This window comes from Callithrix jacchus, chromosome 9, assembly GCF_049354715.1.
Source record: "Callithrix jacchus isolate 240 chromosome 9, calJac240_pri, whole genome shotgun sequence".
Lineage (NCBI taxonomy): Eukaryota > Metazoa > Chordata > Mammalia > Primates > Cebidae > Callithrix > Callithrix jacchus.
Genome location: NC_133510.1, coordinates 28,851,175 through 28,923,263, shown reverse-complemented (window position 1 = coordinate 28,923,263; position 72,089 = coordinate 28,851,175). Strand labels below are relative to the sequence as shown.

At 38.8% G+C, this 72,089-nt stretch overlaps 1 protein-coding gene, 1 long non-coding RNA gene and 1 other non-coding gene across 4 annotated transcripts; 1 reads left to right on the top strand and 2 right to left on the bottom strand.

Moving 5' to 3' along the window:
• Positions 1–12,112: 12,112 nt before the first annotated feature.
• On the bottom strand, positions 12,113–12,220 carry LOC118144565 (U6 spliceosomal RNA). Its single transcript, XR_004729333.1, has one exon. It is a non-coding gene; the product is annotated as a U6 spliceosomal RNA (small nuclear RNA).
• Positions 12,221–23,426: 11,206 nt separating this feature from the next.
• LOC144577874 (uncharacterized) lies at positions 23,427–31,870 on the top strand. The gene is made up of 2 exons (XR_013522682.1): positions 23,427–27,966; positions 31,565–31,870. It is a non-coding gene; the product is annotated as an uncharacterized LOC144577874 (long non-coding RNA).
• An 8,221-nt stretch (positions 31,871–40,091) lies between these two features.
• On the bottom strand, positions 40,092–54,421 carry SLC38A2 (solute carrier family 38 member 2). 2 transcript variants are annotated; one of them, XM_002752342.6, is made up of 16 exons: positions 54,144–54,421; positions 52,825–53,026; positions 52,409–52,490; positions 52,145–52,260; positions 48,957–49,030; positions 48,757–48,849; positions 48,545–48,626; positions 46,948–47,030; positions 46,496–46,554; positions 46,243–46,410; positions 45,763–45,842; positions 45,570–45,670; positions 44,910–45,034; positions 44,394–44,538; positions 44,184–44,281; positions 40,092–43,086 (listed from the first exon to the last, which is right to left on the bottom strand). In XM_002752342.6, exons 2-16 carry the CDS (start codon positions 52,938–52,940, stop codon positions 42,988–42,990), a joined length of 1,521 nt encoding a protein of 506 aa, XP_002752388.2. In that variant the 5' UTR covers positions 52,941–53,026; positions 54,144–54,421; the 3' UTR covers positions 40,092–42,987. The 2 variants fall into 2 exon arrangements, with proteins under 2 accessions (XP_002752388.2, XP_078194981.1); XM_078338855.1 differs by lacking the exon at positions 52,145–52,260.
• Positions 54,422–72,089: the final 17,668 nt, after the last annotated feature.

The following is a 72,089-nucleotide window of genomic DNA, read 5'->3' as shown; positions in this document are numbered from 1 at the left end:
GCAAAAAGAACACAGCGGGGGGCATCACACTACCGGATTTCAAACTATACTACAAGGCTACAGTAATCAAAACAGCATGGTATTGGTACCAAAACAGAGATATAGACCAATGGAACAAAACAGAGGCACCGGAGGCAACACAACATATCTACAACTATACAATCTTTGATAAACCTGACAAAAACAAGCAAGGGGGAAAGGATTCCCTGTTTAACAAATGGTGTTGGGAAAACTGGCTAGCCATGTGCAGAAAGCAGAAACTGGACCCTTTCCTGACACCTTACACTAAAATTAACTCCAGATGGATTAAAGACTTAAACATAAGACCTGGCACGATAAAAACCCTAGAAGGAAATCTAGGCAAAACTATCCAGGACATAGGAGTAGGCAAGGACTTCATGACCAAAACACCAAAAGCATTGGCAACAAAAGCCAAAATAGAGAAATGGGACCTAATGAAACTCCACAGCTTCTGCACAGCAAAAGAAACAGTCACTAGAGTGAATTGGCAACCAACAGAATGGAAAAAAATTTTTGCAGTTTACCCATCTGATAAAGGGCTGATATCCAGAATTTACAAAGAACTAAAACAGATTTACAGGAAAAAAACAAACAAGCCCATTCAAAAGTGGGCAAAGGATATGAACAGACACTTTACAAAAGAAGACATACATGAGGCCAACCATCATATGAAAAAATGCTTATCATCACTGGTCATCAGAGAGATGCAAATCAAAACCACACTGAGATACCATCTCATGCCAGTTAGAATGGCGATCATTAAAAAATCTGGAGACAACAGATGCTGGAGAGGATGTGGAGAAAAAGGAACACTTTTACACTGTTGGTGGGAGTGTAAATTAGTTCAACCATTGTGGAAGACAGTGTGGCGATTCCTCAAGGCCTTAGAAATAGAAATTCCATTTGACCCAGCAATCCCATTACTGGGTATATATCCAAAAGACTATAAATCGTTCTACCATAAGGACACATGCACACGAATGTTCATTGCAGCACTGTTTACAATAGCAAAGACCTGGAATCAACCCAAATGCCCATTGATAATAGACTGGATTGGAAAAATGTGGCACATATACACCATGGAATATTATGCAGCAATCAGAAATGATGAGTTTGTGTCGTTTGTAGGGACATGGATGAATCTGGAGAACATCATCCTCAGCAAACTGACACAAGAACAGAAAATGAAACACCGCATATTCTCACTCATAGGCGAGTGATGAAAAATGAGAACACATGGACACAGAAAGGGGAGTACTAAACACTGGGGTCTGTTGGGGGGAAAAGGGGAGGGCCAGTGGGAGGGGGAGGTGGGGAGGGATGGCCTGGGGAGAAATGCCAAATGTGGGTGAAGGGGAGAAGCAAAGCAAAGCACACTGGCATGTGCGTACCTACGCAACTGTCTTGCATGCTCTGCTCATGTACCCCAAAACCTAAAATCCAATAAAAAATTAAAAAAAATAACTAGAACATTCGAAAGCAACTACATATACAGAGAAATTATAAAATTATAGTGCCTGCCCAGGGAAAGACAGAGGCTCAGGAAAGGCCTAAGAGGACTTTAGGTTTATACCTCAGGCTGCTGTTCAGCAAAGAGATACCCTACAACAATCGATAGACAAAAAAAAAAAAAAAAAAAAACCCTAGAGATGGAGGATAATTTGATTTCCAGAGTTACCACATTATGAGATTCAAATGTCCAGTTTTCAACAAAACATTGTGAGACATACAAAGAAACAAGAAAGAAAGACTTGTTCAAAAGAAAAAAAATAAACTAAGAGAAACTGTTCCTGAAAAACACCTACTTCTGAATGGACCAAAAACTTTAAGCAACTATCTTAAAGATACTCAAAGATTTAAAGGAAGACATGAGCAAAGTCAAGAAAACAATGTATGTAAAAATGGAAAAATTAGTAAAGAGATAAAAAACCTAAAGAGAAACCGCAAAAAAGTTCTGGAGCTGAAAAGCATAATAATTGCAATAAAATTTCACTAGAGGGATTCAAAGGCAGATCTGAGCAGACAGAAGAAAGAATTAGTAATGTTGAAGATAGGACAAAAGATATTATCTTCTCTGAGGAACAGAAAGAAAGCAAATAGAAGAAAAGGGAACAAAATGTAAGGGACCTGTGGAACACCATCAAATGGACTGATCCATGTACTGCAGGAGTCCAAGAAGAAAAAAAGGTAAGAAACAGAAAGAATATTTGAAGAAATAATGGCCAAAGCATCATAAATTTGATGAGAGACATGAATATAAACATCCAATAAACTCAATGAACTTTGAATAAAATAAACTCAAAGACACTGATATGGTTTGGATCTGTGTCCCCACCCAAATCTAATGTTCAATTGTAATCCCCAATGTTGGAAGTGTGGCCTGGTGAGAGGTGATTGGATCATGGGATCAGATTTCTCATGAATTGTTCAGCATCACCCCCTTGGTGCTGTTCTGATAGTGAGTGATTTCTCATTAGAACTGGTTGTTTAAAAGCATGTCACACCCCCCCACTCTCTTTCTTACTGCTCCATGCCTGCTTCACCTTCACCTTCTACCATGATTGCAAGTTTCCTGAGGCCTCCCCAGAAGCCAGGCGGATGCCAGCATAATGATTCCTGTACAGCCTGCTGAAGTCTCAACTTCCTTTCTTTATAAATTACTCAGTCTCAGGCATTTCTTTATAGCAATACAAAAATGATACAGACACCCACACCAAGACATACTATAATTAAACAGTTGAAATACAAATCGAAAAAGAGAACCTTGAAAGCAGTAAGAGAGAGGCAACTAATCACATATAAGAGATCAATCAACAGATTTCTTATCAGTAACTTTGGAAGCCAGAAGTGGCTGATAAATCCAAAGTGCTAAACAGAAAAAAAAAAAAAAAACCTGTCAGTGAAAAATTCTATACCTGTCAAAATTATCCTTCGAAAGTGAGGGAGAAATTAAGACATTCACAGATAAAAAAGCTGAAGGACTTTGATCCAGTAGACCTGCTCCACAAGAAATACTAAAGGAAATCTTGTAGGTTGAAATGAAAGGATACATAATTTAAAAGACTAGTGCATTTAAAAAAATATATTAGTTTATGTTTTTGGACACACAATGTATAAAATAGGTGTGACATCAAAAACCAAAAGGGATGAAGGGAGATGGAAAGGAGAATTTTGTATGTCATTGAAGTTACAAATTCCAATTAGAGTGTTATAACTTTAGAATGTTAAATTCAATCCCCATGGTAACCTCATAGAAAATAGCTATAGAATATACAAAAAAGAAATGAAAAAGAAATTTACATATTTTACTACAAAAAATAGATTAAACACAAAAGAACATGCAATGCAGAAAATGAGGGACAAAAAAAGCTGTAAGGCATATAGGAAACAAACAGCAAAGTTACAGAAGTAAGTACCTCTTTATCAATAATTACTTTAGATATAAATGGATGAAATTCTCCAATCAAAGGATAGATATTGGCAAAATGGGTTGAAAAAAGAAACATGATCCAACTATATGCTGTCTAAAGAAACTGACTGTATATCCAGACAAACATATTGAAAGTGAAAGGTTTGAAAAAATTCTTTCACGCAATAGTAACCAGAAGAGAGCTAGGATGATTATTACTAATATCAGAGAAAATAGATATATCAAAAAGGTTACAAGAGACAAGAGCAAAAGTGAGATTATATATATTCATTAAAAAGCCAGTACAGCACAAAGATAAAATAATTATAAATGTCTGTGCACATAATAACAGACTATCAAAATTTATGAAGCAAAAATATACAGAATTGAAAAGAGAAATAAATGGTTTGAGATTTCAATATCCTACTCTGAGTAACTAATCAACTAGACAAAAGATAAGTAAGGAAATAGAAGACTTAAAGCACACAATAAACCAACTATATCTAATAGATGTATATAAAGCAGTCTACCCAACAACAAAATATTCTCCTCAAGTGGAGATGGGACTTTTCTGGGATGGGCCATATGTTAGTCCACAAATTAAGTCTTAATAGATTTTAAAAGCTAAATATTATACAAAGCATATACTACAAACACAACATAATGAAGTTAGAAATCAATAAGAGAAGGAAAATTATTCACAAATCTGTGGAAATTAAACAATACATTCTTTAACAACCAATGCATCAAAGAAGAAATGATGAGGGAAATTAGAAAAAACTTAGAGATGAATGAAAATAAAAGGTCAACATGCCAAAACTCATGAGATTCAATGAAAGCAGTGTTAAAGTGGGAAATTATGGCTATCACTTTTCTTCATTAAAAAAACAAGAAAGACCTCAAGTCAGCACCTAACTTTACAACTTAAAGAACTAGAAAAAGAACAAACTAAACCCAAAGCTAACAGAAGAAAGGAAATAGTAAAAATTAAAGCAGAGATAAACAAAATAAGGAGAAAAACAAGATAATCAACAAAACCAAAGTTAGTTTTTTGAAAAGATCAATAACATTAACATACCTTTAGGTAGGTAAATTAAGAAAAAGGGAGAGAAGATTTAAATTACTAGACTCAGAAATGAAAGTGAGGACATTATCAATTCTACATAAATATAAAGCATTACAAGAGAGTTATGAATTATTGTATGGCAACTAACTGGTTACTCTGGATGAAATAGACAAATTCCTAAAAATACAAAACCTTTTAAAACTAAATCACTAAAAAATAGAAAATTTGAATAAACCTATACTATAGCTTGAATATCCTTTATCTGAAATGCTTGGGACCTGAAATATTTCAGATTTTGCATTTTGGAATATTTGCATATACATAATGAGATATCTTAGAGATGGGACTCAAGTCTGTAAACATGACATTTATTTACATTTTATATACATCTTATAAAGTGAAGATGATTTATACAATTTGTTAAATAATTTTTTGCATAAAATGAAGTTTTGACTGCAACCCTCATATGACAGTCAGGTATGATATTTTCTACTTGTGGTGTCATGTGAGCACTCAAAAAGAGATTTTGGAAGATTTTGAATTTTGGATTTTTAGATTAGGGATGTTTAACCTAAGGTAGGAAAATTGAATCACTAATAAAAAATTTTCCACCAAAGAAAATCCCAGGCCTCATGGCTTTACTGTTGACTTTTACTGAGCCTTTTAAAAAGAACAAACACCAATACTTGCCAAACTTTTCAAAAATTTGAAGAGAAAGAAGTACCTTCTAACTCATATTTTTTAAGACAGTTCCTCATTCTCTCACCCAGGCTGGTATGCAGTAGTATGACTATAGCTCACTGAAGTCTCAAACTCCTGAGCTCAAGCAATTCTCCCGCCTTAGCCTCATGCGTAGTTAGGACTACAGGTACAAACCCCCTCACCCAGCTACTTTTTAAGTTTTTTGTAGAGACAGGGTCTCACTTTGTTTCCCAGGCTAATGTCAAATTCCTGGTTTCAAGAGATCCTCCTGCTTTGGCCTCTCAAAGTGCTGGAAATTACAGGTGTGAGCCATTGTGCTCAGCCCTAATTCATTTATTTAGGCTAGCATTACCCTGATGCTAAAACCAAAGACATTACAAGAAATGAAAACTACAGTTTGGTATTTCTTATGAACATGCAAACATTTTCAACAAATTATCATCAAATTGAATTCAGTAGCATATTTAAAGGATTATACACCATAACCAGGTGAGATTTATTCCTGGAATGCAAGGATAGTTCAGCATATAAAAATCATTCAACATAATAGAGATTTCGTGTAATAAACCATTAACAGAATGAAAAAAGGAAACCACATAATCATCTCAATTGATATAGAAAAAATCATTCAATAAAAATAAAATTAAACATCTCTTCATGATAAAAACCCTCAAGAAACTAACACTAGAAGGAAACTACCTCAATATAATACAATCCATGTATAAAAAATCCACAGCAACCATTGTACTCAATGGTGAAAGATTAAAAGTTTTCCTCTAAAATCAGGAACATGGCAAGGATGCTTGCTCTTGGCACTTTTATTCAACATAGTCCTGGAAATTCTAGCTAGAGTAATTAGGCAAGAAAAAGAAATAAAAGACATCCAAATTGGAAAGAAAGAAGTAAACTGTCTGTAGATTATAAAATCTTAAAGGTAGAAAACTCAAAAAAATATACCAAAAAATGTTAGAACTAATAAGTAAATAACAAGCTATCAAGTCAATACATACACACAAACCAGTTGTATGTCAATACACTAAAAATAAACAATCCAAAAACATTAAAAAGAAAAACAATTCTGTTTATAATAGCATCAGAAGAATAAAATACTTAGGGATTAACTTAACCAAGGGGGTGAAAGACTTGTACAATGAGAACTACAAAACATTGCTGAAAGAAATTAATGAAGACAAAATAAATGGAAAGACATACCGTGTTCGGGGATTGGAAGACTTACTATTGTCAGGATGTCAATACTACCCAAAATGATGCATAGAGTCAATGTAATTTCTATCAAAATCCAAATTATATTCTTTGCAGAAATGAAAAAACCCATTCTAAAATTTATGTGGAACCTCAAGAGATCTTCAATAGCCAACGCAAAAAGAACAAAGAACAAAAACAAAGCCGGAAGACTCATACTTTCTGATTTCAAAACTTGCTAACAGCTAGAGTAATGAAAATATTATGGTATTAGAATAAAGGCAGACATATAAATCAGTGGAATAGACTAGAGAGTCCTGAAACAAACCGTTGCAAATATGGTCAAATGATTTTCAGCTACGGTGCCAAGTTAACCCAGTGGAGAAAAAGAGTCTTTTCAACAAATGGTGCTGGGAAACTAATATCCACATGAAAAATAATGCAGTTAGACCCTTACTTAACACGATATGCAAAAATTAACTCATGGTGGCCATGAGCACATTGAAACGCACAGTCTTGCTCAGGGGCTGGCACTCGCCCACTGTGACGATGTCACCGATCTGGACATTCCTGAAGCAGGGAGACAGGTGTACCGAACATGTTCTTGTGGCACTTCTCGAAGCGGTTTTACTTGTGGATGTAGTGGAGGTAGTCTCCGTGGATGACAATGGTCCTCTGCATTTTCATCTTGGTCACCACGCCAGAAAGGATCTGCCCTCAAATGGAGACATTACCAGTGAAGGGGAATTTCTTGTCAATGTAGGTGCGCGTAATAGCCTCTTTGGGTGTCTTAAAGCCCAGATCGTTGTTCTTGTAGTACCGCGGGAGCTTTTCCTTGCCTGTTTCTTCCAGCAGGACCCTCTTCTTGTTTTGAAAGATGGTCAGCTGCTTTTGCTAGGCACATTCTATCTGAATGTCAGCCATCTTCCATGCTACCTGAAAAAAGGAGACATAGTCCTTCTAAAACTAACAACTTGATTCAGATATAAGCAAAGAACTCGAATAGACAGACATTTCACAAAAGATAATATTACAAATGACCAGTAACCACATAAAAAGATGCTCAACATTATTAATCACTAGAAAAAGGTAAATCAAAGCTAAAATGAGTACCACCTCACACCCATTAGATGGCTACTATTAAAATAAACAAATAAAAGCTTGGTGAGGATGTGGGAAAATTGAAACCCTTGTGCACTGTTGGTGGTAATGTAAAACTGTGGAAAACAGTATGGCTGCTTTTCAAAAAATTAAGAATAGAATTACCACATAATTCAACAATTGCGCTTCTGGTTTTATACCTAAAATAATTGCAAGAAGGGTGTTGAAGAGATAGCAGTATTATTCATCATGGCTGAAATGTGGATGCAGCCCCTCGTGTTCAAGGGCGGATGAATGGATAAGCAAAATATGCTATATACATGCAGTATTATAGTATTCAGCCTTAGGAGGACATTGACATAGGACATTGCCATATGCTGCGACATGGGTGAACCTTGAGGATATTATGCTAAGTGTAATAAGCAACTCACAAAATGACAAAACTGTACAATTTCACTTATATAAGGTACTTAGAGTAATCAAAGTCATAGAGACAGAATATAGAATGATATTTGCCAGAGGCTAAGGGAGAATATATTGGGGAGTTATTGTTTATTGGTATAGAGTTTCAGTTTTGCAAGGTGAAAAGAGTTCCCAAGATGGATGGCAGTGATGGTTGCACAACAGTATAAATATACCACTGAACTGTACACTTAAAATAGTTAAAATGATATATTTTATGTCATGTGTCTTTTACTGCAATTTTTAAAAAGTATCTGAGAGGGAATCTGAGAAATTTTTCTATAAGCAATGTGTGTGAATTTTAGAGCATGAAGTTTATAAAATGCACTTTGACTACTTATACATCCTTTTTGTTTCATTCCTGATTCCCAGCTCTATTTTATTCTAAGAAGCTTGCCAGATAGTCCTAAACAGGGGAAATTCCTTGAAAGTTTGTTTTCCAGGTTTCTTTGCCCTTATCTAGATTCATAACACAGAAAGGTACTATAATGGAATTGGTAAAAACTTGAGCGCTGGGGTTAGACCTGAAAAAGTCAGAAAGACCTGGGTTTGAATTTGAGCTCCACAAGTGACTTTGGGAAGTTAGGCAACCTCTCTCAGCCTCAGTTTGTTCATTTCTGAAATGAAGATAATGTTTCCTTTGGGGGTCTCTTGTGGAGATTAAAGACAAAATGCGTATGTAATGATAAAGTATATAGTGTCTGACACCAGTAAAAGATAATGCATGTTGTTAAACTGAGAAGCCCCGGCAGGAGGTGAGAGGATTGACTGTTTCATTCTGTCTGCTGATGAGTTGACTTTGTCAGTGTATTATAGCCAGCTCACTTTGCAATGTGAAGTGGAAATTATGCCCAGAGCATTGTTCTGTTGATTATTACACAAAAGCAACAGAATAAGAATTTTATAATAGATTTTATAAAAGCAAAAACAGGCCGGGTGCGGTGGCTTATGCCTGTAATCCTAGCACTTTGGGAGGCTGAGGTGGGCAGATCATCAGGTCGGGAGATCGAGACCATCCTGGCCAATATGGTGAAACTCCGCCTCTACTAAATATACAAAAATTAGCCAGGTGTGGTGGCATATGCCTGTAATCTCAGCTACTCAGGAGGCTGAAGCAGGAGAATTGCTTGAACTCAGGAGGTGGAGGTTGCAGTGAGCCAAGATCAGGCCATTGCACTCCAGCTCAGGATCATTGCGAGATTCCATCTCAAAAAAAAAAAAAAAGAAAGAAAAAAAAAGGATAAAAGGCAAAAACAATTTAGCAACTAAATTTAGAAAATGGTCAAGTGGAAAGTATTTTTATTTCACTTGAGTTTATGCTGTAAAACTGGACCTGAGTGGGCATATGGTTTCTTAAAATAAGGGTAAAATAAAACCTTTCAAGACCTAGTTGTACAAAGTTGGTTTTCTCAAAAAAGACCTGGAAATTAGATATTCAAAAGAGATACTTTAAAAACAACATTAATAAATATATTTGAAAGTCTTCTTTACCAATTACTTTTTTATTTGCTTTTTGGATAAAGCCTATATATACACATACACATATACATATACACACTCATGTATAATATATATATTCATAGGAATGTATGTGTGTATTTTTAGTTTGCTTACTTATATTTTTTTCACAGAAAAAAAAAATATGCCATTGTAAGCAATTGTGGTGAACTCACCCTTGATTCTGCATCGGAAAAAGTGTGTTTGGAGTTTCAGACCCCTTTTCCTTTCACCTGTCCCCCCAACCCAAGTATCTTCTCTCTTTTTTATCCAGGCTCAAAGACAGCATATGAGAGTGTAAATGATTATAAAAGTATCCTTCCCACTTATGAAGGCACACAGAAGAAAAAAAGCACATCAACAACCTATGCACATGTGCATTTAAAACATGACTGGTATTGAAAGCATATGTCCAAAGACTCGTACAAGAATTTTTACAGCACCATTATTCATAAATACAAAAAGTGGAAACAACCCAAATGTCTATCACTTGTACCTTAAATATATATAAAATGTGATATATCCATATATTTATATATAAATATGTGCACCTTTATATTGAGCATATTCAACTCTGTGAAATGTACTAAACCCCACAAATTGTACACTTTATAAATATGAATTTTTATGGTATATGAATCATATCTAAACGAAGCTGTTAAAAAGAAAAGAAAAAAGACAACTGGGTTCTGATAGAACAATTATAAATTTTAAATCATATAGATATTTAATTTCACCATAGAAGAGTCATAACATTTTAATAAATGATCTTGAAGTTATTTATTAGGATTTATTTCTTAAAATAACCCTGGAGTTTTTTATTTTTCTATTATTTATTTATTTATTTTTATTGCATTTTAGCTTTTGGGGTACATGTGCAGAACATGCAAGATAGTTGCATAGGTACACACATGGCAGTGTGTTTTGCTGCCTTCCTCCCCTTCACCCACATTTGGCAATTCTCCCCAGGCTATCCCTCCCAAGCTCCCCGCTACTACTGTCCCTCCCCTATTCCCCACAAGACACCCCAGTGTTTAGTACTCCCTTCCCTGTGTCCATGTGTTCTCATTTTTCCTCACCTGCCTATGAGTGAGAATATGTGGTATTTTATTTTCTGGTCTTGTGTTAGTTTGCTGAGAATGATGTTCTCCAGATTCATCCATGTCCCTACAAACGACACGAACTCATCATTTTTGATTGCTTCATGGTGTATATGTGCCACATTTTCCCAGTCCAGTCTATCATTGATGGGCATTTGGGTTGGTTCCAGGTCTTTGCTGTTGTAAACAGTGCTGCAATGAACATTCGTGTGCTTGTGTCCTTATAGCAGATCAATTTATAATCCTTTGGGTATATACCCAGTAATGGGATTGCTGGGTCAAATGGAATTTCTATTTCTAAGGCCTTGAGAAATCGCCACACTGTCTTCCACAATGGTTGAACTAATTTACACTCCCACCAACAGTGTAAAAGTGTTCCTATTTCTCCACATCCTCTCCAGCATCTGTTGTCTCCAGATTTTTTAATGATTGCCATTCTAACTGGCGTGAGATGGTATCTCAATATGGTTTTGATTTGCATCTCTCTAATGACCAGTGATGATGAGAATTTTTTCATATGTTTGTTGGCCTCATGTATGTCTTCTTTTGTAAAGTGTCTGTTCATATCCTTTGCCCACTTTTGAATGGGCTTCTTTGTTTTTTTCTGTAATTCTGTTTGAGTTCTTTGTAAATTCTGGATATCAGCCCTTTGTCAGATGGGTAAAGTGCAAAAAATTTTCCCATTTTGTTGGTTGCTGATTCACTCTAGTGACTGTTTCTTTTGCCGTGCAGAAGCTGTGGAGTTTGATTAGGTCCCATTTGACTATTTTAGCTTTTGTTGCCAATGCTTTTGGTGTTTTGTTCATGAAGTCCTTGCCTACTCCTATGTCCTGAATGGTTTTGCGTAGATTTTCTTCTAGGGTTTTTCTGGTGCCAGGTCTTATGTTTAAGTCTTTAATCCATCTGGAGTTAATTTTAGTGTAAGGTGTCAGGAAGGGGTCCAGTTTCTGCTTTCTGCACATGGCTAGCCAGTTTTCCCAACACCATTTATTAAACAGGGAATCCTTTCCCCATTGCTTGTTTTTGTCTGGTTTATCAAAGATTGTATTGTTGTAGATGTGTTGTGTTGCCTCTGAGGCCTCTGTTTTGTTCCATTGGTCTATATCTCTGTTTTGGTATCAGTACCATGCTGTTTTGATTACTGTAGCCTTGTAGTATAGCTTGAAGTCCGGTAGTGTGATGCCTCCCACTGTGTTCTTTTTGCTTAGAATTGACTTGGCTATGCGGGCTCTCTTTTGGTTCCATATGAAGTTCATTGTGGTTTCCAGTTCTGTGAAGAAAGTCAATGGTAGCTTGATGGGGATAGCATTGATTCTGTAAATTACTTTGGGCAGTATAGCCATTTTCACGATATTGATTCTTCCTAACCATGAACATGGAATGTTTCTCCATCTGTTTGTGTCCTCTCTTATTTTGTTGAGCAGTGGTTTGTAGTTTTCCTTGAAGAGGTCCCTTACATTCCTTGTAAGTTGTATTCCAAGGTATTTTATTCTTTTTGTAGCAATTGTGAATGGCAGTTCATTCTTGATTTGGCTCTCCTTAAGTCTGTTAAAAAATATGGAACGCTTCACAAATTTGCGTGTCATCCTTGCGCAGGGGCCATGCCAATCTTCTCTGTATCGTTCCAATTTTTAGTATATGTGCTGCCAAAGTGAGCACGTTATTTATTAAAATAACATAAAGCCAACAAATTTTTTTCTGAAAACACCTTTACCTTAGAAATCAGAGTTTTCTAGGAAAAGCAGGGAACATTAACAACAAATTTGCTTAAACCTTCTTGGTGGAGGATTATGGTTTTCATTCTCTATTTACATTCACCAGTTGAAGCTTCTGAGGTAGTGTTTGTTTTCTGAACATTTAAAGTTTCCTAGAGAGGTTGAAGAATTCTTATTGTTATTCAGAGTGATGCCAAAACTGCATTACACAATTGACATGAAGAATTAAAGAGAATGACTAATGAAGTTCTAGCAAAGCTATTTCCAAATTCTACCTCTACTCTCTACCAGGATGAATAAGTTTTGTTTCCTCGTGCCCAATTTATTTAAGCAACACATTATTCCAGAAATTGAGAAACTGGCAGACCGTGATAAAAGTCTAATCTAAAAACAAGTTTGGGTTTTTGATTGTTTTTCCATTTGATCTTCTTCAAGAATTAAAGCGAACAATGTCATTAATATGCTTAAATAAGGGAACAGGCTGAAATAATATTACAGGCTTCAAGTTATGGAATGTTCTAATTTCACAGGTATGGAAACTGATATTTCGGGGCTAGGGATCATTTCTTAATCATCTATAGTAAAATTCCTATACACAGAAAAATACATAATGTGATCAGATTTAAAGCTTATTTGGATCACACTTTGAAGTATGCTTATTGAGAAAAACAAATACTAATCTATAATACGGATTAGCAATTACAGCACAAATCTCTTTAGCCTGCTAGCCATCATTATTATTAATTATCAGAACTTATCTCTAATACTCACTGTGCTAATCCATTGCTAGTTCTTCTTAAAAAAATCTTCCAGCATAAAACAAAAATTAATTAAAAGAGAGAATAGAGACAGAGTCAATCCTTGACAACTTCTTTAAAATCAACAGAGAGGATTCCTTTCTGGATCCAAATAGCCCTCTTTTCTGTTGATATGGCCCAAGAATTTCATGCGTAGCAATGCCTGAGGGCTGTAGCGGAAAGAAGGACAAAGAAGCCCACTTGCCAGGGACAATTGCATGTCTTTCTTACCTAGAGACATCTGAACCCAGGACTGCCCACAACAAGTCTTCATATGACACACTTTAAAACTTTTTCCTCAGTCTAAAGTCACTCCTGGTGGCCCCACTTTTGATCTAACCCATCCAATGACTAAGCACCTACAACATCTGGTCAGTAACTAAGGAATATCTGTACCCTGGGACTCACTCCAGTAAACTTCATTTTCACTGGGTCTGCTCCCACATCATTCTAACATTGGTAGTTCACAATGATGTACTATTCTACACAGCATGTGCTTCTATTCTCACTACCTCTATTTTGCTTGTCAAGGCCTATTTTTTCCATTCATGGACTTCATCTCTCCATTAGCCCCTTTGCATGCCAGTTTTGAAGAATATTGTCAAAGCTCTCTCATACCCACTCACCACTCTCAAACTGATGCAACATGTTAACATGGGCCTAGCATGGTAGATCTATTTGTTGAAACACATTCCACAGTCAGTTAAGCTAGCCTGAATACTGAGCCACTGTGGGATTTTCCAACAAGATACCATTTCTCCCACAGTACCCAATTTATTATACCAATGATCTCTTCTTCCTCTATGACTTCCCTGAACTTCCCAGTACCGTGATTTCTCCAGGACTTAAGCTGTATCTGAAGAACCATGGGCAACTCATGGAAACTTCCAGAAGACTCTCCAGTTGTCTAAAGAACACAAAGCAAAAAACAAATCGCCAAAGGTATTGAAATGGGAGAGATTATTAGGCTCTCCTCCCAAGGCATATATGACCTGCATATATCCCAAACTGGAAGACAGAAGTATAGAAGTCACCAACTTATTCACCTTCCCAAGCCAACTAGCACAGTTTATGTATAACTACTCTGACTTTAACCCCTGTCTGATATATTTACCCCACAAGACCTCTATTCCTATCACAGACCAGAGCCTGACCTCAATAATCTGATAGTATAAATTCAAGTACATTCTCACTAGGAATAAAAAATATGGACAATAAAAATTGTTGGTGAAGTTATAGTGAAATTGGAACTGTCATACATTGCTGGTAGAAATGTAAAACGACATAGCCACTTTGGAAAACAACTTGGCAATTCCACAAAAAGTTAAAAATAGAGTGCCATATGACCCAGCAATTTCACTTTTAGGTATATGTTCCATATAACACATGAAAAACTGTACATGAATATTCACAAGAGCATTATTCACAATAGGCAAAAAATGGAAACAATCCAAATATTTACCTGCTGATGAATCGATGAACAAAATGTAGTATATCCATACAAGGGATATTATTCAGCCTTAAAAAGGAGTGAAGTATTGAGACATGCTACAACATAGATGGACCATAAAATGTTATGCTAAGTGAAAGAAGCCAGTAATAAAGGGCCACATATTGTATAACTTCGCTGATACAAAATGTTCAGAATAGGCAAATTTATAGAGACAGAAACTAGATTAGTGGTTGCCTAGGGCTGGGGAAAAAAAGGAATGGGAAGTGACTACCAACGGTATGAGTTTTCTTTTTACGGTGATAAAAATGCTCTAAAATTTGATAGTGGTAATGGTTGTACAACCTTATAAATATGCTGAAAATTACATAATTACATAATTCAAAAGAATGAATCTATGTGATGTGAGTTACATATCAATTTTTTTAAAACATATTAGATTCCTGGTGACATGTTCAGCTCTAGCACCTGATTAACTGAGAAGAATTTGGGCCAGAAGAAGAAATGGGGCTCACCTCCGACTGCAGGAAAGTTTTAGCATGCATTAGTCTTAGAAAACATTAAGACTGTCCATCCATGATCTGATGAACCAGCAAAGTACCAGCCTAAACAGACGGAAGTTGCATCCGTGTAAAAGTTATCTGTTGGCAACAGCTCCTGTCTCGGGTATTTGCTCATCTACCTTCCTCTTTTTCTCCTCAACCCACCTGTGCTGATTAATCTCCATTTGTCCTACTCCCAGCCTTAGTCCATTATGTTGTCTTTTCCACCCTGAACTATAATTCCAGAGATTAACTTTCAGCAATGTATCGCCTGGGCCCTCTTACCTTTTGGAGTCCAGTTGGGTTTGGCCAGTGGAAAGCATCAAAAGTTTGATTGGAGTGTGAAAGCAAAGAGGTTGAGATATTTATTCTTCTGGTCTTCTCCCCACTCCCTTACTCCCAATGCTTGCCTCCTTACCATCCTGGCAGTAGCTTCATTCCTCTGCAGCTGTGGCCTCTGTCAGGCGATCCCTGTTCCATATCTCCAGTGTTCACCAGGCTCTACTTTTCCCTTCCTTTGCCTTTTTTCTTTTCTTTTTGAGACGGAGTTTCACTCTTGTTACCCAGGCTGGAGTGCAATGGCGCGATCTCGGCTCACCGCAACCTCTGCCTCCTTGGTTCAGGCAATTCTCCTGCCTCAGCCTCCTGAGTAGCTGGGATTACAGGCACGCGCCACCATGCCCAGCTAATTTTTGTATTTTTAGTAGAGACGGGGTTTCACCATGTTGACCAGGATGGTCTCGATCTGTTGACCTCATGATCCACCCGCCTCGGCCTCCCAAAGTGCTGGGATTACAGGCGTGAGCCACCGCGCCCGGCCCCCTTTGCCTTTTTAGACCAAGGAGTGATAAGGTTTCCTCATTGTCAGTTCCTTTCCTGCCCACGTAAGTTTCTTGTTGGGACAAAGGCTGATATCCTACCACTTTCTCTTTGTATCTCCGTGAGTCTAATTCTAAGGCTTCTTGAGAAAATTGCTGATACTCACTTCTGAGCACCTTGTTTTTTCTTTAGGGATAACCACATCGATGTATGGGGGAGTGGGGAAGATTGCATATTTGTAATTCCTTTCCCTCTATTTTATTCTCCAAATATTATTGAGAGATGGCAGCTACCTGGGACACAGTGCAGGATTTGCTCTATCCAGGGTCTTAGTGTCTTAAAGATATGAAGACAGAAAAAGGCTCACTGGGTAGCTTGGCCACGCACCAATGGGATTTTTAGAGATGGCCTGGTACCCAAGTTGCCCTGAAGCATTTAAGACTTCATCTTTCAGCCATTGTTATTTCTAAACTCCATAGCTTTTGTGAGTGAGAACTCATGTAATATAGACCAGCTTGTTTCAAGCTAGAATAGTTTAGGGTCAAGGCAGGGCCTGAAATGAACCTATAATTGTTTTATTATATAGAAGAATAACTTCTGACATCAAAAGCTTATAATGAGTTGAGTCTTTCTGAGTCTGTTTAGGCTAAAACCACTAAAATGAAACTCTTTGTCAGGCAAAATCAGATATTTTGATCCATTGAATAGGGAGACACACACACTAGAGAGAGTTAGGATAGACAGAATTGGGGAGAAGGGTAGAATTTAGGTGAATTTCAATGCAGGAGTGGTTTTGTAGGCTCAAAGCAAAGCAGGGCTGTGTAAAGTGGTCAACATCACATCCAACCTGCAAACTAGACCCAGGGTTTTGTTTCCTTGGAAGAAAAGAAAGTTAAGATAGATGTGGAATTTTGTGTACAGAAACCCCTTATCTGAAGCTCTGCACCTGGTTTGTAAATGGAGACTATTTCTCTGTGTCAGAGTAACTTTGATTTCCAAGGCAGCGTGGGTTGTTTCATTTTTACTGATATACTTTCGAACAACAATTTTAGTCAAATTATTTAAATTTCTGAAAGTCTCAGATTTTGGAGAACAAAGTTTCTCTGTGCTTAAGAGAACAGTAGCCACTTAAAGAGGGGGTTGTTATGACAGCTTCAGTGTGTCCTTGGATAAAAATATTGTTTCCTGTTAACTTTGTAGCTGGTTTTATCTGTGTTTTTATTCCAATCTGAAGAACACTAGGGAAGATTTTTATAGTCTGAGCTAATTTTTACTTTATTATTACCTTGATGAATTGCACTAGACATGTAGCATAAGAAAGAAATAAGCTTTTGTAAAATTAAGATGCTGAGTTTCTGAGTTTTTTTTAAATTTGTTTTATGTTATTAAAGCATAACCAAGCCTATACTGGATGTCACAGAAATTTCGGTATTAGTTAAATTCCCATAAAATGAAATATTGACTTAGGGGCTGGCAGCAAGTGGCAGAAAACTATTACTGGAGGATGAAAAGATGTATATCCATGATTACACAGGGGCCAAACATTTGGTAAAACTTGGGGTACACATCATGTTCCTCATAAATTTGTAACCTCTAAAGAAGGCATATTCATTAATTCCTACTTCTGATGAGGCCAAACAGGATATCAGAAAAAGAAGAATCTTACAAAAGGTACATGCAAGGGCTAGGGAGATAGGTGGATTGAGGAATCCCTTCTGCTGGAGGGGGCAGAATTTGAGCCTATTAAGGAACTTCTCCCTCTTCAGTGTAGGAAGTCCTTCTAAGGTTGGCCCAAGAGGGTTTTAGAATTGCTACAGACCCTGACTTCCAAATGGCAGTATTTAGGGCACATATCTTGCCCTGATCCACCATTGTATGGTGTATTGAGGGCTGATAACTGGTCTTTATATTTTGTAGGACCTGAAGCAAAAGGCTTCACATCCAGACTTTATGTAGGCATAATGGGGTGTCACCCCATGATGCAGAGACTACCACACATTTCCTAGGGGAGCCAGACTTAACACTGAAGAGGAGACATTTGGGTTGTCTTCCTCAGGAGGAATGTATTTTAAGTGCAGGTGGGAGAGGACTAAAAAGGTGGACTGTGATGTCATCGGTGATTTTTAACAAATAGTCTGGTTCTCCCTGCTTCTAGCCATGTGATAGGATCACAGTTCTCAGGTACATTATGTAAGATCATGTGACTTATCTCATTGCCAACGAAATGCAAGCAGAAGAGATGCATGTGTTTCCCAAGAGAAATTTTGAGAACCAGTGCACAATTCACCTCATTCTCTTCCTTTTTCTAAGTTAACATGCCAAGTAGGAACTGAGATGAAGCTTCAGTAAGCCTGAATCCACCCTATTGGCACACATTGGATATATCACATGAAGGGGAAAGAAATCTTAATTGTGTTAAGCCACTGAGGTTTGGAGTGCTTTGTTACACAGCATAACCTATTCTGTCTGATATACATAGTAAGATCAAATGCCTCAGGTAAGCAAAGTGCATGTTACCAGTTGTACCTTATATTATTAACTAGATATCAATAATTAAACTGTCCCCAAGAGAAGTTATTTATTTTCTTTCATTTTTTTCCATCACAAAGTCATCTAAGCTTTCATCTAAGCAGAACCGGTAGAAAGAAGGATATCCACACCCATAAAATTACTCACATACTTAGGTAAAAAAGATTCATTAACATTTGATTCATTAATCTTTGATAACATTGTTCTGCCATGTGACTATGGCCTCGAATAGTCCAGGAATGCTCTTCTCCACTTGCACCAATGCCTACAGAATTCATTTGCACATTAAAATTTTGAAAGTGGAGACAGGGCATGAAATACTGATTTAGCGATCATTTAGTTCTGGAGATTAATTCACTCTTTCATTCAATAAATGTTTATTGAGCATATAATATGGGCTGCTCCAGAGATATTTCTAAATATGAATCTCTTATTGTCAGCCTTCTTTTAAAAACCCTTTTGAAAAAAAAAAAAAAAAACTTTTGATGATTTTCCGAGTACTGCAGCACGTATTTTATTAGTAGCACAGGATTTTGCAGCTTGGAATCCAATTATAAAATTATATGCAAAATTTAGTGTATTTGGATTGTTCTGGGAAGAAGATATATAGCACATCAGATTGTCAGCTCAGATGCCTCTGTGGGCTGCCTCTCCAGACACTCTTGCTGAGTTAGCTAACCTTCCTTCACATCCCCTGGGAACCGTATGCTTCCCTCTACTGCAGCTTCTATCACACTGTATGGGAATTGATGGCCCACTTATCTGTTAGCCTCACCAGAGTGTGAGTTAATTTTAAAATTTTGTGGGTATATAGTAGGTAGATATATTCATGAGGTATATCAGACATTTTGATACAGGTATACAATGTGTAATAATCACGTCAGGGTAAATAGGGTATCTGTTACCGCAAACATTTATCATTTGTGTTATAAACAATCCGGTTATATTCTTTTACTTACTTTAAAATGTACAATTAAATTATTATTGACTACAGTCACCCTGTTGTGCTATCAAATACTAGATCTTATTCATTCTTTCTATTTTTGTACCCATTAACCGTCCCCAATTCCCCCCACCCCCACTACCCTTCTCAGCCTCTGGTAATCATCATTCTACTCAGTATCTCCATGAATTATATTGTTTTAGTTTTTCAGCTCCCACAAATAAGTGAGAACATGTGATATTTGTCGATCTGTGCCTTGCTTATTTCACTTAACATAATGATATCCTGTTCTATCCCTGTTGTTGCAAATGACAGGATCTCCTTCTTCATGGCTGAATTGTATTCCATTGTGTATATACATCATGTTTTCTTTATCCATTCATCTGTTGATGGACATTTAGTTTGCTTCCAAATCTTGGCTACTGTGAATAGTGCTGCAATAAACTTGGAAGAGCAGTTAACTCTTTGATATACTGATTTCCTTTCTTTTGGGTATATACCTAGCAGTGGGATTCCTGGATTATATGGTAGCTCTATCTTCAGTTTTTGAAGAACCTCCAAACTGTTCTCCATAGTGGTTGTTCTAATTTACATTCCCACCAACAGCATACAAGGGTTCCCTTTTATCCACATCCTCACCAGCATTCAGTTTCTTGTCTTTTAGGTAAAAGCAATTTTAACTGGGGTGAGATATTAATCTCATTGTAGTTTTGACTTGTCTTTATTTGATAATCAGTGCTGTTGAGCGCCTTACATACGTGTTTACCATTTATGTGTCTTCTTTTGAAAAATATCTATTCAGAGCCAAGTGCAGTAACTCATGCCTGTAATCCTAGCACTTTGGGAGGCTGAGATGGGTGGATGACGCTCTGAGGTCAGGAGTTTGAAACCAGTCTGGCTAACATGGTGGAACCCAGTCTCTACTAAAGATACAAAAAATTAGCTGAGTGCAGTGGTGTATGCCTGTAATCCCAGCTAGTTGTGAGGCTGAGGCTGGAGAATCACTTGAACCTAGAAGGTAGAGGTTACAGTGAGCTGAGATCATGCCATTAAAAAAAAAGTCTATTCAGGTATTTTGCCCATTTTAAAATAAGATTGTTAAATATTTTCCTATAGAATTGTTTGAACTCCTTATATATTCTGGTTGTTAATCCCTTATCAGATTAATAGTTTACTTTGTTCATTGCTTCCTTTGCTGTGCAGAAGCTTTTTAGCTTGGTGTAATCCCATTTGTCCATTTTTGCTTTGCTGTGGGTTGTCACTCAAGAAATCTTTGACCACTGTAATGTCCTGGAGAGTTTCTCCAACATTTTCTTTTAGTAGTTTAATAGTTCGAGGTCTTGGATTTAAGTCTTTAGTCCATTTTTATTTGATTTTTGTATATGGCAGGAGATAAGGGGTCATTTCATTCTTCTGCATATCGATATCCAGTTTTCCTAACATCATTTATTGGAAATACTGTCTTTTCCCCAGTGTATGTTCTTGGCACCTTTCTTAAAATGAGTTCACTGTAGATGTATGGATTTCTTTCTGGATTCTCTATTCTGTTCCATTGGTCTATGTATCTGTTTTTATGCCGGTAACATACTGTTTGGGTAACTATAGCTCTGTAGTACAATTTGAAGTCAAGTAGTGTGATTCCTTCAGTTTTGTTCTTTTTTCTCACAATAGCTTTGGCTTTTCTGGTCTTTTGTGATTCCAAATAAATACTAGGATCTTTTTCTTCTATTTCAGTGAATAATATCATTGGTATTTTGATAGGGATTGCATTGAATCTGTAAATTGCTTTGGGTAGTATGGACATTTTAGCAATATTGATTCTTCCAATCCATAAACATGAAATATTTCTGAATTTTTTTGGTATCCTTTTCAATGTCTTTCATCATTGTTTTATAGTTTCCCTTGTAGAGATCTTTCACTTCTTTCTTTAATTTCTAGGTATTTAGTTTTATTTGTAGCTGTTAAAAATGAGAATACCTTCTTAATTTCTTTTTCAGATTGCTTGCTATTGGCATATAGAAATGCTACAGATTTTCATGTTAATTCTGTATCCTGCAATTTTAATGGATTTCCTTGCCAGTTCTAATCGTTTTTTGGTGGAGTTTTTAGGTTTTTCCAAATATAAAATCATATCTGCAAACAAGGATAATTTCATTTCTTCCTTTTCAATTTAGATGCCCGTTATTTCCTTCTCTTGTCTAATTGCTCCAGCTAGGAGCAATTAGCTCCCAGTACTGTGTTGAATAACAATGTTAAAAATGGACATTCTTGTCATGATTTAGATTCTAAAGGAAAGCCTTTCAGTTTTTCCCAATTCAGTATGATACTACTTGTTTGTGTGTGGTATATGGCTTTTAGTATGTCGAAGTAAGTTCCTTCTATACCCAGTTTTTAAAAAAGGTTTTTACATGAAGGATGTTCAATTTTATCAAATGCTTTATTGGCATCAATTAAAATAATCATATTTTTTTTTATTCATTCTGTTGATATGATGGATCACATTGATTGATTTGCATATGTCAAACCATTCTTATATCTATGGAATTAATCCCACTTTGTCATGATGAATAATCTTTTTAATGTACTGTTGAATTCTGTTTGCTAGTATTTTGTTGAGGATTTAGGCATCAATTTTCACCAGAAATATTGGCTTGTAGTTTCTTTTTCTGATATGTCTGTGTCTGGTTTTTGTATCAGGGTAATACTGGCCTCATAGAGTAATTTTGAATATATTTTCTCGACCACCATTTTTTAAGAATAGTTTTAGTAGGATTAGTATTAGTTTTTCTTTAAATGTTTCATAAAATTCAGCAGTGAGGCCATTGGGTCCCAGGCTTTCCTTTGCTGGGACACTTTTTACTATAACTTTGATCTTGTTACTTGTTATTAATCTATTCAGGTTTTGGATTTCTTTGTGGTTCAGTCTTGTCTAAAATTTATTCATTTCTGGCCAGGCTCACATCTGTAATCCCAGCAGGTGGATCACCTGAGGTCAGGAGTTCAAGACCAGCCTATCCAATATAGTGAAACCCCCTTTCTACTAAAATTACAAAACAATTAGCTGGGTGTGGTGGCTGTAATCGTAACTACTTGGGAGGCTGAGGTAGGAGAATCGCTTGAACTTAGGAGGTAGAGGTTGCAGTGAGCTGCGATCACGCCACTGCACTCCAGCCTGGTTGACAAGAGCAAGACTCCATCAAAAAAAAAAATCTGGTACTGAAAGACAAGAAAATTAAAGAATAAACATAAAAAAAATCATTTCTTCTAGGTTTTCCATTTTATTGGCATGTAATTGCTCATAGTAGCCTCTAATGATCCTTTGAATTTCTGTAATATGTTGTAATGTTTCCTTTTCCATCTCTGATTTTATTTATTTGGGTCGTCTCTCTCTTTCTTACTCTATCCAAAGTTTGTCAGTTTTATGTTTTTAAAAAAAACAACTTTTTGTTTCACTGATCTTTTGTATCATTTTCATTTCAAATTCTGCTCTGATTTTTATTATGTTTTGCTTCTAATGGATTTGATTTGCTCTCACTCTTCTAGTTTTTTTTTTTTTTCTTGAGACTGAGTCTCACATGCAGTGGCACAATTTCAGCTCACTGCAACCTCTGCCTCCCAGCTAATTTTTTTGTATTTTCAGTAGAGACTGGGTTTTACCATGTTAGCCATGCTGGTCTCAAACTCCTGACCTCAAGTGAACCACCCACCGCAGCCTCCCAAAGTGCTGGGATTACAGGCATGAGCCACTACACCTGGCCCACTCTTCTAGTTGTTTGAGATGCATCATTAGTTTATTTATTTCCATTTTTGATGTAGGCACTCATAACTATACACTTTCCTCTTGTGCTACTTTTGCTGTATTCCACAGGTTTTGGTATATTGTGTTTCCAGTGTCATTTGTTTCAAGAAATTTAAATTTTTTAAATTAATTTGTTCATTGACCCACCGTTCATTCAGGAGCATATTGTTTAATTTCCATGTGTTTGTATAGTTTCTAAAATTCCTCTTATTGATTCTTAGTTTTATTCTATTATGGTCAGAGAAGATTCTCGATATTATTTCAATTTTTTGAACATTTTAAGACTTGTTTTGTTACCTAACATATGGTCCATCCTTGAGAATGATCTATGTGCTGAGAAGAAGAATGTGTATTCTGAAGCTATTGGATGAAATGTCTGAATATGGACTAATTCCATTTGGTCTATAGTTCAGATTAAGTCTGATGTTTCTTTATTGATTTTCTGTCTGTAAGATCTGTCCAGTGGTGAAAGTGGAGCACTGTTGTCTCCAGCTATTCTGTATTGGGATCTATCTCTCTCTAATAATATTTGCTTAGTATATCTGGGTGCTCCAGTATTGGGTTCATATGAATTTACAATTGTATATCCTCTTGCTGAATAGTATAATGACCATCTTTGTCTGTTTTTATAGTTTTTGTCTAAAAATCTATTTTGTATAAGTATAGCTACTCTTGTGCTTTTTTTGGTTTCCATTTGCATGGAATCTTTTTCTCCATCCCTTTATTTTTATGTGTGTCTTTTTTTAGTATTTTTAAAAATGTTATTTCACAGGTTTTTTGGGGGAATGGGTATTTGGTTACATAAGTAAGTTCTTTAATGGTGATTTGTGAGATTTTGATCCTCGCATTACTCAAGCAGTATACAAAGAACCCAATTACAGTCTTTGGTCTCCTACCCCCTTCCCACCTCTCTCCCCAGCCCCCAAAGTCCATTGCATAATTCTTAGGCCTCATAGATTAGCTCTTACATGTGAAGTGAGAACATACGATGTTCGTTTTTCCATTCCTGAGTTACTTCACTTAGAATAATAGTCTCCAATCCCATTCAGGTTGCTGCTAATGCCATTGATTCCTTTTTTTCTGGCTGAGTAGTATTCCATTGTGTATATATGCCACAGTTTCTTTATTCACTCATTGATTGATGGGCATTTGTGCTGGTTCCATATTTTTGCAGTTGAGAATTGTGCTGCTATAAACTTGTGTGTGCAAGTGTCTTTTTCATATAATGACTTCTTTTCCTCTCGATAGAATATTCAGTAGTGGGATTACTGGATCAAATGGTGGTTCAACTTTTAGTTCTTTAGGGAATCTCCATACTCTTTTCCATAGTGGTTATACTAGTTTACATTCCCACCAGCAGTGCAGAAGTATTCCCTTTTCACTGCATCCATTCCAACACCTATTATTTTTTGATTATTACCATTCTTGTGGGGGTAAGGTGGTATCACATTGTGATTTTGATTTTCATTTCCTTGATCATTAGTGATGTTGAGCATTTTTTCACGTTTATTGGCCATTTATATATCTTCATTTGAGAATTGTCTATTCATGTCCTTAGCCCACTTTTTGATGGGATTGTTTGTTTTTCTTGCTGATTTGTTTGAATTTTTTGTAGACTCTTGATATTAGTCTTTTGTTGGACATATAGATTGTGAAGATTTTCTCCCACTCTGTGGGTTGCCTGATTACTCTGCTGACTTCTTTTTACCATGTAAAAGCTCTTCAGTTTAATTAAGTCCCACCTGTTTGTTTATTTATTTATTTTTGCATTTGGATTCTTGGTCATGAAATCTTAGCCTAAGCCAATATCTAGAAGGGTTTTTTCCAATATTATCTTCAAGAATTTTTATAGTCTCAGGTCTTAGATTTAAATTCTTGATCCATCTTGAGTTGATTTTTGTTTAAGGTGAGAGATGAGGGTCCAGTTTTATTCTGTTACATGTGGCTTGCCAATTCTCCCAGCACTGTGTGTTGAATAAGTTTTCCTTTCCCCACTTTATGTTTTTGTTTACTTTGTTCAGGATCAGTTGGCTATAAGTATGTGGCTTTATTTCTGGGTTCTCTGTTCTGTTCTATTGGTCTATGTGCCTATTTTTATACCAATACCATACTGTTTTGGTGACTATGGCCTTATAATATAGTTTGAAATCTGGTAATGTGATGCCTCCAGATTTCTTCTTTTTGCTTAGTCTCTCTTTGGCTTTCTGGGCTCTTTTTTGATTCCATGTGAATTTTAGAATTGTTTTTTCTAGTTTTGTGAAGAATGATGGTTGCATTTTAGTGAGAATTGCACTAAATTTGTAGATTGTTTTTTATTTTTGTGCATCTCTTGTATGTTTTTATATTTGAGGTTACCAGGAGGCTTACAAATAATATCTATAACCCATTATTTTAAACTGATGAAAACTTAGTATTGATTGCATAAACAAAGAAACTAACAAGCAAGCAAAAGGAAAACTAATAAAAACTCTCTCCTTCAACTTTGTCTCCCCACCTTTTATAATTCTTTGTCATTTCTACTAGTATCTTACCAAACTATGTCTTGACAGTTACCGTTTTTTTATCAGTTCATCTTTTTGTCTTTCTACTTAAGATATGAGTAATTTGTACACTACAATTACAGTGTTTCAGTAGTCTGTGTTTTTCTCTGTACTTATTCTTACCAGTGAGTTTTGTACCTTCAGATGATTTCTGATTGGTCATTAATGTATTAATGTTATTTTCTTTAATATTGAAAAACTCACTTTAACATTTCTTGTAGGACAGGTCTGATATTTATAAAATCTCTCAGCTTTTGCTTGTCTGGAAAAGGCTTTATTTCTCTTTCTTGTTTGAAGGATATTTTTGCTGGATATACTTTTGTAGGATAAAAGTTTTTTTCTCCTTCAGTACTTTCAATTTGTTCTGCCACTCTCTCCTGTCCTGTAAGTTTTCTACTGAAAAGTCTTCTGCCAGATGTATTGGAGCTCCATTGTATGCTATTTATTTCCTTTCTCCTGGTGCTTTTAGGATCCTTTCTTTGTCCTTGACTTTTGGGAGTTGAATTATTAAATGCCTTGATGTAGTTTTCCTTGGGTTAAATCTCCTTGGTGTTATATAACCTTCTTGTATTTGAATATTGATGTCTTTCACTAGGTTGGGGAAGACCTCTGTTATTTTCTTTTTGAATAAACTTTTTGCCTTTATCTATCAAATTCCTTGTTAAGGCCAATAACTCTTAGATTTGCCCTTTTGAGGCTAGTTTATAGATCTCGTAAGTGCGCTTTATTCTTTTTCCTCTTCTGACTTTGTATTTTCAAATAGGTAGTCTTCAAGCCAACTAATTCTTTCTTCTTCTTGATCAATTCTGCTATTAAGAGACTCTGGTGTATTCTTGAGTATGTCCGTTGCAATTTTCAACTCCAGAATTTCTTCTTGATTTTTAAAACTTATTCTATTTCTTTATTAAATTTATTTGATAGGATTACAAATTCCTTCTCTGCATTAGCTTGAATTTCTTTAAGTTTCCTCAAAGTAGATATGTTGAATTCTTTGTTTGAAAGGTCATATATCTCTGTGTCTCTGGTATTGGCCCTGGGTGCCTTATTTAGTTTGTTTGGTGAGGTCATGTTTTTCTGGATGGTCTTGGTGTTTGTGGATGTTTGTCGGTGTTTGGGCATTGAAGAGTTGGGTATTTATTGTAGTCTTTTCATTCTGAACTTGTTTATACCTGTCCTTCTTGGGAAGGCTTTCCAGGTATTTGAAGGGAGTTATTAAATACCTTGATGTAGTTTTCCTTAGGTTAAATCTCCTTGGTGTACTATAACCTTCTTGTATGTGGATATTGATGTCTGTCACTAGGTTTGGAAAGACAAACCTGGGCATTGTGATTTAAGTTTTTGGTCACTGCAGCTATATCTACATTAGGAGGCACTCCAAGCCCAGCAATGCTGTAGTTCTTATAGACTAGTAAAGGTACTGCCTTAGTGGTCTTGGATAAGATCTACAAGAATTATCTGGATTGCCAGGCAGAGACTCTTGTTCTCTTCCCTTGCTTTCTCCCAGAGTCTCTCTCTGTCTATGATGAGCTGCTTGAAGCTAAGGGTGGTTGTAGTGACACAACCAATCCTGTGCCCTCTACCACTGGGACTGTGCTGAGTCAGACCTGAAGCCAGCACAGCACTGGATCTTGCCCAAGGCCCACTGTAATCACAACCTAGCTACCACCTATATTTGCTCAAGGTCCCACGGCTCTACAATCAGCAGATGGTGAAGCCAGGAAGTTTTGTGTTCTTCTCTGCAGAGCAGCAAGTTCCCCTAGAGATGATGTCAAAATCCTTAGAGATCTCCCTGGTGCTCTATTCTGTGACTAAACTGGCATTGAAACTACAAGACAAAGTCCTTTCCACTCTTTTCTCCCCTTTCCCAGACAGAGGAGCCTCTCCCTGTGTCCATCAATACCAACACCAGTCCCAGGGAGTACTGCCAGGGTGCCACCAATATTTACTTAAGGCCCATGGGCTCTTCAGTCAGCTCTTATGATAAATGCTGCCAGGCCTGTTACTCACTCTTCAGGGAAGTAGACTCCCCTCTGGCCCAGGTAGGTCCAAAAATGCCATCCAAGAACGAACACCTGAAATTGGGGACCCCACTTGGTACCCTTCTCCACTCTGGCCTATCTGGTACCTAAAATGCAATACAAAGTTCCCTTTATCTTTTTCTCCTTTTCTCAAGCAGAAAGTGCCTCATCTTGTAGCCACCACAGCTGTGAGTGTGCTGCATCACACATGAAGCCAGTACATCTCAGAATCTCACCCATGGCCCAGCCCACAGTGAGTACTACCTGGTTACCACTGCTGATTATTCAGGGCCCAAGGGCTCATGGTCAGCAGGTCATGAATTCTTCCAGGACTCAGTTTTTCCCTTCAAGGCAGCAAGTTCTCTTCTGGCTCAGTATGTGTCTAGAAATGACATCCAGGAGCCAGGGCCTATAATGGGGCCTCACAACTCTGCCTGGTGCCCTATCCCACTATGGCTGAGTTGGTATTGAAGTTGCAATCATGGAACACAGGGCTTTTCTTTAACTTTACCAAACATCACCAGCATAAAGCAATTAAAATTACCAAATTTCCACACAAATCTGAAGGGAAACAAGCAGCAGGTTGCATTGCACAACAACAAACAACATAAAATTCAGCATTAACCAGAATATTTTTTGAAAGAATATATTAAAAACTGCTCATACTGCAGGGAGTGGGGAGGGTGGGGAAGGATATCGTGGGGAGAAATGCCAGATACAGGTGATGGGGGGATGGAAGCAGCAAACCACCTTGCCATGTATGTACCTACCTAACAATCCTGCATGACCTGTATATGTACCCTAGAACCTAAAGTATAATTAAAAAAAAAAAAGAAGAAGAAGGAACTTAACGTTAAATACATGGTTATTTTACAAAAAAAAAAAAAAAAGAAAGAAAGAAAAAAACTGCTCATACTATTTGCCTCTGGAGAAGGGAACTAGAGGTTGGGGTATTACAAGTGAAAGGTGGGCTTTTAATTCATACCATGAGCTTACATTGTTTTTCTCAAGAGAACAAGACCAGGCGCAGTGGCTCATGCCTGTAATCTCAGAACTTTGGGAGGCTGAGGTGGACAGATCACGAGGTCACGTGATTGAGACCATCCTGGCCAACAAGGTGAAACCCCATCTCTACTAAAAAAAATACAAAAAAGTTAACTGGGTGTAGTGGCGTGCACCTGTAGTCTCAGCTACTAGGGAGGCTGAGGCAGGATAATTGCTTGAACCTGGGAGGTAGAGGTTGCAGTGAGCCGAGATCATGGCACTGCACTCCAGACTGGCACCTGGTGACAGAACAAGACTCTGTCTCAAAAAAAAAATAAAAACAAAATACAATTTTAAAAATTGTTTTTAAATTATCACTAAACTTTATTCTTCTTAAAAGTCCCTTGACCATTCTTATACACTGAAACATTTCCTCTGGCTGCCTCTTGTAGTATCTCAGCTTCCTGCTGTGTAGCTGGGCCCTCTCCTTCCCTCCTACTCCCTCTGTCCTCAACTCCCTATTTTTTTTTTTTTTGAGACAGAGTCTCATTCTGTTGCTCAGACTGGAGGGTAGTGGCATGATCTCAGCTCACTGCAACCTCCACCTCCCGGGTTTCAGTGACTCTCCAGCCTTAGCCTCCCGAGTAGCTGAGATTACAGGCACACACCACCACACCGCTAATTTTTGTATTTTCAGTAGAGACGGGGTTTCACCATTTTGGCCAGGCTAGTCTTGAACTCCTGACCTCAGGTGATCAGCTTGTTTCAGCCTCCCAAAGTGCTGGGATTATAGGCATAAGCCACCATGCCTGGCCTCCTCAACTCTTTATTCTCCACATCCCCCCACCTCTTTTTTGATTCTTCCTTAATTTATCCTCTTCTCCAGCTTTCCAAACCATGCCCAGTAGGGGGTAAAAAAGAGAGCATTATCTTTCATGTTCAAAGAGGTCATTCATCTTCTCTGTGAATTATGCCATCAGGTCTAGGAAGGGTCAGTTAGTTTTTATTTTAAATCACACTTCCTAGGATGTCTATAATTTAAAAATGAAAAGCAGGTGCTGGCAAGGAGGTGGAAAATTGAAATATTTGTGCCTTGCTGGTAGCAATGCAAAATGATGCAGCTGCTAAGGAAAATAGTTCAGCAGTTTCTCAAAAGGGTAAACATAGAATTACTGGATGACCGAGCAATTCCACTCCTAGATATATATTCCAAAAATTAATAGCAGGGACTCAAACAGATATTTGTATACCAATGTTCATAGAAGCATTATTTATAATAAAGTGGAAATAGTTCAGTGTCCATCAACAGATGAATGGGTAAAGAAATTGTAACTTATACATACAATGAAATATTACTCAGCCACATAAAGGAATGGAATTTTGAAATATATTACCACATGATGGACCTGGAAAAACACTGCTTAGTGAAATAAGTCAGACACAGAAGGACAAATATTACATTATCCCAATTATACGAGGTTCCCAGAAGAGGCAAATTTATGGAGACAGAAAATAGATTAGAGGTTATCAGAGTCTGAGGAGAAGGAGGTAAGAGGAGTTACTGTTTAGTAAGTACAGAGTTTCGTTGAGGATGATGAAAAGCATTTGAATATGGACAGTGGTGATAGTTACATGAAATTATGAATGTATTTAATGCCACTGAACTATTTATTTAGGAATGATTATAAAATGATAATATTATGTGAGATATATTTTACTACAATACTCCCTTCCCCTAAAATACCATGTTTTTTCTAATTGCTATGCACTATTTCCCCTATGCAGAGTTTTAAACTCAGGTCTAGGAAAGTAATATTCTCAAGGCTACACAGTTAGAGCAGCATTGCAATTCAAATCCAGGTATGGATTCAAGCCTTCTTTCTTAATCCTATGCTACACCAAAGTATTATTGTATCATTTACTGTGCTGCTTTATGATAGCACTTCTAATTTTAAGTTATAGTTAACTATTTTTCCCCTGCCTTGATTACAAATTTCTTAAAGGACAAAATAGCCTTCTCCATTTTTGGGTGCTTGTCAGGATCTGACATGTAGAGTGATCTGAAAGCATTGCTAAGGGTTAGGCCAAGCCTCAGCTGAAGGCTGAGTCTGAAATGAGGCTGTAATGGATTCCACCTAGTAACTCAGCAAACATTCATGTGGCAGCTATTCCTGGCACTGTTAGATACTGGGGTATAGGAACAAAGAGTACACAGTCTCTGACTTAGCTTCAGTCTAGTGGGTTAGGTGGACAGGGATAGTCTCCCACTAGCTTTAGTTTAGTGGATCAGGTTGACAGGAAGACAAAGTCAGACACGTGCCTGGATGGAGCACAGGAAACACTGGGATCCCACTAGGGAAAACACAGTTGGGAAGTTAGGGGAGGCTTTTTGCAGGAGGTGGTACTTGATTTGTGCCTTGATTAAAACTGGGTATTACCCAGCAGAAGAGCAGGAAACAGCATTCCAGGCAGAAGACAAAGCATGTACAAAGGTATATACAAAGGCATGGAGGTGTAAGAGGATGGGTAGGTCCTGACATCTGCAAATAATTCTTGGTGATTGGGACATGAAGTAAGAGGTGAGAATGTGCTATGATACAGAGCTGGGGAGGTGGAAAGAGTCCTGGTCATTAAGTACTGTGAAGATTTGAGAGTTTATACTGAGAGATATAGAAAGCCACTTTAAGATTTTAATGGAACTGACATGATTACATTTGCTCCATGGGAAAAATCAGCCTGACTGCCTTAAGTGAAATGAATTGGAAGGGGGCAAGGCTGGAAGTCAAGAGTAGATTGTAGAAATGCCAGTGTGAAACTAACTGAACAGGGTTGCAAGCCAAAGTCTACAGAAAGGGCCCTGTTTACAGATGCCAGAAATGGAGACTGAAAGCTTCAGAGGTCAAAGACAAGGTCTAGGAGCAAAGCTAACTAGGAAGGGAGAAGTGGATGCCAGCATGGAGTATGGATTTCAAGATTTGGTCCTTGGAAAACCTGCAGAGGCTTCAGCATCTTAGAGGAAACATCAAAGCAGCAAGGCATATCTCCTTATCAAAAAGGACAGGACTAGAAGGAGCCAACTATTTGTGCCTGTGATCTTTTCTAATATATTTATCTGTGCCTAGACTTCTGTACCTGTTCTAAATCCAATGTAATCTTTTTCTACTCTCATTGAACTACTTTGAGATATTGTGATCATTGATTCAATAATTATTCAGCATCCTAGATGAACCTGTCACTTTGATAGACCCCTTGGGACTCAGGCCAATAATTGGTATTGGAATTGAAAATCACCTATCTGACTCATAGCCCACAGTAGGGAAGCTGATGTGTTCTGGGCCCTGTGGCATTATGTAGACACCTCATTATATCAAGCAAGCTAGAGAAAGGGTCAATAGAGGAAACCAATATTTATTAATATATATCAGTCAAACCATATGAAATTTCCAGTTTCATAGATCAAAAAATGACAGAAAATTGGCAATTTCTTATGATTTAGCCTGAATAAAAGTCACTTTTTTGCACACTTCAAAAGTACATAATTGGAGTAATCAATCTGCTTCACAGCACACTCACGATTGGTCCATATGGGTCCTGTTTAGTCTGTCTATTTTTTTTCCATCTTTCCCCTAGGAACACCAGAAAACTACAACATTGACAGTAATTGGCATATGCCTATGTGCTCTCCCACCATACCATTTCTCTCCCTCCCCAAACATCATTCCTTTGCTTTTTCTTTAATTGTTGTATCAAATATATGTTTGCTAACAAAGATATCATTCCATTTTAGTTGTTTTGAACTTTACAAAAGGATATAATACTAGATATTTGTGTTTTGTGGGAATTGATTTTTAAAAAATTTTTGCTTAGTACAAAAACTGTAGTTTACTCAATTTCAGTGCTAGATAATATTTCATCATGTGGTACACACAGTGAAAGCCACTTTCTGGTTTATTTCATTTAATATCCAAAATAATCCTGAAAATGGCTAATAGTCATACTTACTTTTATTTTTTATTTTTTGATAATTTCTTTTTATTTTTTCAGTTTGTAGTCTTTTATTCCTCACTCCCCTCCCACTCTTTCCCCCAAGTCTCCAAAGTCCACTGTATCATTCCTATGCCTTTGCATCCTCATAGCTTAGGTCCCACTTATAAGTGAAAACATACAATGTTTGGCTTTCCATTCCTGATTACTTCACTTAGAATAATAGTCTCCAATTCCATCCAGGTTGTTATTAAAGCCATTATTTTGTTCCTTTTTATGACTAAGTAGTATACCATGGTGTATATATATATATATATTTATACACACACACATATGTCACACTTTTTTTTCTTTTTTGGGGACAGAGTCTTGCTCTGTCTCCCAAGCTGAAGTGCAGTGGTATGATTTCAGCTCACTGTTACCTCCACCTCCCAGGTCAAATAATTCTCCTGCCTCAGCCTCTCAAGTAGCTGGAATTACAGGTGCCTACCACCATGCCCAGCTAATTTTTGTATTTTTAGTAGAGACGAGATTTCACCATCTTGGCCAGGCTGGTCTTGAACTCCTGACCTCATGACCCACTCACCTCGTCCTCCCAAAGTGCTGGGATTACAGGCATGAGCCACCATGCTGGGCCATATACCACAACTTCTATATCCATTCATCGATTGATAGGCATTTGGGCAATTGCAAATTTTTGCAATTGCAAATTTTAAAGTGAGTGGATTAACAGCATAGGTTAGAACTGGGGCTTGAGTTTCAGCTGTACCACTTTCTAGGCAAGTTACTTATTCTCTTAAGTTTAAGGCTTAACCTGAAAGCTTTACTTTCTCCTTGAGTAAAATGCAGATTAAAATAGTACTTGCCTTAGGGGATTATAGTGATTACCTACTGTGCAGTACTTGAAGCACTAAATCACGTGAGTTATGTTAAATTTTTTTACAAAGTGAACCAACTGAAGCATGGGTAGGTTAAGGAACTTGCTGAAGATCACACAGCTGGTAAAAAAAAAACAGAACTTGAATTCATCTCTGCACAACTACAAGGTCATTCTCTTTCCCCACGACCGGGAGAGCTTTCCAGAAATAATGTGGCACTGTGAAAACTAGTATAGAGCAATTACTGGCATTGTGAGTAATTAACTCCTTTGCTGTAAATATTACAGTAAAATCTGTGATAATTTATTGGGAATTATAGCCTTTTGAGTGTGTTATTGTTTACATGTGTGTGTGTTTTTTAAAGAAGAAAGAATGCTAGTTTAATATATAATTCACTGTCTACCCCATAAGAAAGAAGGAATGTTCTCTTGTTTCATTGCCTTCAATATAGGCCATCAATACTAAACATTTCTTTTTGGAGCAGTTTATGAGAGAAGAATGTTTCCAAATTTATGAGGCTCTCATGAATTTTGAGAAGAGATTTTCATATTCCACATATTTCCTTCTTTGGATCTTTCTATTTAGGGATCAGTTTAAAAATACAATTCCTCTATCTGAGGCAGAAGGGTTGTGAACCATGAATTCCACGTCTCTTGAGACTTTCAGTCACTTTAAAGGGAAATACAGAGAAAATGAAAGGAAATAAAAAGAAATACAGCTTATTTTTAGTTTAGAACATACCATGATTCCATGATAAGATATACACTGATGACACTGGAAAAAAATTTATCATTTACCAAAACTTAAGGAGCATATTTCCCTTTTAGAAAAATAAATAGGCCATGCATGGTGTCTCATGCCTGCAATACTAGCCCTTTGGGAGGCCAAGGAGGGCAGATCACTTGAGCCTGGGACTTCAAGACCAGCCTGGGAAATACAGCAACATGGCAAAAACCTGTCTTTACCAAAAAATACAACAATTAGCTGGGTATGATGGCATGAGCCTGTGGTTCCAGATACTTGGGAGGCTGAGGTGGGAGGATTGCTTGAGCCTAGGACGTCCAGGCTGCAGTGAGTTGTGACTGTGCCACCACATTCCAGCTTGGGTGACAGAGTGAGACTCTGCTTTTAAAAAAAGAAGAATATAAAAATAAATAGTTGCTTGTTGGAATTATGTCCTTAAAGTAGGCATTCTTGATCTATTATTTGGCTTCTTTCATTGCCTTATTGACCCACATATCTCTCTTTAAAAAATGATTGGTGTGCAATTTTGCTACATTTTCAGAAAGAGTATATGATAACTTTGAAAGCTTGGGTGTGGTGGCTCACACCTGTAATCCCAGCACTTTGGGAGACCAAGGCAGGTGGATCACCTGAGGTCAGGAGTTCAAGACCAGCCTGACCAACATACTGAAACCTCGTCTCTACTAAAAATACAAAAAATTAGCCAGACATGGTGGTGGGTGCCTAAATCTTGGGAGGCTGAGGCAGGAGAATCACTTGAACCCAGGAGGAGGAGGCTGCAGTCAGCCGAGATCACACCATTGCACTCCAACCTGGGTGACAAGAGCAAAACTCCATCTTGAAAAACAACAAAAAAGTTGAAGTTGCACATTTTGGACCCAGGAATAATCCCCCACATCCCTGAAAAACAAATGATTCAGGATATTGGTTTATGATTACTTGTCATAAACCATTAAGGATCTTCAGAACTAAATCTAACTGAAGGTCAACGCATTGTTCTTTAAGATGTCTTTCCTTTTCAATTTAAAAAGACCATGATTTCTTTCAGCAAACTGACATCTTTGTCTATTTTCTACTTTGACTTGTTCACTTGCCCTGCCTTGGTGATACCTAGAATAACCCGAGTATCTACTCAGCAACACATTTGCAGTCCAGGACACCTGGCCTTTATGTAAACCTTATGTCAATCTTCAGGTTATTGGGTTATACCGAGCTAAAGATAATTGGGTTGTATAGAGAGGCTAAGGCCATCATCCTGTCAATAAACAGAGAAAGAGACTATTCTCAGAAAACAGGGACTCAGAAGCTAAACTTCAGTGTGGTAGGAATCTTGTCATCTTGAGTTTTTGTTTTCTTAAAATAATTTAGAACTATGTTTTTCAAATCACATCCCATAGAAACCCAGGTTAAGGCAGCACTTCATGGACCATTATGGGTCAACGGAGGGATGAAGCAAGTGAAAAGCAGTTGGGAGGCTGAACTCTCAGTCTCTGGATCTCATTCATAACCCTCTTTCAACACTTCATCTACTTTGTAGATTAGGCTCTACTGCAGATATTTTTAATGTAATCTGATGAAAAAGTTGAATTTATTTACCAGAACTCCTTTTAGAAAAAAAGGAAGTTGTTAGAAAGAACACTTAGAAAACTCATTTAGGAAGGGTTGGAGTAGAAGTGAGATCTTCAAGAGCAGAATGGAAATAAAAATGTATGGCCAGAAAACTCTTATCTCAGAAAAGTAATTCCTGATAACTTTGAAGCTTTTGTTTCTTTGAGACGAATAGGCAGATTCGAAGGCAGAGTGGAACTACTCAGGAGAAGAGGGGACAGGCTGTAGATGGTGGGGGAGGAAGGGCTGACAGAGACAATCTCTAACCCACAACACTGCCAGAGGGACTTGGAAGACATGTCAAATGGGATTTTATAAAGTTGCATGCAGTAAGTGTGCAATGTAAAACCCTCCTTTGCTATCTAACTCTCCTGACCCCAGCATTATTTTGTAAAACTTGCACAATAATGCTTGGGTGTTTAGTGAGAACAGATTCTTTTTGGGGAAGCTAAAAGGCACTGAGGTTTGTAGACTGATGGTGTAGAGAAAAAACAGAGACTACACACATTTCATTTGCTGATTCACCAGGACTCCCACGACTCAATAGCAGGTAATACTCACTGCTAAGATTTATTACAGGAAAGGATAAAGTAACAGAAAAAAGATATGCAACAGTGGAATCTAGAGAGGTCCAGCACAGGCTCTAATATCTTTCTTGTCCAAGATCACACAGGCCTGCTCTTTTTCTAGCAGTGAACTGTGAAGACATGAGTGGAATGTCTCTGCTCAGGGAAGCCCAAAGGAGTCTCAGGGATCCATGGCTTTTGGAAGGGCTTTTGGTAGGGTGCTAGTTTACATAGGCATATCCAGCTGTGCAGCCATCCTTGGCCACCCAAAATCAGGACCCCAACAATGAAACCAGGTGCACATGAGAAACCTTGGTGTTTTTGCAAAGCAACCTGACAAACCAGTTCAGCATGGTCCATTGCTCCAGGTGAATATAACAAATTTATCAGTCACTAACATGAAGAACCTTCTGAGGGCTACGTTCCCAGGAGTTAGTCAAGGATCACTCATGGTTCCCTTGAAGACACAAGAGGGAGCAACCAGACTTGCTGTGTTAACTCTTTCCTCACAATATGTAGGGGAGAATAGAATCTGGCCAGAATTTGTTAAAAAAAAAAAAAAAAGGATTTCACTGCCACAAAATCACTTATGTGGTAGAGGTTAAAGATGGTTTTTGCCACCCGGAGGCTGATCACAGGTGAACTAAGAAAGCCTTCCTGTTGTGGGCCTCTGGTTGAAGGTAAGTGAGCTATATTATATTTTTAAGTCAAAAAGTGTCTAATTTCATGACACACACAGTATTTATCTTGCAAGTGTTTAGTGAATTCTTGCTTAAAAGTTTGAGTCTCAACTCCACTGTACTATAAGAAACTACAAGAAATCAAGGGGACATTTATTCATTCAACAATTATATTGAGTACCTGTGTACCATTTGCTAGTTACTGATCTGAGTGTTGGGGATAAATTAATGAAAAGATAGACAGATGTCTGTTCCTATGAAGCTTATACCTCTTGCAGTGGGGAAGTCAGAAAAATGTGATTTGAGGAAGCTATTGACCATTGAGTTGGGAAAAGTCATAAAAGGAGGTTGGTGTCCTGCATGGAAGCCTAGAAAAAAGAAATACAAAGAAAATAAATTTATCAATATCTCTGGGCTGTTACATTAGATATTTTGGAGTTTACCTTCTTAGCTAGGATTACTAACCATCCCAGTTTGCCTGGGATTTAACAGGGTTTCCATAATACAGGACCTTCAGTGTTAAAACTGGGATAGTTAGTCCCAATTTTGTAGCCTATTTCTAATGCATGTCCATTGTACCTCTCCTCTGAAAACTATTCTGCCCACCATACTGGTGGGTCCTGGCAGCTGTGTTTGTACTGTGTTACCCTGCCCACCTAACTACATTTGAGATTAGAGTGGAATCTTGACCCATTACTGGCCAATTTATTTATATTGAGAAATTGAACTGAAAACAAAAGTTCAGAATCTAGTAGCATAGCTCCATAGTGAAGTTTCACACACTCTGTTATTGAGGTCTCTAAAACAAAGACAATTTTTGATTTTTGGAAGCTATTCATCTTTTAATTCTCTGAAGCATCTCAATCTTTTAAGAAGTTCTCTCCATCTGACATTCTTGATTAAACTAATTTAAATAGATTTTGTTATCAGAAACTTAACTAAGCCAACTGTCTAGGTATATTTCTAAGTCATGACAAACAGCTCCTAGATGTTCCTAGAATATTCCTTAAGCTTAATGGAAATCTCTTCGGAATAGCTGGCTCTCTGGTTAGAGTACTATATTGTTATATCCAGCGGACCTGTCCCCCCAATTTTCCTTCCTTACTCCCTTTCTGCCTTCCTTCCCTCCTTTCTTTTCCTTCCTTCCTTTTCCCCCTTTCTTTTCTCTTTTCTCTTTCTTCTCCTCCTCCTCTTCATTTTTTCTTCTTTCTTTTTCTTCTCTTTTTTTTTATTTTTACAGGGTGTCAGTCACCCAGGCTAGAGTGCAGCGGCATGATTACGGCTCACTGCAGCCTTGACCTCCCTGGGTTTCCAATAGCAGGGACTATAGATAAATGCCACCTGGCTAATTTTTGTATTTTTTTGTAAAGATGGGGTTTCACCATGTTGCCTAGGCTGGTCTCGAAGTGCTGGGCTTCAGCAATCCACCCTTCTTGGCCTCCCAAAGTCCTGGGATTAGGGGCATAAGCCACTGCACCTGGCTTCACCCAGTATATTTCTAATTGTAGATTAATAAATTTGCATTCTGGTTTACATTGGTAATTTTTTAATTTGAGACAAAGGGTTTCACCATGCTGTCCAGATTAGTCTCAAGCTCCTGGGCTCAAGCAATCCACTTGCCTCAGGCTCTGGAGTAGCTAGGACTACAGGTATGCCACCACAACCAGCGGGTTTCATTTTCTTTCTTTCTTTTTTTTTTTTTTCCCTAAAAAAATAGCACATTTGAAAGTGTATGGATTTTGTTAGAACCCGTCTGACACATAACCCTACCCTCTTTCCAATGAGCATGTTAGTTGCATATTGTGGGTGTTTAGTTAAAGCTTGCCTATGAAAATTCCACAAGTCATTCTTCAATTGCTTTGTTGCAAATTCTGCTGCTCTTCCCTATCACCCTTCCTAATCCTTCTCATTTGACCATCATTAGTAACTGCATGTTGTTTCTTGGAGACATTTCCTGACTTTGGAACCACCCTCGAGCATACTTGGCTATCCCAAGGTGTATTCCTTTCCTTGTGTTTCAGCTCTGGTTATTTCACAAGCCTCAAGCTTTTCAGTCTTATCAGTAGGCCATACCTAAACTAGCCTGTGTATCTTAGTAACCTTCCCACTTCCACTATCACTCAAGTGAAACCATGCTGTTACATGCATAAACTTGTCCATTAAGTTCTCACTTTTCCTGTGACCTTTTCACCAAAGCTGAACATATCCCAGCTTCTTTCCAGGCGACTTCATTGCTTCTGGAGTTTGTGCAGCAGAATCACCTGACTGACCTTCTAAAACAAAACAAAAACCAGATCCTAGGCTACCCTCCAGCTGGACCATAGCAATCAAACTAGGCCCATTTATCAGAAAGCTGTGTTTAAAAAGCTCTCCAGGTGATTCTGATACATTATTGGCCTATTTATTTCCATCAGCAGGGCTGTGCCTGGGCCCTCTTAAGATGCATTTTAGCATCTTCCCCCAACTCACTTTCCATTCCTTCTCACTTTGGAAACTTAGAGAATCTCTGAGAATCTAAAGTAAAGTAGGGGCTGGACACAGTGGCTCATGCCTATAATCGCAGCACTTTGAGAGGCCAAGGTGGGCAGATCACCTGAGGTTGGGAGTTCGACACCAGCCTGACGAACATGCCCCATCCTTAGTGGGCACCTGTAATCCCAGCCATTCAAGAGGCTGAGGCAGCAGAATCGCTTAAACCCAGCAGGTGGAGGTTACGGTTGAGCTAAGATTGTGCCACTGTATTCCAGCCTTGGCAACAAAAGTGAAACTCTTGTCTCAAAGTAAAATAAACTTTTTCCTGACCATTCTTTTTCTTCGTCACGATCGTAGGAACACCTACTAGGTGCTAGGTACTGCACTGACAACGCAAATTGCATTCGACACTGCCTATCCCATTACTCAAAAACAAAAAACAAAGAGAAAAAACTCTGCTACTCAGGATTAAGCATGTATTTATTTTAGTTCAGTTAAAACAAACATACATTGTTTCATTGAAACGGTGTAGCACTCTTTGCCAACAAGCTATACTTGAATTGTTGGCCTCTAACAGTACAGTGGGGATATTTACATTATATACACAAAGTTAATACACCCAGGTTCTCAAAGGTCTTCCATTACACTAGATCACATTTTGATCACTACTGCATTTTGGAAATTTATACCTTAAATTTTAAAGCCATCTGAATTTGCACCAAGATTTCATGAAAAAAAAAATTGATATTGAGTTTATTACAAGTACAATTTAAACAAGTATTTGAAGTTTTTAGTGTTTGTACACAATTCTGTCAATTTTTCAATATCCAATTTTCTGCACAGGTATTTTTGGGACAATTCTTATAGTTACATAATGTAAATTCATCAAAATGCAGTTAAGAAACTTACAGGAATATATATACTTGAACCCAAGACCCAAACCTGACATTATATACAACCTATTTACAAATACATATGGACAGACAATATATGTACATAGATTATCATAAATATTGGAAAAATAGGTTAGCTTTAATGGATTAATGTTGTTCTATAAATAACATTAGTCATAACTGAAACAGCCACGGAAGACAGTAATGCAAAATGAGGTGACAAGACAGTGGTTTTAATACTGAAGACTGCTCATTAATGGGAATTCACTGTTTAGGAACCTCAAGGCAGACATGATAGCTCCAAGAGAACCATGTATTGGAATTTTCCCTAGGCAGTTGATTTTGAACCTCAAATAGCCAAGGAATTGGAGGAGCTTCCCCTTATTAATTTGCTATTGAGAATTTTGTTTTCCACTTCTTCCTGGTTGACAGTATCTTCTCCCATACCAAAAAAAAAAAAAAAAAAAAAAAAGTCTGTAGAAACAACTCTTTACTTGGTATTCCTTGGGCAGGTCTTATACAAAGTCAGCAACTCTTTCCAAGAGCTCATGCAAACGTGCCGATTCTTGGTCTGAACTATAGATGAGGTCCTGCATTTGAATGGAGTGCCTAAACCCCAATTAAATGTAAGCAGTGCTACAGAATCTGTCTTTCCACTGCCTTTGTATTTCTAGATGGTCCCCAATTATTTCTTCATAGAAACAGACAAAAATGGACCAATGTTTTCACCCAATGTAGCACAAGATGCCTTCCAGTTCCATAAGGGTTTTAATTACACATGTATCTTTTTTGTAAATTTAGTCACATATGATACAAGAATGCGTAACAAAAACCATGTCTGCCACATTTCTGGCCCTTGCCCCAAACCCAACATTTTTATTTCAAGGGAAAACCTTAGAGCCAGATAACCAATTGACAATTTCATTATTTGCTTCCCTCAACCACTTCATGAAATTAACGTGTATCAGATTTTAGACTTTATGCCTGATGAGCAAAGTACCACGTTATTTAATAACATATTCACCATACACTGTGATGTACAATAAATGTGCTCTTAAAGCCGAGTTTTAAAGTAATATTTTCACTTGTAACCGGGATTGAAATGGAAGGGTTGACATGCAGTTGGACCAAAACAACTACTAACACTCAGTTTGCACTGTTTTCCCTAGCTAATCATTTGTTAGATGTAAACAAATAATACGACGTTGTACAAGAATGAGATGACAGTCCAGTGCAAATGAGTTTTTATAAAGCTTACTGCATGAGAAACCCAGTGGCCTACACAAAGAGAACTTATATCATACCACAGGTGTAACCTGTGGATTAGACCTCTACTGTAGACAAAACATGAATACAACTAAGCCACACATTGTCAAGTAATTCACACTTCCAGTAGGTGAGCATTTTGAAAAAGTGTACTCTCTGGACATAATAATTTTGGCCTATTGCCATCAAATGCCCATTTTCCACTGCTGGAAGCAATGTCAAAAAAGGGCTGGCCCAAAAAGACCCAGAGCTGTCAATACAACACTGGAGACAGATGCAACTGAATAAACCCTGTTTTACCCAATTGCACTATTTGGTACCTCAAAATTAGTTATTTTATTTCCCACAGAAGTATCTGCATTATCGTCCATTCTAATAAGTTGAAGACATAAACATTTCAGTCTGAATGAACCAAATTGTTCAGGGACAGAGAAGAAAAGTGATGAACAGAGTTCATCTGATTTGGTATAGTGATAATCACTCAATTATCTTTTAAGTTAACGGTGACATTTAAATGGAAAAAACTATACTCCTAGTTCATGGTACAATTTTTCATTACATTATTTTCTCTAAAAATTTTGGGTAAAAAAGTATTTGGCTTATTATGCCTACAAAAAGGCCAATCATTTCATTATACTAATATTCATTTTTAAATAACAATGAAATTATTTTACGGAATTTACTGACAACTGCTTCTGAATAAAATTGAAAAAAAGTGATTTCTTAAAAGTAAAAGAGTGCTTCTGAGGTCTTTAAGTATTTTTGGTACAAAAAATAATAGTGTTTTTCTCAATGGTTATTCAATATTTTGCTGTAAATTAAGAATAATTGTTTCTCACATCTAATGGTTCCATTAGGCACATTCAAGTAAAATCATAAAATATCCAAGTTAAACAATGACACAGCCAAGCATGTGGCTTGATAAAAGTTAAGAGTTCGTCCATTCTCTGGAATGGAATAAAATTGTCACTTCCCTTAACCCGAGACTCGTGGTTTTGTTGTTCAGATCCATTTCTAACATACAGATAAGTTTCTTTAAAAAAAAAAAAAAAAAAAAGTTCACTTATTCTGCACTCAGAAGAACCAGCGAGGAATCTGCACTTTAAAAGGAAGTGAAACTGAAAACATTAGGTGAAATTTCATAGTCGTTGAGTTTACTCAACACTGGCATCAGATGGACTGAGTTTGAGCGGTGCCAGTTAATGGCCACCTCCAGGTGCATTATATACCCAATCCAAAATAATCAAGGACATGCTTCCGGTCATCACCAGTATGCCACTTAACAGGAAGAACAAAGCCTGCAATGCATAGAGAAAATTGATCAGCAAGTAATAAAACATATATGCCAAACATACCTTTTTCTACTTTTTAAAATGTGCTTGAATTTTAAAGTTTATCTACTATGTCATGTTTATAGAACAAAAATCTAACCTTGCCAAATATAAACTCCTGATTGGTAAATCATCTACAGTACAAAATAACTGTACTTTTGAAGCCTCTGAACTTTCCCTTTTCATTCCTTTGTCTCAAGTGAAAAGGGAATTTTCTTGCTAAACAACCTACTTCATAAAGAGCTGGACTAGATTTTTTGCAGTTTTTTAAAGAGCAAAAATAAAGCCACAAAAATCAAACCCAAATCATCCTAAAATGTAGTGAAAGTCAAAGCCGGAGGTCTTTCTAGAAGAAGATAATTGAGTAAATTAATTCCTAAATCCAACCCTAAATACTGCCACTATGTAATTTAGAGTAAAACAAGATGACAGTTGTTGGTTTACAATCAATTCCAGTACTTTAATCAGAGCAGAATGAAAGTATAAGATAATGACTAAAAAGTAGTCTTTTTCCTAAATACCACCACCAGGATTCTGGTACTAGGAACCACATGATTTGTGGTTAGCACATCAAACTGTGTCACCAGCTGTTATTACAGAGTAGGTACATAATTGTAAAGTAGGTACATAATAGTAAACACTATGGAGAGAGAGAGTCTCCTGGAGAGCTTTGCTCTGAAGATGGTTGGTCTCAACTGAACAGTCCTTCCTTCTCTTTTATATACGCAAGACCCATTTAAGTGCCTGTCACAGTAGGCAGTCCAATGAAAACTGGCTGAACAAATGTTGAAAGCTAAGTATCACACTAGTCTTCCACCCCTATTCCTATCTCCAAAGTATCTAGTAACTTTATTTCAATTAAGTATTTATTAGATGGCAAACTATCTTTCCCTTTCCCTTCACAATCTTCCATCTGTGAAGTATACTGTTACAGAAATGTTTACCAGTAACTTAAAAGTGAAACCACAAAAATGACATCTAAGAAAATAAAACTAAAAATCAGTTTGGGAAATTTATGATATTAAAAGTTATTATTGTTTTTATGGTCATAATCTTTCACTCACCCCCATTTTTTGTACAGATTTCATAGATTCTTTCTTCACCAACTTGATATAGAATGTAGAAGGAAGAATAAAAACCAACATAGCAGCAGCAGATGCACCTGTAAAAGAACATTTATGTTTCTTGAGGATTCAATGAATCACCTGTCATTCATTCTTTAAATCTTAAAATCCCTGATGTTTGAATCAACTTTGATACTTTCTAAAACTTACCAATAAAACCAAAGATATCTCTAATAGTTGGGACAAAGATGACAAGTAAATTGGTAAATGCCAAGATAGACACTGTAATGAGACTATGACGCCACCAACTGAAATCTTTTGATGCACACAACAAGTGAGTTACAGAAGTCCGAATCTGCAAAAAAATAAATAAAACATATTTTTAAAATAATAGCAATATAAAATTTAAAAATCCAGCTTCAGTGAATGAAAAGAATGCCCAAGTAACAAGGAATCTACCTAAAATAGTAACTATTTCCAAATAAAACTGTGCCTTTCTCTGCTGTTTTCTGAACACTTAAAGATCATTTTATATCTTATGCTGAAAAAAATGTCCCCAGGATATTCTGAAAATATACACTGTATTTTCATAAAGCCCCTTCAAAACCACCACCAACTTAGTATTGTTCTACTGGTGTTTCCCTTCTCCCAGAAGATAAAAATCTCACAAGTATCCATATGTTTAAAAACTCATTCCTACTGAAAGCAGAGCAAGTAATTACTTACCGGGAAAATAACTACTGGTACTGTCAGGGTCACAGCCATTAGCACAGCCAGACGAACAATGAGAAGAAGAATATCAGTTCCCACGATAGTAGAGTAGGTATGAAGCAATTCTGACTCAACATGTTCTACAGGGAAACATCAAAAAAACTTTTGAGTGGCTGTTTTCATTGGAAACTCGTTATTTAGCTACTCAAAAAACGATTGTGAACTAAGAAGCTAATAAGATTAGTTTGGAATTATGGTTAATGCAATTAAATAACATTGAAGAAAAATTTTTCTAAATACTACATAGAGATTTAGCCACATGATTCCCATTAAAAACAACAGGAGTTATTAAACTGCTAAATCTCTTGGCTTGGCTTACAATTTGTGTGTGTGTTATATAGTCTAAAGGTGAGGGGAGAAGAGACAGGCAGATGAACTCAGAGGCTAGCTAGCATATCATACAAACATGCCATCAAATGATTAACGATGTTTTCAAACCTGGATTCTAGAAATTACTGATTAAATACACTATGGATAATTCTAAGCTCTAAATTTCATTTCTCATCAAATATGAAATACATAAAAACAGACTATTTTTAAAGTGATGGAAAACTAGCAGTTTCATTTCAGTTAGTGGATTCTATTTTATTTTTTGGTAAAGGAGGCATTATTTACCGTAAAATGTCAGGTATCCAAAGAGGGCAGCAAGCAGATACATGAGAAACATGGCAAAAAATGAAATCTTGGACACATTCATCATTCTTCTACGGCTGCGGCTATGTAATTCAAAGAAAATTCAAATATATATTACAGCAGCAGTTACAGCAGTTGTTTAATACCTTCTCAACATATTTATGTAAGTACTCACTCTTTCAGTTCTTCATAGATGGGAAGAACAGCAGGATGACAGACAAATGAAAAGGTCAGAATTGGCACAGCATAGACAGTCTGAAACAAAATGTAAACATCTACTTAATCTGATTAACAAACTCGTGCTGTCACATTTCTGTAGCATATATTTTATGTAAACAATCTTAGAAAAAAAGCCTAAAATAGTTTCCTTTGCATAATTAGCTTCCTTCTAATCTGTTCATGAAGTATGATCAATATTCTCACTTCTTAATGTGTCAATTATTAGCACCATATAATTATCTTATTTCTCAATCTATTTTAAAATGTGAACCAAAATTTACTTCAGTCCTCAATAATTAGCTAATCACATGTTTTCTAAAAAGCACCTATTATCCTCCTCCCTTTACCCTGGGAGTTGTTTTTAAATTTCCACTGAATAGCTTCCCTCTTTTCTTCCCTAAACTCTTCATTTGAGTAAATAAGCATATTTAGTTACCTGTGAGTTAAAAATAAAATAGTGAGGTCTGCAAGAGTCATTTTCAGTCACGTTATGTAACAAATCAGGTACAAGAGCTGATGGCTGTGTTAAGGAGGTGTTTATTGTTTCATTAATTATCAAAGCAGCTTCCATAGGACACGGAATCTGAAATTTCTTGCAAATGACCTAAAAATACATTATTTTGCATTTGTTAAACAAGTGACATGACAGGGCTTATAAAAAATACTTTCTAAAGAAAAATCATACCCACCACAATCAGAAAGAACACCATACACAACAAGGAAAGGCCACTGGTATATCCCAAATATCCTGTAAGGGAGGGTGGCAGGAATCAGTATTAGTTTAATGCAACTGATTTAGATCAAGTATTTTTTCCACTGAATAACTCAATTCCGCTGTGAAGACTTTAGGCACTAACGTATAGAGACAGTACTAAATTTTTAATTCTTATGATACTAAAATATGGAATTACTTAAATATATTTGTCATAACCCAAAGCTAATAAAATCTAACATTTGCATTATTTCTTACAAAGCACAACATATGTTGTCAATGAAATATTTCAGCTCCTAAATCTTGCATGCTATAACTCCCAAAGATATCCTTTTAGGGCTTTTTCATTCTGATTAATTTCTATTAACAGAAAGCCCAACTACTGGTGAGAAGCTCATTTCAATTCTCTTTAGAGATGAGTTTGCTCACCTAAATTTCTAAGCAGCGACAAAGGAAGAATGAGCACCAATGACACCAACAGAACCAAATAGTCACCGTTCAGATACCACAATCTAAAGAAAACAGAAACAAGATCAAAAACAGTCACAAATGTACTCAGAATAACATACACATCTTCTAACAGAGCTCATTTTATAGAAATACCATGAAAACAAACACAAAAAAAGACATGTTTAGAAAGTTTCTCTTGTTCAAGATGGGAATAACGTTTCAACTTTGTGTGCTAGATGAATATTCACTCAGGTTAGAAGTGGGGTATACAACAGTGTAACTTTTGTCCCACTACTTGCTCTGGGAAGGCTGCCAGCTGATTCATAACAAAATACTTATTAAAGACTTGATACTAATGCAGGGAACAAAGCTGCTTTGTTAAGCCAGTAATGTTATCTTTAAGCACTTTGAGAAAAATTGTACACCAACTTTGGTACAGCTTTAGCATGTAATTTCTAATGCTAGAAACAAAAAACAAAATTTAAAAGTTTTTTTTCCAAAAAAAATATTTTCATAAAATGCATAAGCAAACTGTGCCCCCCACTGAAAATTATAAAACTAAATCCCCCAAACCAGGACTTATTCCAGATTATCAGAGTATGTTGTGACATCCTGGCCCACCTTTAACTCCAAAGATAGCCAAAAAATGTCCTTTTTAAACTTATAGGAAACATTATGTATATCCCCTAAGCCTCTTTTTCCTTTTTAGGTAAATCATGAATTGAACTCTCTTTTAAATCACTATTTTCAAATTCTAATTGCCTCATGAATTCTATTCCATTCACTTCAGCAGTAAGTAGCCTGCAAAAAACTATTAAAGATCAACTTAAATTTCTAAAGTCGTATCAGAGATAACAGCACTTCTCTATTTTGATGTAATGAGCTGCAGGTAGGGTGGGAAGTAAATTATTCCTTCCCATGTTTACGTTAGATAAAAACCCATAAGTTAACTTGGGATGAATACCTGTGGTAGAAGAAAATGGTTTCCATAGCATGGCTACACATTTTCTGGCACATGTTGAGTATCCCTTAACCAAAATACTTGGAAACAGAAGTGTTTTGGACTTTGGAGTATCTGCATATACATATTTGAGATTATCTTGGGAGATGGGACTTAAGTCTAAACACAAACTTATGTTTTCTATACGCCTTCTTAAACCCATAGCCTAAAGATGATTTTATACTATTTTAAATAATTTTGCATATCTATTTCGAAATCAGGTATAGATTTTCCACTTGTAGAATCATGTTGTCACTCAAAAAGTTTTGGGTTTCAGATTAGGGATGTCCAACCTATATAATGCATTGAATAGATTAAGTCTTAAGAATTTCAAACTTATAAAAACCTGTTTTAGAAATTAAGATATTCAAAACTGTAGGGCTAGCTACATGTTTTGGCCTTTAATTCTCCAAAGTTCAAATCAGTCTACAGAGATGGGGAGCCTTCTTGGTCAGTTTCAAGAGAAAGATTATGGATAATTAACCAATAATAATTTTGTATCCAACTTTGATAAAAATATATCTAACCACTTTTGACTATAATTGTTTTTTATGAGTAACCTTACTTAGCACCTACCCAGTTGTATCTTCAATGTTCATTAATGCCTTGATCACCAAAGGTAACTCATATTTCACTATGAAGAGGTAGCTTGACATAGCTGGAGGAAAACAAAATTATACCATTACAAGTGCAAAATGTGACATGTGACACTAAAACGCATGTGTCACCACTGTGTGCTACACAATGAGCATAAAGTCTACCCAAATCATTTTTTGAAAAATTCTCACCTCCAATGTTCTGCATTGTAATTGATCCAGATGCTGCAAGCTTTCCAACTAATCCAAATGCCTTATATCCCAATTGTTCATATAATAAAGATCCTACAATTTGAAGAACACAGAAGCATGAAGCCAAGGATTTTAAAAGAGAAAGAAAACCATGATAGGTATACATTGTTATAGAAAAATCAAGAATGCTATTATTATACCTCCTTCGTTGGCAGTCTTCAAAAGGAGATGAACAGAATACAGGGAAAATATTGACACAACTGTCAAGAGAATTCTGATAAGAAAAAGAAAAGACACAGGGTTATAAGCAAGCACAGCTATATTTAAAGACAACTCTTTCTGGTTGTTTAAATAACATTATGTGTGAAACTTGTACTATTTGTGTCAAAATGCCTCGAACTGGCATTTCCTCTCCTGCTGACTGGAACAGTCAACATTGTCTCTCGCCTAGCAGTAAAAACTTGCATCATGTCTCAGGTGATAGTTCTACAGCATAAGTTAGGAACAAGGAAGTCCATCCACAGAGCCAAACATAACATGAGACACTGGAAAGCTCAACTTCCAAGTGGTGGAGTTTTAAAACTTGTATTTTGATTCTGGCACCACAGTTATGAGCTGTATACTTGCCACCTTTCTGCATTTCAAGTTCCCTTTATCTGTAAAATATTAGTAATATCTGCCACTAAACCCAGCCCACAAGGTTCTTGTGAAATTCAATTGAGACAGGTTCAGAAAAGGTTTTAAGACCACATGGACCGTATAGATAAAAACAGCAACGAGAGGCCAGGTGCAGTGGCTCATGGCTGTAATCCCAGTACTCTGGGAGGCCTGGGGGCAGGATGAGTGCTTGAGGTCAAGAGTTCAAGACCAGCCTGGACAACATAATGGGGAAATCCCATCTCTACCAAAGGAAAAAGAAAAGCCAGTTGTGGTGGTATGTACCTATAGTCCCAGTGACTCAGGCTGAGGTAGGGGGATCACTTGAGCCCAGGAGTTTGCCACTGCACTCAGCCTGGAGAACAAAATGAAATACTGTCTTTTTTTCTAAAAAAAAGGGAAAGAATGGTAAGGGGGAAATGATACTAACGTTTTAAGAGTAAGGCACTACAAGCTTTACTAACAACTGGGCACAAATCAGAGAACTAACCATTGTGATAATATACTACACTGCACCCCATGGGGAGGAATGCAGGCCCAGTATTGTCACAGTTAAACAATGTCTATGCTGGAACAAGAAGGCTTTTAGCCTGACTGTCTAAGCCTTTCCTCCTTTGACCCTTTCACTTGGATTGAGCAAGAGAAAAAAAAATATGGTAACACAGAGTGACTAAAGGGACCCTAATGTCACTTAATTTTCCTTTAGATCAAGGTCTCTCTCATTCCAGCTTTACTCTCCTTCCACCTAGGATAGCCGAGAGATGGAGACTAATTTTTTAAAGAAATTAATCGAAACAAAACGGAAACTCACAGAAAACCCTGCCAAGGAGAAGAGCTGCATGTTTTTTTATTCTGTATGACCAATTTGCATGCGGTACCATTTAAGGTGTTGACAAAGAAACTGATGTCTATTAGTTAAACAGAGGAAGTGGCTTTATACTACCGTTCTAAATGCCAGAAGTCTTATGAGGCCTAGTCAGTATGAGGTGACACTAGCCTCAATTCCAACTGGAGAAAAGAAGTTGGTTTAATTAAAAACAAACCAAATTCAAATGACAAGGGATAGACTTTATAACCTTTGAGATCACTTTCAACCTTAAGATTGATTCTCCTTAAAAAGGTTAGCTAGAGCTGTTGAAGTGGACCATGGCAGCCATGTGGTTTTTGGCCCATTTACCTGTATACCTCTAAATGTAAAGTAAATACTAATGAATAAAAACGTACTTCAGTAATCTTGATATTACTTAGCCACTTAGTAAAATGGTAAATCAATCACATAAGCACCTATTAAAGTATAATTCCAAGATTACAAGGGTAACATATCAGAATTTGACCTTCACTTATGAAACAGGTGCTACTTAATCTCATTTAAATTTTTACTGTAACTACACTGGCTGCATTCTAAAACTGCCTCCAGTTTTTATACCAAGTGCTAACAAGGATTTCAAATATTCAACAGTGATGCTAGTCAGGTTCTCCACTAAAAACTCTTGAGATTGTAGGATTCTACATAAATCACTGGTCCTTCACCTTAGTAAGAGTTCTCAGAAAGCCTCATCCTAATGAAGCAAGCCACAGTGAATCCTAGCGCCTAGTACTCAAAAAGCCAGGCTTAACCTCCGTGTGGAATTTCTCAAAGCAGAGCTTTGCAAAGGTCTGCTTTTCTTTTCATGAACATTCTATCGGGCTGGAGAAAATACCTTGAGTAGAAGGCGCCAGTCAGCTAAGTAAAACACATCTGTCACAAAGGGACAATTCCATGCTACATACATATGCTTTCCTTATCTGTACAATGAAGGTATTAAGTTACACAATCCTCTACAGAAATTGCCTTAGCCAGGGGTCCACAGGTAAACTTTAGGGCTATGACACAACCATCACTGAAAAATACACACTCAAGAATGCACGTATTTTTGCTTTGTGCTTTTTCCCTGGAAATATCCACATTTTTCCATCATATTCTCCAAGAGTCGGTGACCCAAAAATAGTTAAGAACCACTGCTCTGAGGTTTTCTGTACCTCCAAGAGTCTATCCAGGTATTTATGTTGGAAAGCACAGGAGTAATTAAGTCTAACTGTGCAATTGTGGGGAATACATTTAAAAACAACTATTTATTAAAATATTCATTTTTACCACAGCATGTGGCAATCGAACAGCTCAGAAAAATGCAAACATTAAAAAAACATGTATGGATTGCTTTTCAGGGTTCAGAAAATCATGACTCACTCGTCTTAAAACAAACACGTTGCAGGCTGGGTAAATACCACCACACCGTATATGTTTAGAAGAACTTTCTTTTCCTTATTCTTGTAAGGGACAACAGGTCCTTAAGAACTATGTCGATTTACCAAACTGATTTGGAGCTTATTAGGATTTTCAGCTTCTGATTTGCCAGAACAAAATTTATAGTTACCCTGATACCCTGGATTTAGCCATAGTTCTTTTTCAGTAAATACCAACTGTTACAGTTTTAACTATTCCCACTGACTTAGAAGACTTTTAGCTTAATTTGTCAGTTTTAAGGACTGCCCTATTTTTTTCTAGTTGGCTTTCTTGATATTGCGCAGTATGGAGTAGAACAAGGAGATTTTGGGAGTTTCTCATACTTTTAACTTTAAGCGAGTAACTTTTGATCAGCTACTGCAACTCTAAATTCAGTTTCTGGAGCCAAAATATGTTTTATCATAGTAACTGCCCTGCACGGCAGACTCACTACTTACACATACTTACATAAAAAGAGCAATTCCAGTATTAGCCATGGCATAAGAAAGCCCAAGGATTCCACTGCCCACAATCGCATTGCTCAGATTAAATACTGACATTCCAAAGGAAGTAGTACCTGGATGCTACATAGAGGGAAAACGATAACCAAACATATAACAATAATTAAATGGAGAAAACCAGCTTTGGGCAAGTTAGATTTGAATTCTAAACGTAAAACTATTCTTTTACTCCATAAAGCCACTGAGAGAGAAACTATTATTTTTAACTTACAAAGTCTGTTTCATACTTCTTCTTCCCCAAATTCGATTCAAGTAAAAAGTTCTGGTTTTCAGGATCTACATCTGCATAATGGCTGCAAAACAAACAAACAAACAAAAGACATATAATTGTAAACTGGACTGAAATATCTATCATTACACACAAGATCGCTTTAATATAAAATACCCTCCACCACCAGCGTAGTTCTGTTACAACACCTTTACTTAAACGTATAAATATTAACTAGGAATTGACTTTCACAAGAGCTATCTTGTCATTTCAACAAGAAAATAGGTTACTCTTTCAGTGATTACGCATCTCTTCTAAATGCTATATAGCAAATTAAAGCAATGGAAGCAGAGTCCTAGGTACTCCCTGAACCAAACCCATGCTAGCCGTTTTTTCAAAAGTGCTACAACTTCTCCCACCTTTTCAGAGCAGCTTGCTTAGTGGGGTAGGAGTAATTGAAGTCGCTGTTTGAACTGTAGCTGCTGCTGTCTTCATCCGGGGAAATACTGAACCTTCCCATTTCGGCCTTCTTCATGCTTAGCACTGACAGGAATCGGGTGCAGCTAGCAGCGCTGGGCTCCTTTTGTCCTCGGCGGTGGGTGCACCGGACCGCGAGCCGGCCTGCGAAGGTAGAGGCGGCGCGTCAGGACCGCAGCGCCAGCCCGCCGTGGTCACGTGACGCTGCCGGGAGGCGCAGCGCGGCTGATTCATCCCGGGCCAGGCGAGTGGAAAAGTACCAGCCGCGCGCGAGGGGCGGGGGCGCGCCGAGGGGCGGAAAAGTACCGACGGCTGAGTCGCCAAGAACAAAGATGATCCCACCGCTGCGCCGCGCCCACCGAGGCCCCCTACTCCGACCGATTTCAGACTTTCACCCTCTCTATTGTCCCGAGTCGGAATGGAGGGGGCGAGGGGGGCCGTTTTGCTTTCTCACAGCCGCACCAGACGTGCACAGGCACGCAGGGTACACATCCGGCTCCGACCCTGGCTCGTGTGCAAGTAACCTAGGCTTCCCGTTTCTAGCATCTGGAACAGCAGTGCTGATTAATCTATCCTTTACTGCCCGGAGCCCCCACATGGGGAAATGCCTCTGCGGCAGACAGCCTTGCCTCAAAGAGGTGGAAAGGGCCGACACTGCTCTTCCTCTCTAGAGCGGGGAGAACGCCCGGGACCCGGCGGCAAAGGATTTGTTTACACACGCGCGCCAGTGCCCTCAAGCACACCCGTCTACAGGCAGCTGGCCCGCGAGTGCTTCGCCCGGCCCCTCCTATGCCAGGAAAGGAAACTGATGCAATATCGACCGCCGATTGTCAAATGTTCCCAACTCGTCTTCCCCAATCTTGGCCTCTCCCATAATAAAAGCCCAAGCCCACCTCCGCCACCCCCAGATTCCTGGTTCCCTGGACTTAATTTTTTTATTGAATGCAAATTAGTCACAAGACTTGCCGCAGCAGAGCCGCGCGGGCCGGACTGGCTCCCCTCCCCCTAACGGGAAGATGCGGCTACGCACCGGGCAGGCACACGGCCCCCGCCCAGCGCCCTCTCTCCTGCGCACGTCGCGGGCGCGACCCCCGCGCGACGGGCCCGGATGGAAGGCTGGCCGGGCCAACCGAAAACGCCTGCCTCGAAAGGAAACGGCCCCCGCGGCCGCCTTCCCGCGCAGCCCCTCCCGGGAGCCCCTCCCCCACTGCCGCCCGGGCCCGGCGCGCTACCCAGACTACCCTTTCCCCGCACGCGTTACCTCGGTGGTCTCTGCTCTCGAACCCCGGAAACCTCACGCAAACGTCTTCAGTGGGTTTTCCTCAGACAAATACAAATCCTAAAAAAACGAAAAATGTCCCCAAATCCAACAATAGGCAGGAAAAATAATTTTAATAAAAAAGGAAATGGCAAATTGCCGCCCCAATCCTCCGGCGTCCACCGCGTCAAAGGAAAGGCACTAGCGTACGGGAACGCGTGGTCGGGCTGCCGCTGGCAGTTTAGGAAAAGCGCTCCGGGGCGTCGGCGTCGCGCGGCACTGGAGCAGCCCTGCGAACCGCGGGTTATAGCGGCACCCGGGGGACGCGTCAGTGGGCGGGGCCGTGGCCGCCCCGGCGCCTTCTCTTTGTGTATCAACACTACCTGGGCCCCGCCCCCGACCCGCCCAGCCCGAGGCCCCGCCTCCCTTCCCCTCCCTCTGCGGCCCGCGCAGGAGGCCCAGCCCCGCTCCTTGGCGCCCCCAAGACTCTACTGCGAAGCCCAAACCCACTCTCTCCAGCCTCCTAGTCTGCGAAGACCCCCGGTTGCTTCCCCTGCCTATCCCTTTCAGCCCGGGTTGGTGCTCAACACATCCGGTTGTCTTAGAGGAGCCAGCTCCTTAAAATATTCTCCTGTCCGAGTCACCAACAGTCCTTGCTTTTGGGGGACACATTCCTCCCACCAAACCCTTTCCTGATTGTTATTTTTGTGATTTACAGTGGGATTTTGTCTCACAAACTTGGGCCAAGGCAGCAACGTTGTCCTGATGGTTTGTTGTTCTTTCTTCTCCACCTAGACCTTCTTTCACTCTTAAAAACTAGCCGGAGGTCGGCGGGCAGCTCCGCTTCGGGATGTCCTTTTCCTACGGCCGTGGAAAACAGGACTAGGGGAAAGGCCTTTTGGCCAGCAAGCCATACCCCTTAGAAAGAGGCCCCAGTGGGGAGCTCGGAGCTCTTAAGCCCGTTTCGGAGTTCCCAGTTTTCCCTTCGCTGACACATTCCTTCTCTTATTCCACCACTGCCACCCGCAGCAAAGGCTCTGAATGCGGGTCTGAGGCGCTTTCTGCGGAGCCTGGTTCTTTCCCTTCAGTGGTGATGTGGTCTTGCTGAGCCAGGCAACTAGGGGGGCCCTTCGCTGTGGAATAATTGGTGCTGCGGGAAAGGCAGGACTCACTCCCTTGCTGAAAACAAAGACCCTGTAGGAGAGAGAAATGTTCGTGGAATGAATGAATAAACAAGTTTAACCTACTGCTTTCTTCCTTTTGGAGATGTGGGAGAAATTGGGCAGGGCATAAAGGAAAGGGTGGGTGTGATCACAATTTTTGCTTTCAATGTTTTATTGAGGAAACCTGTACAACTGCCTATTTCTGCCGCACGTGAGGCTTTGGGTAGCCTCGCCTGCACCAGTGTTTATGATTGACAAGCGAGGTCCTGATTTCCCCCATCACACTCTTGCGTTCCCTACCCCAAACCTTCCACTCTGGTCAGGCCAGTCTTAAATAATAGCCTTTCTTGCTTTAGTGTCCAACCTCCTCTCACCCTCTCAAATGCCGCTATCACTCAAGGCTTAGTTTTTGAGCCTCGGGAAAGCGCACCGCATGCCTTAATCCCTCCCTGCTCAGCCCTCTTTTCGCAGGTACCAGTTTACTAAAACAATATGGTGACGGACTTTTAACAACCCGTGCTGTCGCGCACTCAAAATAGTTCAAGACTATTTGTAGTATCATCTGCCCAAAGAGACTGTGAACTTCCGAAGGGCAGGTTTGGAATTTGGCACACAATTAGGGCTGAAAAACTATCTTCTTCCACATACATTCCCCAGTAAAATCAATCCACTCTTCTTGTCACAACAATCTTGGTAGTGGTAGGTTAGTGAGGAGTCCCAGGAAGTTTCTTTATATCAGGTTTCAACTGATAACAATCAACAGCTCTTAACTTTTTCATCCCAGATGAATTTCCGGTCATTTCCTCTATCCAGTTAGAGGCGCTAAGGAGGCCCTCAGGGTTGGTAGTTATGGCTGGCAAGTGGCACTACAAGAAAATCTCATCTCCTTTGGACTTTTTAGAGGTTTGTATTGCAACACAAATTTAGGAGAAGCGTAATACCTGTACCGCTAAGGGCAAAATGTGTGTGGAGAGGGGCGGGGGGCTGCAATTTTGATCTGGTCTCTGTATGATCAGAACTGGAACAGTAAATGATAAAAAAAAGAAGGAGGGGGTGAAACTTCCATGTTTTTATCGCCAGTTTGATTTGCCTCTTCCAGGGCCAAACTGAAGCACATCTCCATCAGGCTTCCAACTGAGGCCTGCTGTGCTCTGAGCAACGACTGTTTTGCTTTGGGCTTATATGCATTGAACACAGTGCCCTCACCCAATTTCTGGGAAATGATATTGCCAAATACCTATTGGTCAATGTGCCATAATTTTGTTTGATTTCTAAGCTAATGTTCTAGAAGAGCAGCATTTTTTAAACTTTCAGAATGGGACCAAGTGGTGGATAGTGATTAATTGAGTGGATTACTACTAGCTTTTTATTTATTTACTTCTAGGCAGAACAGAATAAATGTTTTTAAAAAAATAAGTATGCCATATGTAGTAATACTAAGTATTATTCTGTAAATCTTTTACCTTGATTATATGTATGTATAATTATGTGCATATGTGTGTATTCTGAGTTGTGATGTAAAACAGGGGTCCCCAATCCCTGGGCAGTGGACTGGTCCTAGTGTGGAGCCTGTTAAGAACTGGGCTGCGCAGCAGGAGGTGAGTGGCAGTTGAGCCAGCATTCAGCCTGAGCCCTACCTCCTGTCGGATGAGCCGTGGCATTAGAGTTTCATAGGAGCATAAACCCTATTGTGAACTGCGCATGTAAAGGATTTAGGTTGCACACCCCTTATAAGAATCTAACTAATGCCTGATAAGATGAAATGGGACAGTTTCATCCTGAAACCATCTCCCCCAATTTTTTGTGGAAAAATTGTCTTCCACAAGATCGGTCCCTGGTGCCAAAAAGGTTGGAGACCGCTGATATAAAATGTATTTCTTGATGTGGGTTGGAGGGTCAAAGAATTTTGAAAGCTACTGAAAGTGAATCTTATTTCCTATCCTTAGACAGAAAAATTGTCACAAATATCAGTTGTCAATTCTGGATTTTCAGGAATGCATTGTCAGGATAGATTGTTAGAACTATTTATTGAAGGTAGATAGCTGTCTTCTGTACAATTTTTTGACCGTTATTTCCTGATAAAATAGAGTGGTTCTGTTTCCTGGAGGCTATCATTGGTTAACCTTCTCTACTTGTTAAACAACTGGGTTTTAAGATGACCCTCAAAATTCTATTTATCCAGCACTTCAGTTTGCCAAAAGTGAGTTTATGCATACGATTTGCTTCTCTCTACTCTCTATTTCCAATTATATAGTTTCATTCTTAGGTTAGCATCTGTGGCTTTCTTTGATCTGGCCCAGCCTATATTTTCAATCTTATTTCCCATTATTCCTTATGCTAGGCAGCACCTAGATAGGCCCCAATAAATCCCCACCTTCTGTTATTCATACATATTTGTAATCCTGTCTTCGTGAATAAGGGCTGGACTCGGTGATGTGTGTGTCACTTCTGAGGTTAGGTTATAAAAAGATAGGCAGGCACGGTGGCTCATACCTGTAATCCAGCATTTTGGGAGGCTAAGATGGGTGGATCACCTGAGGTTGGGAGTTTGAGACCAGCTTGACCAACATGGAGAAACCCCGTCTCTACTAAAAATGCAAAAATTAGCCAGGCATGGTGCTGCACACCTGTAATCCCAGCTACTTGGGAGGCTGAGGCAGAATGGCTTGACCCTGGGAGGCAGAGATTGTGCTGAGCTGAGATCACGCCATTGTACTCCAGCCCGGGTAACAAGAGCAAAACTCTGTCTGAAAACAAACAAACAAATGAACAAACAGACTGTGGCTTCCGTCTTGCTCTCTTGTTTACTTACTCTGGCTCTTTCCTTCATTTGCTTTGAAAGAAACAAGCTGCCATCTTGTGAGCTGTCTTATGGAGAGGCCCAAATGTCAAGGAATAGATGTTTCTGGCAACTACCAGGGAGAACCTGTGGCCTGCCAACAGTCACATGAGTAAGTTTGGAAGCAGATTCTACCCATTTGAACTTTGAGATGACTGTAGTCCCAGCTAATACTTTAGCCAGAGGAACAGATAAGCTCAGCCCAGATTTCTGACCCGCAGAAGCAAGAGCTAACAAATGTTTATTGTTTTAAGCCACTACGTTTTGGCACATTTTGTTACTCATCAATAGATAACCAATATATTCCCCTTCATATACCCTATGCTTTTGCCAAAATATGTTGCTCAGTGTTCTCAATATAAACTGTTTTCCATTATACTATTTCTACCACTTGGAATGTTCTTTATATCTCTCTTCCCTACCACTGTATATTTAAATTACATCTTTACTTTGAAGCCCAGCTTAACTATCACAACTTTCATCGACTCCTCTTTATTTGGTGATCCCATTTGAAATGGATTTCACTTTAACTTAGTGCTTTATAAATTTCTTTTTTTTTGGTGACACTTCTTTTTCTGTGTCTACATACTAGATTTGATATTACTGTCTTTTTGGGGCAGACTCTTGCTAATGACACCCAGTCTAGTTACTTGTAAAAGGAGGTATTTTTTGAATATATAAATATTTTTTCTTTATAATACTGATCACCACCTGAAATTATGTTAATATGTTTATTTATTTAATTTTTTATTGTCTCCCTCACTAGAATGTAAGTGCACAAGGGCAGCTTTTTAATCAGCTTTGATCACTGCTAGCTCCAGCACCTGAAATAGTACCTGACAATACATTTGCTGAATGAGTAAATGGAGGGTAAATAGTTTTGAGTTTCTCAAGAACCAGAAGAAACCTATCATGTATTATATCTAAAGGGCATCTATCCTATCCCTTACTGCCTAAAGCAGAACTCTTGATTTCTCTATCAAAACTGTCTTTCCTCTAACCTTTCCAAATTAGAATAACACCGTGATTCATAAGGGAGCTCAGGCCCCAAACCAAGGAACCATCTTGAGTCCTTTTTTTCCTCAAATAACCAACCCATCAGCAAGTCATGAGGGCTCTGCCTCCACATATATTCAGAATTCTGTTACTTCTCATCATCTGCATTGCTCTGGCCCTAGTGGGACTGTCATCTCTCTCCTGAATCATAGCCTAACTCATGTGTGGGTTTCCATTCGTGGTGCTCACAGTTCATTCTCTATTTGTGAGTCATTTAATAGCCATCTTGGCAATCAGATTGAAAAGCAGTAAAGGGTGTGGTACTATCCGCAGTTCAGGATCCACTGAGGGTCTTTAAATGTATCGCAAGCAGATAAGGGAGAACTACTGTATCTTTGTGCACCTCTCTTCTTATCATTTAGATCTTATCTTAAATGCCACTGACTGAAAAAAAATCTTCTTTGGCCATTCCAGCAAAAGTTGCTCTTTGCACTCAAGCTCCATTCCCCACTGTCCTATTTTATTTTTTAGTGCAATGTGTGAAAACACACTGCTTGTTTATGATCTTCTGCAACATTAACTCCATGAGATAAAGACTGGTTTGGCTCATTATCAAATGAATCTTCAGAGCCTAAAACAGTGCCTGATACATAGTAAGTGTTCAATAAGTGCTTGTTGAATTAGTACTTTCAACTTTTTTCTTCAGTGCGTAGCACAAAATAAACTCTGAATCCATATTTGTTGCAATGCGGTGAAGGTAGAAAAGACAGTTGTTGTTTTCCTCAGAACCAGCCTTCTCTTTTCTTTCCTTTTTTTTTTTTTTTGAGATAGATCCTCACTCTGTCGCCCAATCTGGAGTGCAGTGGTGCGATCTTGGCTCACTGCAACCTCCATCTCTCTGGTTCAAGCAATTCTTGTTCCTCAGCCTCCCTGTAGCTGGGATTAAGAGTGCCCACTACCATGCCTGGCATTTCAGACCCAGTCTTTTGTAAGATACAAGCATACGGATGAATTCCAAGGCTTGCTTTCTAATGGCTTTGTTTCACCTAATTAAGTGCCCCTTTGTTATGTACACAGCCTCACTCCTTTGTCCTAGGACAGAGTTATTAAAAATTCAAGTGAACCCTGGCATTGTGGAAGGAGAGTGAAATTACAAAAGTAATTTTCCTCTGTCTCCCTTCAAATCACCCCCTTCTCCTTATTCCAATGACTTCCATATTTTCTTATTTAATTTAATTTCTTATTTATTTAATTATTTAATTTAACTTAATTTTTCCCCCTCACATAGTGAAGATTGGAGAATAATAGAATGTTTAAAATTGAGGAATAAAAATTGTATTTATCATGTACAACAAGATGTTTTGAAATATATATACACTGTGGAATGGTTAAACCCAGCTAATTAACATATGCATTACTTCACATAATTATTTTTTGTGGTGAGAACAGTTAAAACCTATTTTCTTAGCAATTTTCAAAATGCAATACTTTTGAATAAATAAAATCGTTATTATTACAAAATAAATACAATTGTTATTAACTATAGTCACCATGTTGTACAATAGAGCTCTTGAACTTACTCCTCCTAACTGAAATTTTGTTATCTTTTGGCCAACATTTCCCTAAACCTCCTCCCCTCCACTCCCTCAGCCTTTGGTAACCATCATTCTATTCTTTATGTCTACGAGTTTGACTGTTTTAGACTCCACATACTAATAAGATCATGTGATTTGTCTTTCTGTGCATGACCTTTTTCGACTTAGCATAATGTCCTTGAGAGTCATCCACGTGGTTGCATTTCCATACTTTTAATATTAATCTTTCTAAGTGTCTGAGCAAAGTCTAGTCCCAACTCTTTTTTTCTTTTTCTTATCAATTTGTATATTTTTATTCTTGGGATCACATTTAGAAAGTGCTTGATAAATGAATGGTTTTATTTAATCTTTGTGAGATAGCTCTCAAGTCTAAAGCAATAGTATGGACTCTGTGAGCACTTTGCTGACTTTGGCATGTTTTTCTGGTGTTGATGGATACTCTATTAGATAACAATTACTATGTAACAAATTTTTCCAAGACTTAGTGTCTGAAAGCAACAATAATTTATTATCTCTCAAAGTGTCTCTGAATCAGGAATTCAAAAGCAGCTCAGTTGGGTGTTCTGGCTGAAGTCTTTTATGAGGTTGCAGTCAGATGTCAAAGGGTTATAGTTATCTGATAGCATGACTGGGGCTGCAAGATCTTCCAAGGTCACTCACATGTTGGCAAGTCAGTGTTGGCCGGTTGGTTCCTCTCTAAGAAGGTGTCTACACAAGACTGACTGACTGTCTTTGTGAAATGGCAGCTGGCTTATCCCGGAGCAAGTTAGCTAAGAGAGATCAAGGCAGAAGCTGCAATGCCTTTATGAACTAGCCTTGGAAGTCACACTTTATCATTTCTCCCATATTCTATCAGTCACAAAGGGAAGCTCTGATTCGACATATAAGGGGACTATAAAAAGGGTTGAATACAGAAGTTAAGCATCATTGGGGGCCATCTTGGAGGCTGGCTACCGCAGAGAGGTTGTCAGCAGCAAAACGTTTATCTTATTTTATTTTTTGAGACAGTGTCTCACTCTGTCACCCAAGCCGGAATGCAGCTGTGCGATCAGAGAGCCCAGGTTCAGGTGATCCTCCCACCTCAGTCTCCTGTGGAGCTGGGACTATAGGCAGAGGGCACACCTGGCTGGGCTAATTTTTTGTAGAGACAGAGTTTCAGCCAAGTTGCCCAAGCTGATCTCAAACTCCTGTGCTCAAGCAATCCATCTCCCTCAGCTTCTCAAAGTGTTGGATTATAGGCATGAGCCACTGTGCCCAGCCAGAAAAGTTTTTATGGTGATAAACACAATATGTAATCCAAAGAGGCTTAAATAATGACACTACCTCACATAATAAGAAGTCTGTAGGGAGTGCAGTTCTGGGGCTAACTCTTGGCCTTGATACCTGCCTCCAAGACAAAATGCTCATTATTTTTTCACTTTGCATTCTTCAACATGCTGAGGATGTCTCCCATCATGGTCACATGCTGGCTGCAGTGCTCTTAGCTGTCATAGGCAGACAGGACCACATCCATTGCAAAAGAAAGGAGTGTCATTTTTGTAAGTTAATTTTATTATGAGAGATAACATTTCCTGGAAGTGCTATTATTGTTGTCTCAGATCCCATTGGCCAGGACTGGATAACACAGTAATGCCTAAAAAATACATTATATTGTAAATTCGTATATTTGTAAGAATCAATATTTTGTAAATGCATACCATGTTTTTCAGCAAAAAAAAAAAATAAAAAAAAAAAAATAAGAACCCGCAGAAACTCAATCTTTAAAAAATTTAGAAATATGCCTGGAGGGGGTGGTTCATAACTGTAATCCCAATACTTTGGGAGGTCAAGGCGGGTGAATCACCTGAGGTCAGGAGTTCAAGACCAGCCTGGCCAAGATGGTGAGATCTCGTCTCTACTAACAACACAAAAATTAGCTGGGCATGGTGGCAGGTGTCCGTAATCCCAGCTACTTGGCAGGTGGTGGCAGGAGAATTGCTTGAACTCAAGAGGTGGAGGCGGCAGTGAGCGGAGATTGCATCATTGCATCCCAGCCTGGGCGACAAGAGCGAAACTCCATCTCAAAACAGCAACGACAACAAAAAAGTATTTAGATAGTTTTAGATATTTTAGCACAAACATATTCAATTCTGTCAAAACTGAGGAACTTTCTAGGGATCTAGTATGAGAACTCTGTTTCTCTCACCTCCTCCCCAAATAAAAGAGGGGAAAGAATAGCTTGACTAATGACCTTCTTGTGATACTTACCTGTTGGCCTTTTTGTTTAACCCTGGAATGGTCCATTTTGCTAGGTGTAGTTTATGCTAATGAATGTGAAAGAAAACAATGGAAGAGAAATGAGGGATTTATTGACAATGGTTCTTTGGCTAGGTAAACTGACACCTGTTAATTACCAATAAATGTCTGGGAAAGTGAAGTGTGAAAGCAAAATCACAGATATGAGTTCTCATCTACATGCTTAAGGTTATTCAGATCGCAGTAATGTCACAGCAACAATCAAGAATTAAGCTAGAAAACAAGCCATGTGTATTATTAATAAAGAAAATACATGTTTTATTGAAGTGCTCCATTGTTTTAAAAAATTAAACACTTCAGATCCTTATAATTTCCCAAAATAGGATCATTAAAAAATACCTTTATTTGTATACTTGTTGTCTTTTCTCTAAAGAGAAATGACAGCTACTGAATCAATGTGATTTACCCAAAGCACTCATAGGCCACAATGGACCTACATTCCTGGCTTTCAGTCAGTTTCCGGATCTTTCTTTGCTCAGGGCTAAGATACTGAAATAAGGATTTATTAAAATTAACATACCTGCAATTCTGGCTCTTAAGATGGGAAGCATTAAATATATGGGCTTGGTTCTGAGATCTTTACTTAAGTAAAACTCCCACTGTTTTAGCTGACATCTTTGGCACTTTGTGACTAAGTCACCTGCTTCCGGTTCCAAGTCATTTCGTCTTGGGACACGTGGCGCTACTGCCACTTTTCAACCTCCCACCCTATTCAATGACAAGAACCTGGCTGACAGTCCAGGGCCAACCAGTTGCTGAAACAGATAAATGTGTGTTTTCTTGAGTTGAACCACGCATACAACACATCCCCTTTGGGTGAAACAATTTTGTTGTGTAACCCGTTTGTCACCTCTACATGGATGAGATAAACGAACTTCTCAAAGTTGCTGTCTCAGGAATGAATTTTGTTCGTGGCTGGGAAAACGAAGTGGAGAATGTTATGGGATAGGGAAATTAGCATGTTTATTTTCTCAGTCGTTAAGCGGGAGTGGGTAAAACACAATTGGGCTGTGCATGTGCTTTGTTTAGACGGCGGTGCAGTAATTCTAAATGAGAAGACGAGACGCCCATCGTCACCGTCTTCTCCCTTTGTTTCACATTCCGCCCCGGAGGTGTGGGGGGTCCCACTCAAGGCGGAACGGAGGTGGCGGGGCTGGGGGGCGGGGGCGCCCGGCGCCCCAGAGACTAAGGCTGAGGCGCCAGGACGCCGCTCCTGGCCTCTCAGGATGCCAGCCGATTACACGCAAGGTCGGGGGCAAGGCCGCGTGGCCGCTTGGAGCGGCGCGAAGGAAGCGAGGGTTGGCAGCCCCAGAACAAACGGCTCCGGCGGCGCCAGCCTGGGGGGCTGCAGCGGGCGGGGCGTGCACTGCGCTGTTCCCAGGAGAGAAAGGAACCTCCGCAATGTCGGGGCCGGGTCGCGGCTGGAAAACCGCTGGGGAAGAGCAAGAAGGAGGAGAAGGAGAAGGGAGGGGGAAAAAGAAAGGGGAAGTGTAGGCGAGGGGAGGCGGCGGGCGGGGCCTGCGGCGCGCAGCCCCAGTAGGTCTCCGGAAATTTTCCACTAAAGCTCCGAGCTTCAGGGCAGCCCAGGCACAGCCCCCCTCTGCCGGCCCGCGACCACGTGACGGTGATTCACCCGGCGCCGCTGCCCGCTCCCGCGCGCGGACTCGGAGTCTGAGGGGAGCTGGGAAGAGGAGGAGGAGTAGGGTGAGGAGGGAAGGGTTTGGGGAGAGGCAGAAGGGGAAGCAGAGGGGACGATGAGGTGCGGAGGCGCGGGCAGGTATTTGGGCCCCGCCGCCCCGATGTGTTGTGGTCTGGGGCCCTGAAACGCCCCCTCCAGTCCAACCTGGGCAAGCTGTGAGGCTGCCGCGTGCGCGACAGCCACGCTCGCCTGAGTCGTGGAAAACCTAGAGAGCCCTACGCGTCAGGAATAAGCCCCCACCGCCTGGAGGCCACGCGGAGTTTTCGCGAACGCGCCGGGAGGTGCAGGGATGCCCTGCCTGGGAGAATGCAGGGTAGGAAGCGGGCACGCCCTGTAGGCAGCTGCCCGCACTTGTGTACGTGGCTGCTGACGTGGAGAACTGTAGCTGTGGAAAGCCTGCTACCCAGGAGGGACGCGGGGGGTGCAGTCGCGGCCCATTCTCTGTGCCCGGGAAGTCCCGAAGGCACTAGGAGTTGTCAGATTAAACCCCCAGACCCACGAGGAAATCCTTGAAGCTTCTGCGAGCGTGGGATTTGGCGTGCAGTTGCTTCCATATGATCCCCCACTAAGACTTAGAAATCGGCATAGCAACATTTCCTCTTACCCTTCCGCTGTGTTGAGTAGACATTACACAGACACCCCGCTCAGGACTCTGCTCTTGCAAGAAAACATTTATTTAAAAAAATACTACAACCGTTTCATCTCGTGTCCTTTTAGGTTCATTCTAGTAATTGTCAGCTTTTCCTCTCAAGTCATTCCATCAAAGTCTTGGAAGCAAATGAAAAAACATACTTGCCTGAAATAGAGTTCAGATCTTTGTTTACCAACTGCCTTTCCCCGGAAGACAGCGTGGTGGGTTTGCAGTTCAGGTTTCCTCACAGCTTCTCCTGGGGGTCTTTTTCCTTCTCTGGTACCTTAAGGCATAGGACAGAAGGGAGCTGCTGAAGTTTCTGGATGTCCCTTATTTTTCATATTTGTTTTAACTTCTTCCTGCCAGAACTTTGTATTGTTTTCTTGTAGGTTTCTGCAATTAGAATTATTATAATTAAGAAGAGTAGTAATCCTCTTATAAAGCTTAGGGGAAGCACTATTTTTAAGGCCTTTATAAATATGTGCGTATTCCTTTCTCTCATCAACTCTGAGGTAAGGGCTGTTCTCACCCCATTTTTCACCTTTTACCCATGAGAAAATTGATCTTTGGAGAAGTTAGGTAACTTGCCCGAGGCTATTCGTTCTTTCAGAGGAGGAAGTGGAATTTGACCCCAGACTGGGAAGTCTTATATGCATCCAAGGCAATGTTACATTTTTCTTACATGGTAGATTATTGAAATATCTGACCTAAGAACTTATTTTTTTCTCAGGAAAAAAGGTTTATCTTCATAGACCTTTAGCCCCGAGCAAATGGTGAATCCTCCAGGAAAATGACGGTGAGGCTTTTTAGTCGTCACGGTTCGATAAATATATATTGATTGAAATGTACTCAAGAAGTGAATACCCTTGAAAGGGCGATGACACAATGCCAAATGAAAAGGAAATTTCCAAAATAAACCTAAATAATGGATATATTTGATAGCAAGATACTACTGTTTTTTTCCTTCTTGAACCTTCTTTTCTGCACTTGAAACCTTCCCTGTCTAGCCAAGACTGAGTTAGAAGCCTCTTTTGTGTGTTCATGTGGCACCCAAGGTCTGCTCCTGTAGTTGTACTGACCGTTCTGTATTTTCTCGTGGCCTGTTCACCTGGCTGTGCTTCCCAGGAGGGTAGGTGCCCGGAAGAGCTGGCATTTGTCAGGCAACAGCGTGTCCCCAGGGCTCAGGACAGTTGTTTTTCCTAGAGTTATAGGAGTTATTGAGCTAAGCAATACTTGTTAAAAGCATGAGCTTACACAATTGGTCAGCCATGTCTTGTTAGCATGTACTGAACTGAGATTTAGCAGAAACCGTGAGAGCAATATACCCATCAGGAACCGTGTTTCAATCTTGGTCTGTATATATCCCACTGACCTATGTGTTATTTTGCACATGATAGTTTTTTGATGTTTTTTAAGAATAAAAGCATCCTCTGTAAAATCTTATGTCCAGTTAGCTAACTTTATTTCAGCATCCATTAATGGTCAGAGGTTTAATAACTCCAGCCTTAATTCTGGCCTCACAATTTGGTGTCTTTAGAATGGTAGAATCATAGGATTTTTTTTTTGACTGAAAAAGACCTTGTAATTATTCTGTTCAATACGAAATCACTAGCCACTGGCTATTCAAATGAATTAAAATTAATGAAGTTCTTCAGGAGTACATTTTAATTGCTCAGTAGCCACATGTGATTACTTAAATAAAATTAATTTTATTAATTTATTAAAAAATGTATAGCACAGACATAGATATTTCCATTATTGTAGAAAGTATTACTGGACAGGGCTGATAAATTACCAAAGGGGGAAAAGAAAGCAGGTAAAAGAAGATATTTTAGCTTAGCCTTAGCATCCTTACATACAAAGAACATCACATTCACATTCCAGGTGTCTGTTGTTAGGTTGGTGCAAAAGTCAATTGCGGTTTTTGCTATTCTTTCAATGACAAAATATTTCATATACAATAAACATTTTTTCCTTAGCAGTTGTGCTTAAATTAATGCAAATTTAAACATATTCAGGAGAACAGATGGTTCAAAAGGATTCCTTTTTGCATTCCTTTAAGGCAAATGCTCATTCCAATTGATCCTTTGTGAGTCTTATTTTTTTTCTGTTGAAACATACTGAAATCAACTTGAGCCACTACACAAGTTTGACATTTATTAGATTTGGCTGTGCTTTTAAGCTCGCATGATTGAGAAACTAAAATACTCAGTAATGTTGGTAAAGGACAAATGCCAGATAGTTTTGGACAGACCAAATATATATTTAATGACATCACACATGCGATACAGACAGTTCTTAATTTACAAACAGTCTTATTCAGCAGCAGCCGTAGGTTAAATATAAAATATGTACCTTCTTTAAAATCCTCCTTAGCACAGTACCACCAAGGTATCCATTGTATAAACAAATTAGTATATAAAAAAAAAGTGAAAATGAGTCTCAGAATTAGAGAATGTATAGTTTGAGCTATGGAGGCAATAAAGAGGCTGTGTAAAACTCTGGGGGAATTAGTAGAGGTTATTTCCACAGCAGAGCAGATTTGCTTAAGTAATCCCCTGACAGAAATAGCTTAGTTCCGCCTCCCCTCCAGCATGCCCCACCCCTCCCTGCTGTGTGCATTTCCCTCAAGTCCTTCAGTCTTTAAAAATTTTCCCATTTCATTCACGCTTCAGTTTCAGTTTTGTCAATACAGAGTTTTGAGACTTTGGGGAAGTTTGCTAGCTTCTCTGAGCCTCAGTTTTTCAAACTGTTAAATGGAATAACAGCATGCTGAGTGCCAAGAATTAAAGAAAAATTTATGTGGAAATATAAATTAGGAAATGAATATAAATGCAAGGGCCTATGATCATAAATACTCATAAAACTTCAGTACTCCCTGGGAAGATCAAATGGCCATCAGTCATGTGCACGTGATCAGAATCTGGTCCATCATATTTTTTAAAGCAAGTTAATGGCCTGAGGGTTGTTGGCCAGGTGGGAGGAGGCTGCTCGGGGTTATTGAAGAGAGATTTTTAAAAAGAGATGGAAGGTTGTGAAACCATAGTTCAAATTGCAGGGAGCTTGGGTAAATACCACCTTTTTCTTTAAGGAATGAATGTAATTGTTTGCATTTTCTCTCTACTTCCTTCGTCTCTTTCATTGATTTTTTTCTGAAGGCTAAAGTTTTGACTTTATATTCTAATTCGTCTGACATAGCGTGTTTTTAAAAAACTTAGCATTGCTTACTTTGATTTTCCAGTTGTCCTTTGCTGATGGAGCTTCTGTGAAGGGCAAATTCAAAGTACAGCTGGGTGCTGCAGCACGGGAGTGGGAATGTGTGGCTGTGGTTATGAAGGAGCCTGGACAGTGACGCCATTAGCCCCTGGTAAAGCAATGCCAGTCACACTTTGCCAGTCAAATGGAGAGGCAGCAGTAGTAAGACCAGACCAAATCAAACCAAACCGAGCAAACCACGGGGGAATGGAGGTAGGTGAAGAACACCAAAAAGAATGTTGGCTAACAACAGTTCTAAGCATGGTACATGTATCAATTCATTTAAGCCTTATCATGACCCTGTAGGTTCCATACTATTATTGTTATTATCCCCAACTGAGGCACAGAACAACTGTGTGACAAAGCAACTGTACTCAGTGCCACACCACTCCGAAGTGATACAAGTGACATTTTAACTCAGGCAGCTGGATCTGGAGTTTGTCATCTCAACTACAACATCAGCAATTCTCAGACTTTCGGGTCTCAGGGCCCCCTTGCAGTCTTAAAAAGTATTGAGGACTACAAAGAATTTTGTTTATGTGGACTGTATCTGTTGATATTTATAGTAGAAATTAAGACTGAAGTCTTAAAAACTAGGCAATGTGTCAGGCATGGTGGTTCATACCTGTAATCCCAGCACTTTGGGAGGCTGAGGCGGTTGGATCACAAGGACAGGAGTTTGAGACCAGCCTGACCAACATGGTGAAACCCCGTCTCTACTAAAAAATAGAAAACTTAGCCAGGTGTGGTGGCATGCACCTGTAATCATAGCCACTCGGGAGACTGAAGCAGGAGAATCACTTGAACCCAGGAGTTGGAGGTTGCAGTGAGCTGAGATAACACCATTGCACTTCAGCCTGGGTGACAAGAGTGAAACTCTGCCTTAAAAAAAAGTCAATGTATTTAAAAGTAATAACTGACTCATAATATACTAATATAAATAACATTTAAATGTGAAAATAGCTATGTTTCTCCAAATACAAAAGGTTGAGAATGGCATCAAAGAATGAAGAATCAAAGAATGGTATCATTTTATAGTTTTGCAAACTTCAGAACTATACTGTACCTCTTTTGGTATGACAGTGGTTAAGAAGAGAGGAAATGAGAGAGACTAGAAGGTATAAGCGACAGGAACTCAAGGCCTATTTCAATGAGCCCCCTAAACCCTTGTTTATACAAGGAATAAACGATAACCAAAGAATCATCTCTGAAGTGTACAGCAGCATCTGGATTTTCATGCCTGGTTTAATCTTCAATAGATTGGATTCATTCTCTCTCTCTCTCTCTCTCTCTCTCTCACTCTCCTCTGTGTGTGTGTGTGTGTGTGTGTGTGTGTGTATAAGCATATGCACACACACCGAGATAACAATAATATGAGCATACGCATGCATATTTGAGGTTAGGTAAAAAACTTTGTCATAAAATATATTTATTTTATTTTATTTTTTGAGACGGAGTTTCGCTCTTGTTACCCAGGCTGGGGTGCAATGGCGCGATCTTGGCTCACCACAACCTCCGCCTCCTGGGTTCAGGCAATTCTCCTCCCTCAGCCTCCTGAATAGCTGGGACTACAGGCATGCACCACCATGCCCAGCTAATTTTTTGTATTTTTAGTAGAGATGGGGTTTTACCATGTTGACCAGGATGGTCTCGATCTCCTGACCTCGTGATCCACCCGCCTCGGCCTCCCAAAGTGCTGGGATTACAGGTGTGAGCCACCGCACCTGGCCCATAAAATATATTTAAACTGAAAAGGATTTTAGAGATTATCTGACAATTCTTATTTTATGGATGAATGCATCTGAGGCCAGAGAGGAAAATAACTTATCACTGGTTGAATTGCTGGTTAGTGGCCAGATTGGAGGTAGAACCCAGATTTTCTCCCTCTGCATTCCACTCATGTCCTGTCATGGAAATTAGTCAATGTAATTATTATTGTTGTTGTTATAGAAATATGTTTTCACCAGAAAGTTTGTGAATTGACAGACCATAAAATCTGTGGTAAGTTCACAGGCTTCGTCAATGTCATTGTGAAAAAATGACCCTCTGTTTCCCAGATTGCAACTCCTCAAATATTGGTTTGTTTGCTGTTTTGTTAGCATTTGTTACAACTTCTTGCTCATTGCCTTTGTTTCACAAGCAGTGCTGAAGATAATATGGACTTGATATTGGAAAGAGGGTAAGAATATGAAACCCACAGTTCTGTGACATGAGAACACCAATGGGCCAGTCCCTATTATCTGCAGGATGTGCTTTTCTTAAGGATGAACATATTTTGGTCCACAGGTTTCCAAGACAAGCACATTCCTGCCAGCATGATCCCTGGACAAGCTGTTCTGGAATTTGAACTCGCTACTGGAAGAGGGTTAAGTCCAGGACACACACACACACATTTCAGGGGGAGGCAAGCCGTAGTTGGCTATGTTAGCACCTCATTATACAACAGTTTCAGGATAAAGTGATTCCAGATGTTCTCTCAGCAAATACCTAGTTTTTATATTTTTAACCCATTAGGCTAAAATCCACTTTCAGAATTTTGGGGAAGCCAGAGTTAGTTAATTAACTAGCCATTTTTAGTTACTTAATAAAGTTGATTCTAAGTTGATTATAATTTGCAGTATGTTTCAAGTTGGGGATATCAATTATAACCATATAAAACATACATATTTATACACACACACACACACACACACACACACAATCACACAGACATATCTTTGACAATGATTAGAAGTTCATTTGAAGGACTGGTTTAATGATCATTAGGTTCCTTTGACCTGGAAATTTCATCTAGAAACATTAGGAAAATATATATCTAAGAAGTAGTATTCTAGTTTCTTTCTTCTCATTGATGAACCTGCAGTGATAGTCATTGTGATTCTGAAGCATAAACTTCAGGGTAAGTCCTGGTTAAAGGGCTTCCTCTCTTTTTTTAAAAAGCAAGATTGGAATTTTTTTCTTTGTAACCTAAATTTACAATAAAGAGTTAAAGAGAAAAGATAATGAATGTTTTCCCTGATAATTCTGATTATTATTAGGAATATGGAATTTTTGGATCACTTGGCCCTAGAAGGTGAAGAGTTGAAGGTGAACATTTCATTTTGGTTTCAAATATATATATATATATATATATATATATTTTATTTTTTTTGAGATGGAATTTCGCTCTTGTTACCCAGGCTGGAGTGCAGTGGTGCGATCTCGGCTCACCGCAACCTCCACCTCCTGGGTTCAGGCAATTCTCCTGCCTCAGCCTCCTGAGTAGCTGGGACTACAGGCGCGTACCACCATGCCCAGCTAATTTTTTTGTATTTTTAGTAGAGATGGGTTTTCACCATGTTGACCAGGATGGTCTCGATCTCTTGTCCTCATGATCCACCTGCCTCGGCCTCCCAAAGTGCTGGGATTACAGGCGTGAGCCACCGCGCCTGGCCTGGTTTCAAACATTTTAAATTTGTCTGCAGAAATTATGTTTT

Excerpts from the sequence above, each read along its gene's own strand:
- SLC38A2 (XM_002752342.6), bottom strand. The coding sequence starts at position 52,940 with ATGAAGAAGGCCGAAATGGGAAGGTTCAGTATTTCCCCGGATGAAGAC. Across the intron at positions 46,411-46,495 it reads TGGTGTTCTTTCTGATTGTG|GTCATTTGCAAGAAATTTCA; the intron begins GTGGGTATGATT and ends ATGTATTTTTAG. Across the intron at positions 45,035-45,569 it reads TGGATACCTGACATTTTACG|AACATGTTGAGTCAGAATTG; the intron begins GTAAATAATGCC and ends GTTTCCCTGTAG.